This window comes from Silene latifolia, chromosome 6 (assembly GCF_048544455.1).
Source record: "Silene latifolia isolate original U9 population chromosome 6, ASM4854445v1, whole genome shotgun sequence".
Lineage (NCBI taxonomy): Eukaryota > Viridiplantae > Streptophyta > Magnoliopsida > Caryophyllales > Caryophyllaceae > Silene > Silene latifolia.
Window position 1 is genome coordinate 90,448,122 of NC_133531.1, and position 72,089 is coordinate 90,520,210.

At 36.6% G+C, this 72,089-nt stretch overlaps 2 protein-coding genes and 1 long non-coding RNA gene across 3 annotated transcripts; all 3 read left to right on the top strand.

The window, feature by feature from the left end:
- Positions 1-23,523: 23,523 nt before the first annotated feature.
- LOC141658841 (uncharacterized) lies at positions 23,524-24,498 on the top strand. The gene is made up of 2 exons (XR_012549469.1): positions 23,524-23,795; positions 23,991-24,498. It is a non-coding gene; the product is annotated as an uncharacterized LOC141658841 (long non-coding RNA).
- Positions 24,499-45,422: 20,924 nt separating this feature from the next.
- On the top strand, positions 45,423-45,875 carry LOC141588338 (secreted RxLR effector protein 161-like). The gene has a single exon (XM_074409785.1). The coding sequence runs from the start codon at positions 45,423-45,425 to the stop codon at positions 45,873-45,875; it is 453 nt and encodes a 150-aa protein (XP_074265886.1).
- Positions 45,876-58,666: 12,791 nt separating this feature from the next.
- Positions 58,667-63,644, top strand: LOC141586980 (chalcone synthase-like). Its single transcript, XM_074408387.1, has 3 exons — positions 58,667-58,924; positions 61,581-62,006; positions 62,913-63,644. Exons 1-3 carry the CDS (start codon positions 58,744-58,746, stop codon positions 63,485-63,487), a joined length of 1,182 nt encoding a protein of 393 aa, XP_074264488.1. The 5' UTR covers positions 58,667-58,743; the 3' UTR covers positions 63,488-63,644.
- Positions 63,645-72,089: the final 8,445 nt, after the last annotated feature.

A 72,089-nucleotide genomic window follows, 5' to 3' on the forward strand; every position in this document is an offset into this window, starting at 1 on the left:
AAAGCAATCTGAACTCCTCTCTGGACAGCTGTACCTCCTCTATTAGTCCACCACATTAGATCAACTGCCAGAGGAAAGCTACACCCAGTAACCTGCTGCATAGCCAACATCACTCGTCTGCTGTACTTGCAAGCAAAGAAAAGGTGAGCCAAGGACTCATTAGCCTGACCACATAGCAGACAGCAGGCATCAACATCCATCCCATAAGTTAACAGCTTATCCACAGTATTTATAGCTTCATGTGCCACTAACCATCCCATGAACTGATGCTTAGGTAGAGCCCAACTATTCCAGACAACTTTACTCCAGTAAGCAGGAGGACTAGCATTCCTGAGCCACTCATAACAACCACTAGGAGTGTACCCCGTGGGTTGAACCACCCAGACCCCATCCACAAAGCCATGAACTAAATCCTGCTTAACCTTACAGATCCTTCTCCAAACCCAGCTTGAGTTAGTTGAAGGACTGTACTCAAACCAGTCTCTACCTCTGATATAGTTACACTGTACCCACTGTACCCAGATGGAATCTCTCTTCTCTGCAATCCAGTTCACCAGACGACCCACCATTGCTTTGTTCCATACCTCCTGATCCTTCAGACCCAATCCTCCTTCTTCCTTAGGCTTACAATTTTTTTCCCATGCCACTAAAGAAACCCTCCTATATTCTGTACCATTTTCCCAGAGAAAATTTCTACAGATAGCTTCTATATTCTTAATGATGCCCTTGGGGAGGACAAACATCGAGGCCCAATATGAATTCAGGGTGTTTAGGACAGATTTGATCAACACAAGCCTGCCAGCATAAGAGAACTTTCTTGCTCCATAGTTATGAATCCTTCCACAGATTTTCTCAATGAGACAAGCACAATCAGATATCTTTAGTCTTGTAGTTTGGATAGGCATACCCAAGTATTTAAATGGGAGAGCACCTTCAGTAAAGCCTGATATCTTTAAGATATCAGTCTTGATGTGATCAGGCACCCCTCTAAAGTAAGCATTGGATTTAGCAGGACTGATTTTAAGGCCAGATGCTTTTGAGAAGGTGGAGAAGGACTGTAATAACAGCATCATAGAGGTAGTGTCACCTTTACTGAACAGCAGCACATCATCAGCAAACATCAGGCAAGCCAATCTTTGATTTTTGCACATTGGATGGAAGTGAAAGTCATACTTAGAAGCTGCATATCTCAAGGTTCTGGTTAGATACTCCATACACAGGGTAAAGAGGAGGGGGAGAGGGGATCCCCTTGTCTAAGCCCTCTCTTGCCCTGAAAGAAGCCAAACATATCCCCATTGAGAGATAATGAGAAAGAGGTTGTGGTCACACACTGCATAATCATGCTATGGAAACCATCTGGAAATTTCAGCATCCTCAATAACTGTTCCACAAACTGCCATTCCACTGTATCATATGCCTTCTGCAGGTCAATTTTAAATAAGCATCTGGGTGAGGCATTTGGTCTCTCATACAACCTTATTAGATCTTGGCATATCAGGATATTCTCCTGGATACTCCTGTTTTGAATGAATGCACCCTGATTCTGGTCTACAATATTTGGTAACACTCCTGCAAGCCTGTTACATAACAATTTGGATATGATCTTGTACACAACTTTGCAACATGCTATGGGCCTGAACTGAGTAACATTCTGAGGTCTCTCACACTTTGATATCAAGGTAAGAGTGGTGGCATTGATTTGTGTCAGTAATCTCTTCTGATTGAAGAAATCCTGAACTGCTCCAATCACTTCTCCCCCTACCTCTCCCCATGCATCCTTAAAGAATTTGCTCGTGTACCCATCTGGTCCAGGTGATTTAATATCTGGTATACTGAACAATGCATCTCTAATCTCCTTCCCACTGACAGGTCTCATCAAGGATGCACAATCATCTAAACTGCACACATGTCCCTGCTCAATTATTCTTTTATGGATCTTGCTAATAGTGTGACTGGTGCCAAGCAGTCCTCCATAATAGTCCAGGAATGCAGTATGAATTTGGTCAGGGATATCACAAATTCTCCCAGCAGTATCCTCAATTCTAAATACCTTGTTCCTATGGTTTCTCTGCTTGAGCAATCCATGAAAGAAGGCACTATTTGAGTCCCCATCTTGTACCCATTTATGCTTTGCCTTTTGAGCTAGATAGCTATCTCTAGCTGCAGATAGATAGCTCTTCAGATCGGCGTAGCTTCTGATTCAAGAGCTTTCTTCTGCATATCTGATGGATCTTTACCTAGCTGCTCTTGTAAATCCTCTATCTGCTTCTGTTTGATATCAGCTGCTTGTTGAATATCACTAAATTTCTCCCTGTTCAGTTGCTTTAAAGCAGGCTTCAGCAGCTTCAGTTTCTTAACAAGCTTAAACATTGGAGTCCCATCTACTCTAGACTGCCAGGTATTTCTCACAATAGGAATGAACTCCTTGGATCCACCCCACATATTGAAATACTTGAAGCATTTCTTGCCCTGCACTTGCTTGTTGCTACTCACAATACAGGGTGTATGATCATACAAACCCTCTGGAAGAAAATGAGCATACAAGTCTTTCAGATGATCACACCAGTCCTTATTGATCAAAACCCTGTCCAATCTGCTATATATCCTCTCCTCAGGCTGTTGTTTGTTGTTCCAAGTATATAGAACACAGCCTTATCAGTGGGTAAAAACGATGATTAAGAAATCCCGCTTAATGATAAATTTGTGTAAAACCGCCTTAAACAAATATTTGAGATCAATCTAAATAAAGGGGCTAAACTCCAAATAAAGCCCTTCAATTAAGTCTTATTTTTCAATCTCATTTTGTTTTCTGTCTTGTGTTCACTAATCACTACAATACCTTTTTATTGGTCACACAAACTATTTATCATTATAAAAGGGCAAATCTCAAAAGATGTATTTGTGTCCAAAAAAAAGTATGCGATATTAGATATGACAAAAAAATAGGATAGAAAATCCGCTTTTGAGGAGCACGTGCTAAAGTAACTTAGATTTTCTTTTTTTCTAAAATGTCAAACTTTCACTTTTCAGTTACATTAAAAAATAGGACATATAATTTGGATAGTTTTTAATATCACCAAAAGTAGGAGGCATTAAGGGGGAGGGGAAACGATTGATTTTTATCAATGGATTAGCTAGACCCAAACTATAGAGTACACTAATAACGAAAGACATAATTCTTAAACCTTACATTTGTGTATGGCTTTTACATTTCCAATTTGTATATAAGTCTTTTTTTTTTTTTTTTTTTTTTGGCAGCTGTAAAAACAAGATTCATACAGATGGCATTTGACTCATTTGGTCAAATGTACTTATTTTACTAAAACTATAAACAGGAACAAGAAGGAAGCTACATCGGGTAACATAAATGTGTTGATAACGAACGGATGGCTGAATTCGGGAAGCAACTTCAACATCCTGTGCAATCTTGGAGCGACGAACATAGGTGGCCAAACGATCGAACCAAACCTTACTCATCTTAACCAACCAACGAGACCCTTGACCCATCGAGAATGAACAAAGTGTACTTACACCACAAGGATGTAGATAGAAAAGGCGGAATGTAGACCATAAAAGCCTACCTCCAGAGGAGATAAATCTCCTACACTTTGAATAACATCACTCACTACAGATAAGAAACTCGTATCCAAGAAAAGAGAGAAAAAAGATAGGGAGCAAAAGAAAGGGCCACATAATCAGCCCCCAAACCAAAACCAACATAGCAACAGGACAGAGGAAGATGGACACAACACACACCGGATGTAAAACAACGAACTTCCTTATTGACCCAAGTAAACTTATTGACACCATTAAAACTAGGAAAATAAAAGGGAAAACTTTTATTTGTGAAAACGGTAAACACGATAAAAGAAGAGAAAACATCGACAAGAAGCGGAAACCACCGCATCCGACCCAACCAACAACACTACCAGTAACCCGATTCCTCCCCTACCAGGGACATCTCAAACAGGAAGATCCATCCACCATGACCTCACACCATCCGAAGTGAACGACGACGCAACAAACACAAACAAAGTATTTGTATTTGTATATAAGTCATGCTCACAATATAGCATAAAATATTACTTCCTCATATTTAATATGAACTTCCCTTTTCATTTGGGGTCTTGCATTAAGGGAGTAGACTATTTCACATGAATTTAATTCGTACCACAGAAATCTACTAATTAAGGAAGAAGAAAATCCGAATAACACAAATTCTTAAGAAAGACAATCTCTCATTAATATTAGTGAGAGATCTCTCCCATAAAATATAATTTTTTTTCTTTTTATTTTTTCTTTTTTTAGTTACTTTTGTAGACACCTCACTTCTACACCTCCCGCCAAACACTCAGTGATGATTGAGCCGCATGTTTAGCATATGTTGCGATTTTATGACGTTTTGTAAATCGCATTACGCCAAATCAGACCATAAATAAGGAGCGTATCACAACGGTTTAATGCATTTAATAACGACACTTAGATTACCGTTTTCAAAATATTGGCGAAAACCTAGACCGCGCTAATAAGAATAACGGTTTCCGTCGAAAACCGTTCTTATTATAATGTGACAACGGTTGTTTAACAAACCGTTATCAAAAACGTTTAACGGTTTCCATAAACTCGTTATATAATCGCCCTTATCAACGGTTGTTGGACAACCGTTACCAGTTTAAGAAAAAGGCGTTTCGAAAACCGTTACTAAATTAACACTAGCAACGGTTTTTGATACCCGTTGTTATGTTATAGCTACGGGTCGTTTCTTGTAACCGTTATCATTTGCTATTATGATATAACGGTTCCTCTGTGCCCGTTGGTATTTATCATTTACGGGTGAAAAATAACCGTTATATACTTTTTTCAATGTAAAATATTCAACCGATGCATGTATGATAAATAATGAACTGTTGCATGCATTGTTTTGTTTGACCATTATTTACTATCCGTCCATTATTATATCCACACATGCATACATATTTTCCTATAAATATATCACTTATAATGTGATCAATTAACCATATTCACCAATTCAACGTTCAATTAATCATAGCCTATAATTTAATTAAAAATATTACACTTCGATCACCATGTCGTCGTCTTTTACACCCGCCGAATCACAATCAAATACGCGCTATGTCGATCCTATTACGTGTATTATACACAACCTTCCAATCAAATATGATAACAATGGTAAGGCTTTTTCGAGAAGTTTTACTTGGATGAGAGATATGCTTCGTCAAGGTGGTTATACGAACGTTAAAAAGGTCCACTTGACTTGGACTAAAGTTCATGGTTTTCTTGGTTACGCAATGATCGAGTTTGAAGGTTTTGGGAAGAAGCTGGAATCTTTTCGTCAAGCGAGAAAACTCCAGGCAAGATACGAGGATCATGATGCTGGGAAGAAAAATTATTATACGGATGATGTGTTACAAGCGCAATATTTATGGATTGCAACCGATTGTGACATTAATCTATTAAGAACATATCGGCACTATATTGACACTGTGCCTCGTTCATGGGAGGTAGAACAAGTGCCTCTTAATAATCCATATATTGAATTCCCAATATTTATCGCAATCGCAGGGGAATTACAAGATGATTATGTTAATTAATTATTATTATTATTATTCTAATTAATGGTTTTAAAACCGCGCGTCTTCTAATTTCTTGTTATGTATGTGTTTTTCTTGAATAATATATGCGTGGTAGTGTATTTTATTGTCTAATTATTTATTGCAAGTTATGTAGGTTTAAAATATTTGTTAATAAGTCAACTTTTACATTAAATTAATTACCAACGGTTTTGAAAAAACTTATATATGTGACTATAAATGTTAAAGCATCATTTACTAACATTCATTAATCAAATCACAATATTTCATCCCCATTACACAAATTTGAAACAACATGGCAATGAACCCTAATTTTATCAACAACGAAGAATGACTTACACAAACGATTGAAGATGATGGGAAGGTTCTCGCCGGGCTTCCCGCCGATCAACACCCATTAATCAAAGCATCCCTTGAACATCAACGGAATTATTGGATTAAGAGGTGTGAAGCAGTCCAGCTTGTCAACAAAGCCTCATCATCATCATCATCTTCATACCCTCGCTTTCGACTGTTACTCGCAATTTGGTGCGATGGAGATATGTTGAGTTGTACTCTTCCAACCTTATCTCTACATGCAAGTCGTGTCCTTGCATATATTCAATCTGTTATTGCAAAATATGAAACCAATGACCCGGAAGTTAGCGGTATACCAGAGTGGCGTGATTGGTGGTAGATTGAGAAGCACTTTTTACGCTTAACCGGGGTTGTTCCGACTTATTATGCATCTTTTGATTTCTGATAAATGTTGTAATGTATTTGGTTTAAAATTAAATGAAATGATCATTTTGAGAGTGTTGAGTTATGCTTGTTTGATTTGCTTCCATTTTTTGAACTCCATAGATCAGTCAGTAATCAAGATCCAGATTGCTGCTACGTAATACTCATCAACAACGGTTCACCTACAACCGTTGTCAATTGGTTCATCAACAACGGTTCAGCAACAACCGTTGTAAATTGGTTCATTAACAACGGTTAGCCTACAACTACAACCGTTGTAAATTTGTTCATTAACAACGGTTCACCTACAACCGTTGTCAATCGTGACGTTCTAACTTCAACGTGCATCGTTTATTAATTATTTGACCATACGACTCAATATATTAAAAAAATAAATAAATAAATGTAAGATATGACGATACGACTCATGGTTCAGTTATTTTTTATTGAACCAATATTGTGAGTTCATGGGTGCAGAGGGATTGTAAGTTGTCAAAAGAAGCAGAATATAAAAGATTAAGGGAATTGCGGCGTCAACCGAGCTATATTGAAAGCGAGAAGAAAATGGATGTGTTACGAGAAAGGTTAAAGGAACAATGTATGTTTATTAATTGCTCATTGGGTTGTATTTAGGAAACCAATTGAGGAAAGAAGTTACATTGGGTTGTGTATAATTTAGTCTTAAGTTTCCATTTTCCCCCACTTGCTATCCCAGTTGCCTAATTGAGGAAAGAAATTTGTACTAACTTAATACGGATTACCAAATATGGAAGATGCTTTTTTTTTTTGCGGGAAAAACTTGACACAATGAAAGATAAATGACAACGGTTAGGCACCAACCGATGTAATATAATAAAAACAATTACGGGTTTATAGTCAGCCGTGGTCATATTGCAAAATACAGAATACGGTTTCGCTTAACCCATGTTTACTAGTTTCAATAAAATATTCAAACAACACACATGCAAACCTTCTCCTCGCCCACTTAAAACCCTCGAACACTGAGTTTCCCTAGAACCACTACTATTCTCCGTCGTCGTCGCTATAGGAAATATCGGTATACTTCATCAAGAAATTCGGATTATAACGAAATTATAATTATGAAATTACGAGTCATAAACGAAATTGCATAAACAAAAAGAATAGAGATTATAATCAACCTTTGGTCCTAGCAATATGGCCTAAGAACAAATATCGAAATCGATATTCTCCTAATTGTTGCACCCAAAATGCTTCAAGAAATGCCCCTCTTTTGCTAGAATAAGAACCCTAATTTCTAAATGATATTTAGGGTTTTTGTGATGAGAGTTGTTAGGAAAAATCAAGTTAGAAAAATTATGTTCCCTCCCTCCTCATATAACTGAAATAAGGAGGAATAATAGGAAGATATTTTTCTCCTCCTTTTTTTCTAAACCGTGTGACACTAAAATAAGGAGAGAAATCTCCTTATTTTTGGTAGTTATCTTATTGTATAAAAATGTGTATATCTTATCAATTGTCATTTATTTCGTCACGTATTTAATAAGTCCACACACAACAGCTGTAGTCGATTTATTAATACCGGTCTGTAATAATTTATTATGACAATTTCGTATAATATATACATTAACTATAAATATCGCATATTTATAATTTGCTAATTAAATATAACCGTTTACGTTTAATTATGAATTAACATCTTAATTCGTTTAAGCTAACATTATATACATTAATTAAATATAACAGTTTATATTCAATTTACAAATTAACAGTTAATTCGTCTCATCTAATATTATTGAATTGTATTAAATAATCGTCTCATCATCACATTGACTAACTGTTTAGTCAAATACATGGACTAACCGTTTAGTCATATAAGGCATCAATGTGATTATATTTTCATATAATCACATCTCTCAAACACATCCTTTAGGTGTGACTTTTAGGGACCAGTTGATCACCGCCATCAGTATGATAATAACGTCAAACTTCTAGCAAGCCAACCGTTATTAAGTAAACGTTAATCAACTGATAAAATACTAAGTATACCCTTGTGAACCTATAAGAGATTTATATACGTTATCACACTAACTGTGGAGGACACTAGCTCCAACAATCTCTCACTTGTCCTCACAAGTGTATGTGTGATAACCGATTCTCATATCCTTAATTTCTCCCACTCAATGTAAAACAATTTGCAAAATCCGTATTCACAAAGGTCCTATTTTACAAGTGATCAATATCAAGAGTGGTTTTCCCGACTAGAGAGTAACTTAACTGATAAACGAATCATCATTCGAGCATGGCCATGCATTTCAGTTATAACTCCTCGAGTGGCCCTAAGAAATGTCTAAACCTGATAAAGGTTGGATATTTTCTTCAACTCAAAACCGGCAGATATAAGCACAGTATGAAATGACCCAGTAAAAATCTGCTTAGCCTCCTGTTACGGTCGACTATGAGAAAGAAACCAAAGTCACCCAAAAACTGCCTTAATCTCAAGAGACAGTCGATAGTCAAAAGAATCGACTCTAGGAACACAATGGACGTCCAATCCACGACCTGGCACCGAATGTTTTTAAACATTTAGGACTCCATTACGTTGTGGTCGGACTCACTTGGAGGTTTAGTTTTCGGTACTTGTAGTTAGGAGCACCTAGACCAAAACACAATTTATAACTCTAGCAACAACTCTACAATTAGCAAAGAGGCAGGTAAATGTCGGATCCCAAGGGACGGGAATTGAGATGAGATTTTCTATTGCAACTAGTGGTGTCTAAGGGTGTCACAATTTGGGGTTTGAAGTAGAAGATCACTAAACTAAATAGCAATGAAAGTAAACAAGCAAGATGATTAAAAAGGGATGTAAACAATTGATAAAAGGCACTAGGGTGTCATGGGGTCATAGGGGATTCATGGGAATTGATCATACAAACATATTCTCAAATTATAAGCAAGCAATTATTGTTGTGATGGATCGAGTTGGTTTATATCTTACAATCCTAGGAAAGTTTGGGTCCCGGAGCCGAATCGATTAGATTGTACAACACCTACAAGTCGACTTAATGTTTCCTACTCAACTATATGCATGGTCTAATGAGTCTCGAGTTGGTTTATATCTTACTAGTCTAATTGAATAGATAGGTGATGGGTAAAAAATGCAAGGATTCATAGGCTCGCATTTCATCAAACATAACATGTGCATAAGTTGAGATCACAACAAGCAAGCAAATAAACTATGAAAACATATTAATTTAAGCATGAATCATCCCCCATGTTGGTTTCCCCTAATTAGCCATTAACCCTAGCTAAGGAAACTACTCACTCATTATCATGTTGAACATGCTAGCAAGGTTGTCAATCATACCAACAAAATGAAACATGATGAATAAATGAAGATAATTAACAATAATTAAAAAGGGATTAAGAGAATTATACCTACTAATGATTCCAATAATAAAGCAAAGAATAATAGAAGTACTTGATGATAGATTGGAAGGTTGTCAATCTCCCAATAATAACCCAAATAATCTTCAATTACCCAAAATAAAGGATGAACAAAAGAGAGATTAAGGAAATGAAACTTGTATTAAAACTTGATTAAATGTTGATTACAAGATTAAAGAGAGATTTGATTGATATTAACTACACTAAAGATTGCTAAGAAGAACATGCTCTTCTAATTAGACTAATGGGATATTTATAGTGGGGATTAGGTACATAAATTAGGGTTAACTAAGGGCTTAAATGACGATTAAGTCCTTGAGGAATCGCCGGTCTCCAGGGAGACTCCGGTCTCTTTTTCGCCGGTCTTAGAAAAATATGCGCATCCTTCCTTGAAGCTTGTAGAAGACGAAATGGCTGTTAGAGAATCCGGGCGTCCAGGGCACGGGACGGGCGGATTCTAGTGATTCTGGACGGGCGTCCAGATGGGGAAGACGGGCGGATTGTGGTGGATTTGGCCGAGCGTCCACTGGGGGAAGACGCTCGGATTGTGGTTGCTGGACGGGCGTCTTGTGGACAATCCGCTCGGATTGTCTTACAGCTTCTTTCCTTCTTCTTTTCTTCATTTTTTTTCATAAAATCCTTGAGGATTTCCTCGGGGATGCAAGGATCTTTTCTCATCATTTCCCATCTACTATAGTATGTACAAAGGCCTTCTAGTCTTGTCTCTTCTTGATGCTTGGTCATTGAATTCAATCATTTTAGCTCTATTTTGCCATGAAAATGCAAGGTTTGCACTCCTTTCCTACCAAGGACACAAAACCTCAAAGAATATGCAAAACAAAGGGCTAAAGACAATAAATGACCCAATTATGCACTAAAAAGCATGGGAACAAGGCTAATTTGGGGACTAAATACGCTCTAATTATGGTCACATCACGTTGTCACAATGTCATACGAGGTATCGTTATAACTCGCATTGGTGATCGATCAGCCAACCGTTTGACTTATGGCTCGTTGAACCCACCATCAATCAACTTCACAATATAATAGCCAGAGTTATCAGCTCATGTAGGCGATTACGGACCAAAACAAATATAATGTAATTCAGTTCACTTTGTGGCGTTCAATGTTGTCGTACAATCCACATGAAAAACAAAATATGAAATAATACGATGAAGTTATAAATAGCATATGAAAAGAAAATGTATCGAATTCATAAGCAACTAGTACAACTCAGGAACACGTTTAATTCCCATGGAAATAACGTGCCCTTCATGCTTATCATATTTCAATGGTTTAGTGAGAGGATCTGCGATGTTGTCATCCGAAGCAATCTTGTCAATCACTATCTCCTCTTGCTCCACGTAATCACGGATCAGGTGAGACTTCCGATGTACATGTCTAGACTTGTTGCTAGACTTAGGCTCCTTGGCCTGGAAGATGCCACCTCTATTGTCACAATAGATGGTGATTGGGTCATTCGAACTAGGAACTATGGTTAGTCCTTGTAAGAATTGACGTATCCATATAGCTTCCTTTGCTGCTTCTGAAGCGGCATAGTACTCGGATTCAGTAGTAGAATCTGCTACAACTTCCTGTTTTGAACTTTTCCAGCTAACCGCCGCACCATTAAGAGTAAAAACGAATCCAGACTGAGATTTCGAATCATCTCGATCCGTTTGGAAGCTAGCATCTGCGTAACCGATTGCACATAGCTTAGTATCACCTCGATAAGTCAATACCCAATCCTTAGTTCTCCGTAGATACTTAAGGATGTTTTTAATAGCTATCCAGTGTATTTCACCTGGATTCTTTTGGTACCGACTCGTCATACTCAATGCATATGCCACGTCTGGACGTGTGCATATCATGGCATACATGATTGATCCTATGGCTGATGCATAAGGAACACGACTCATGCGTTCAACCCCTTCCGGTGTCGTGGGTGACTGAGACTTGCGCAAATGCATCCCAGAAGTCATTGGAAGGTTCCCCTTCTTGGAGTTGGTCATGCTGAACCTTTCAAGAATCTTATCTAAATAAGACTCCTGACTCAGTGATAACATCCGTCGTGATCTATCTCGATAGATACGGATTCCCAATATGCGTTGTGCCTCACCCAGATCTTTCATCTGGAAATGGTTCTTCAACCATCCTTTTACCGAAGATAAGAGAGAAATGTCATTCCCAATCAAGAGTATGTCATCGACATACAATATCAAGAAAACAATCTTGCTCCCACTCGACTTGATATATAAGCATGGTTCCTCGACCGATCGAGTGAAACCATACTCTTTTATCACCTGGTCGAAACGATGATTCCAACTCCGAGAAGCTTGCTTAAGTCCATAAATGGATCGTTTAAGCTTGCAGACTTTCTTAGGATTTTCAGGATCTATGAAACCTTCGGGTTGTACCATGTACAATTCCTCCTCCAAATAACCGTTTAAAAAGGCGGTTTTCATATCCATCTGCCAAATTTCATAGTCATGAAAAGCGGCAATCGCTAAGATTATCCGAATGGAACGCAGCATAACTACGGGTGCAAAAATTTCATCATAATGCAATCCGTGCACTTGAGTGAAGCCTTTTGCCACTAGTCGTGCCTTATAGGTATCGGTTGCCGTCTACGAGAATGCTTTATTTTGTAAAGCCATTTGCACTGCAGAGGTCGTACCTTGTTAGGTAAATCAACAAGATCCCATACGTCATTCTCATACATGGAGTCCATCTCGGATTGCATGGCTTCAAGCCATAGCTTAGAGTCGGAACAGGTCATGGCACCTTTATAGGTAGCGGGTTCATTACTCTCTAGGAGCAAAACGTCATTCTCCTCGACCATACCAATGTATCTGTCTGGAGGATTAGAGACTCTACCCGACCTCCTAGGTTCCTGAGGAATATTAACCATATCATCAGTTGAAGGAACATCTTCCTCCATCTGTTCCTCGGTTGTTAGTTCTTAAATCTCCGACAGATCGAAGGTTCTATTACTTGACTTGTTCTCGAGAAATTCTTTCTCTAAGAACTTTGCACTAGCCGCAACAAAAACTCGATGTTCGGTAGGCGAATAGAACACTACAACAAAAACGCGGGAAACTGACGGAAAAATTAAGCCCATACTGACGGGATTTCCGTCGGTATTTCAATTTCCTGACGGAAATTCCGTCGAGAATCGAAGTCGAGTTATTTCGTCAAGTAAAATATACATCTTGTGGAATTTCGTCGATTTTCAAAAATCGACGGAATTTCCGTCGATTTTCAAAATCGACGGATGTTTGACGGAAAATCCGTCTTTATTTCTAGGTCAAAAGTGACGGAATTTCCGTCAGTTTTCTGCCTTACTGACGGAATTTCCGTCAGTGTTATCTGACACGTGGCATTCCACGTAATTTAGTGAATTCACAATAAAAAGAGGCGTGACGGAATTTTCGGTAGTGGTGCCTCTTCTTGTGAAATTCCGTCAGTTATCAAGACACGTGGCAGGTCAGTGTTAATTTCTGGGGAAAATGATGAAGAAAACAGTGACGGAAATTCCGTCAGTTTTCCTAAATTAATGACGGAATTTCCGTCAGATCTATTAAAAAACTGGAATGGAAACAGCAGCCTGCTGCCCAGCCACGATGCGTTTTTTGCATCGTTTCAAATACAGCCTGCTGCCCAGCCGCGATGCCTATTTGCATCGTTTTTAATATAAACAAAACCTGCAAAACACATCCAATCGTCGACCGTCAAGCGGGAATCCATTTTCACGTCGACCGCTAATGCGGGAATCAATAGACAACAAAAGAGAAGGGGACGCAAATTGTTTTACATAAAAACATAGTCAAATTTGTACATTGTCTTACAAATTAAACACGAAAGAGAATTGTCTTATCATGTCTTTCATACTCCCTACTAGACGACAATACTAACTAAACTAAAGTTCTAACCTAAAGGCTCTAACCTAAAGGCTCTAAGTGTTTATAGGCTCAATAAAACTACCACCAGTACCTCCAAACCCGTCATCACCACCCCCAAAGTCATCCCGTCTATGTGGAGTAAATTGTGAACACGTGTTTGGGGGTTGAGATGCTTGCATATCAGCCCAAGCCTTTCTCATTGCCGCCATTTCTTGACTGTTCAAGAACTGTCTTTCAAGAGCAACTCGAGCGGCTCGCTCATCATTCATTTGGGTGGAAAGCTGTGAAATCATGCTAGGAGCATAAGATAAAGACCGTCGGCCAGCTTTGTTAGGAGGAAGATCATACCATATTTGGGCCCCTGTATCTCCTGTCCCAAACATCCGGTTCTTCTCGTCAAAGCCTCCTCTGACCTTGTAGTAGGCCCGAATCTCGTCGGGAGAGCGTCATCCTGGTGGCAATGGTGGCTCATCTCCTCTTGGAAATCACTTATTTGAAAAAAAAATAGAAAATCGTCAGAAATGATATATATATACCTATCTTTATAAGAAAGAGATTATCGTTCTTTGTAATAAAAATAAATATTAAATTAAATTCAAGAATTTACCTCAATATCAGCCGCTCGAGGGTTAACCCACTCGTCCTTCTTATTTTTCTTCGTCTTCATGAACATCTTGTGGGGGGTGGCCTCTTGACCCTGAAATTATTATGGAAACAAGTAAAATCAAGTATATATTTTTCAATTTACATATCTAGTCTAATTATCATTTTAAAAACATTAACATTTAACAAAATTTAACAATAATCTAATTAACAAAAAAATTAGATGCATACAATAAAACCGTCACAACATACATTTAAACAAAAACCGTCACAACATACATTTAAACAAAATTGGCTTCTATCCTAAGTCAACATGCATCAACATCAACAATAATTCAACAGTAATTAAAACAATAACTAATATTCTAATTCAATTAAGATAATTAAACAAAAAAAAATTAAAAGAGAAAATACCTAATTAGTTCAACAAAGAAAAAAATGAAAAAGAAGGATGAGAAAGAGGGAAGTGGCGGCAGGGGGCGGCGGCTGCTGGCGGCGGAGGCGGCGGCCTACTATTAACAAAAAAAAAGATAAATAAGAAAAGGAGAAGGAAAAGGATGAAGGATGAAGGAGAAGGAAAAAGATAAAGGAAATAGAAAAAAAAGATAAAGTTAATTACGTTATAGTGATGGCGACGGCGTGGTGGTGGTGGTGGTGGTGGTGGCGCCGGAAGTGGAGGAGGGTGGTGGTGGTGTCGGGTTTTAAGGAGGTTAGGAGGGTTGACGATTTTTAATTGATTTGGGGGAAATTTGGTAAAGTGAGGGGAAAGTGTTCCCGTGTTTGAGTTTATAAGGGCATCTGACGGATTTTCCGTCAGTAACATAGTAATACTGACGGAAATTCCGTCAGTATAACCATTTTACTTACGGAAAATCGGTCAGATGCCTACTTTATACACCAATAATTCAAGTGACAGTACACGTCACAACTATTGGATCACTGACGGAATATCCGTCATTTTTGTCAAAATACTGACGGATATTCCGTCAGTGGGCCAATTATTGTGACAGCCTGTCATCAACACAGCATTCAAATATCTTGGCCTAGTGACGGAATTTCCGTCAGTATTTTGATAAAACTGACGGATATTCCGTCAGTGGTCCAATAGTTGTTTCCAGCTGTACACCAATTTAACGTGTGAAGCTCACTGACGGATATTCCGTCAGTATTAATAGATTACTGACGGAATTTCCGTCACATCTTTTTTGGCGCCTTTGACTTGGTCAACGCGCCAATAGATACTGACGGGATATCCGTCAGGAAACGTTACTGACGGAATTTCCGTCACAAATCCGTCAGTAACCCGTGTTTTCTGACGGCCTCTTTTTTCCGTCGGTAGGGGCCGTCACTAACCCGCGTTTTTCTTGTAGTGGAAGTAATGACCAAACATTCCTTTTGGATAACCAATAAAGTACGTCTTGACCGATCGCGGGCCTAGATTATCCTAGTGTCTCCACTTGACATAAGCCTCGCAACCCCAAACCCGAATAAAGGACAAGTTAGGGACCGTTCCCTTCCACATTTCATATGGAGTCTTGTCGCTTGACTTTAGACGGACTTGGTTAAGTATAAGAGTGAAAAAGAGCAAAACCCCATAATGAATCAGGTACTACCGTGTGACTCATCATGGATCGAACCATATCAAGTAGTGTTCGATTTCTCCGTTCGGACACACCATTTAATTGAGGTGTTCCAGGTGGAGTTAACTGTAAAACTATTCCACAGTCTTTAAGGTGTTGATCAAACTCATTTGAAAGATATTCGCCACCACGATCTGAACGCAGTGCTTTAACCTTTATTCCCAGTTGGTTCTCAACCTTATTCTGGTATTCCTTGAATTTATCAAAAGACTCACTTTTATGCTTCATTAAGTAGACATATCCGTATCTACTCACCTTATTTTGTTTTGTTTTGGCCGATTAATTATTATACATTGATGGCGGTGATTGACATAGGTCCACATACATCAGTATGTATGAGTCCTAATAGGTCATTAGCGCGCATTCCAACACCTTTGAAGGAAATTCGAGTCATTTTGCCGATAAGACATGATTCACACGTGCCAAACTATGAGAAATCAAATTTGGAGATAGTCCCATTCTCAATGAGTTTCTTTACACGTTTTTCATTTATGTGTCCCATTCGACAATGTCATAGATAAGTTTGATCTTTGTCACCAACCTTTAATTTCTTATTATTCACATGTAATATTTCTGTGGTTTGATCTAAGATATAAATTCCATTCATGGAAACTGCTTTGCCATAAACCATTTCATTAAAAGAGAAAATACGGCTATTGTCCTTTATTGAAAATGAAAAACCGTCTTTATCAAGTACGGAAACAGAAATAATTTTCTTAGATAAACTGGGTACATAGTAACAGTTATATAAATATAACTCAAAACCACTCGGGAGTTGGATTACGTATGTTCCCTTTGAGACTGCAGCAACTCGTGCTCCATTCCCGACTCGTAGGTCCACATCACCCTTTGCGAGGGGTATGATGTTTTTTAGGCCCTGCAAATGATTACAGAGATGAGAACCACAACCAGTATCAAGTACCCAAGTTCCGAAACTTGCATGGTTAATCTCAATCATATGAATATAAGATGACATACCAACAGGAGTGACGCGGCCTGCTTTTATGTCCTCACGGTACACGGGACAGTTCCTCCTCCAATGCTTAGTCTTGTGGCAATGGTGGCACTAAACGTTACCGCCCTTGCTCTTTTCTTTGCCTTGTGAGCCACTAGTCTCACCAGGCCCACTCTTACCGTTTCCTGACTTCTTAAACTTTGGCTTTCCTACAGTTAGGTCGCCGTGAGCTTTGCCCTTACCCTTATTCTTGTTGAAAATCATGAGAACATCTTGCTTCATGCTCCCACTCAATTTCATATCCTTCTCGGTCTGTACGAGAAGTGAGTGTAGCTCATGAGGACTTTTCTTCATGTCATTCATGTAGTAATTTGCCCTGAAAAGGGCAAAACCATCATGAAGTGAATGACGCATACGGTCAATGACTATGCTCTCACTGATTTTGCAATCAAGTGCCTCTTGTTTCTCGACATTCTCAATCATGTTAAGGATGTGTGGGCTAACCGGTTGGCCCTTCTGGAGTTTCGCATCAAAGAAGCGACATGTATGCTCATAAGTAACGATTCTCGGTGCTTTTGAGAACTCATTAGTGAGCGTGGTGAAAATCTTGTTTGCACCTTGGGCAATGAAGCGTCTTTGCAAATTGGTTTCCATTGCAAAAATGAGTACGTTCTTTATCGCACCCGCTTCCATAACTAAGTCACTATAAGCAAGTGACTCGTTAGCTCTAGCATTGGGGCCTGGGTTTGGCGGTATTGGCTCAGTTAAGTACTTGAGCTTACCGTCAGCAATGGCAGCATTCCGTAGTGATGTCTCCCAGTCCGCAAAGTTGGACCCGTCATTCTTTAGTCGTGTGGACTGATTCATGTGGTCCATGAAAGCTTTGAGCCAGGACTCGCGTCCAAGTGTGGCACTTGGCATAGGGATATCATAATTTCCAGCCATTTGTTGTAAGCAGTATTATCAATATAAAACGAATTATACAATGCGAAAAGAAGAAGAAAACCTAATAAGCATACTCATCGTTATGATTTAAGTGTAATGCAATACTGTTATAACGCGAGAATTATATAAATGATCCCAAGACTCAATTATCTGTAAATTGATAAGCCAACCTCTTGGCTAATTCTACTTTTAGAATTCTTGGTTGATAAATTTCTGTAAATTCTATCTATAGTCCATCATAATCTCGAGAAACTCTTCGGATTATAATGTTGAAGTAAACTAAGTCAACACAAACTACTTACCCAACGTAGAAGGGGTCATATGGAGAGTAAGGTCCTATATGCATACCGACGAAGAAGGGATTCATAGTTGTTTGCCCTTATAAAGAGTAGTCTCAATTTCAATTTTAGAGGAAGATCCCATCAACTTTATTTTAATTCATTTTAAGTGAACTAATATCTAGCATGCGAGAATGAATAAATTAAGATGATGGCTTAAAATAGTGTGACATCTGTATGTCTATGAAAACTAACATCCAAACTATATGAGTCAATTTTCATGCATATTAGTAGGTGGTTTGGTTTAGGCGGAATATGATGCACTAACTATCAAGCGAAGAAAAGCAATAAGAATGGAAAAACGTAAAACAAATAAAGACTAAGTCCTAGTGTGGCCTATCTACCAAAATGAACATAAATACAACTTTGGAATCCTTCCTAGGACCCGAGAAGCTTGTCTTGATGTTCCATCTTGGTCCATGTAGCGGGAGTGAGCAATCCAATCTCCATCTTTAGTCTTCTCAAAATTACAATAAATAAATTACAAAATAAACCTATTTACATTCTAATTTCAAAAACATAATACTAAAGAAAAAATAAAGGAGATTCGAGATCTCAAAATTACATCAAGATTATGTTTCCATCATTACGAAAACATAATTAACTAAGGCCACACTAGGTAATACAAATTACAACCGATTGCAAAAATACGTAAATTAAACCATTCAACAATTCATACAACTAAATAAAAATGCATCAACTATAAATTAATCATTCAAGACATAATTCCTTAATTATGTAGAGTAATTTATCCAAACCACCTATTTTATAATTATCAAAATTATGTGACAATTCCTCTATTACTCACAATAATTCCAATCTTAATTCACATTAGCTAGTGATATGAATTAATCCAACATTATCTTAAAACTCTTTAAAATAATTGGGTATCTTTAATTTGTGAACTTTTTCACAACAAACAATCATACATTATAATTTAATGTATAAAGATTATTGGCCAAAACAGAATTTTTTTTTTTAAAAAAAAATGCTCTCGGCATTTCCAAAAACAAACAAAAGTTTTTTTTTTTTTTTAAATGCCCTCGGCATTTTGACCTAAAAACAAAAAAAAAACAGTTTTTTTTTTTTTTTTTTTTTTTTTTAAAAAAAAAAAAAACACACGACATTCAGCCGCTTTTTCTTACTTTTCTCGAAAAAAAAACTTTTTATGTGGACAAAAAGTTTAATGTTGCTAATATAACAAGATCGGCATAAACATCATCTTTTAATTTAAAAATAGATTCAAACTAGATGATTCAATTTAACCTCTTAAAATGAATATCCAAATTATGATTAAATCGATTATCCGTATATTTGATTCATCACAATTGATTTGAACATGATTAAATTAACTTGTATGCCAAAACTATATAGCAAAAACAAATCATCAACAATAAAAAACAATTTCCATTTACATTTTAATTTAATTCTTATTAAATCAAAACATCTACAAATTTATCACATTATCATCTTAACTTATTAAAACAACAATATCAATAAATCAAATGGAAACAAAACATCAAAAAACAAAAAAAATCATCTCGGCAAAAAAATTTTTATTCGGCCGAAATAATTTTTTTCAATTTTTTTTTTGTTTAAATTCATTTATGAAAATCATATAAAATAATTTAGTGCCCTAAGCTCTGATACCACTTATAGGAAATATCGGTATACTTCATCAAGAAATTCGGATTATAACGAAATTATAATTATGAAATTACGAGTCATAAACGAAACTGCATAAACAAAAAGAATAGAGATTATAATCAACCTTTGGTCCTAGCAATATGGCCTAAGAATAAATATCGAAATCGATATTCTCCTAATTGTTGCACCCAAAATGCTTCAAGAAATGCCTCTGTTTTGCTAGAATAAGAACCCTAATTTCTAAATGATATTTAGGGTTTTTGTGATGAGAGTTGTTAGGAAAAATCAAGTTAGAAAAACTATGTTCCCTCCCTTCTCATATAACCGAAATAAGGAGGAATAATAGGAAGATATTTTTCTCCTTTTTTTCTAAACCGTGTGACACTAAAATAAGGAGAGAAATCTCCTTATTTTTGGTAGTTATCTTATTGTATAAAAATGTGTATATCTTATCAATTGTCATTTATTTCGTCACGTAATTAATAAGTCCACACACAACAGCTTGTATTCGATTTATTAATACCGGTCTGTAATAATTTATTATGACAATTTCGTATAATATATACATTAACTATAAATATCGCATATTTATAATTTGCTAATTAAATATAACCGTTTACGTTTAATTACGAATTAACATCTTAATTCATTTAAGCTAACATTATATACATTAATTAAATATAACAGTTTATATTCAATTTACGAATTAACAGTTAATTCGTCTCATCTAATATTATTTAATTGTATTAAATAATCGTCTCATCATCACATTGACTAACTGTTTAGTCAAATACATGGACTAACCTTTTAGTCATATAAGGCATCAATGTGATTATATTTTCATATAATCACATCTCTCAAACACATCCTTTAGGTGTGACTTTTAGGGACTAGCTGATCACCGCCATCAGTATGATAATAACGCCAAACTTCTAGCAAGCCAACCGTTATTAAGTAAACGTTAATCAACTGATAAAATACTAAGTATACCCTTGTGAACCTATAAGATATTTATATACGTTATCACACTAACTGTGTAGGACACTAGCTCCAACAGTTGCCTCTGTCGTTGCCATCCCCATTGCCTCTGTCGTCCCCTCCATCATCGCCATACCGGGACCGGCTTCTTCTCTTTGAAGAAGTAATAATAAACCCTACTCCTTCGTCTCATTAACTTAATGTCTTTATTTTCTTAGTTATGATATTATCCCCTAATTATCTTAGGTTTATTGTGTGTTAAACAACACCTATTATTTGAAGTATATTGTTTGTTAAACAAATCTATATTTTTAGGTATACTGTGTGATCATTTTTTTGAGACGGTGCTCCTGCTATGTCGACTTAATGATTAAAGTTAGTAGCTTGTTAATTTCTGGTTTAGATATGGGTGGAAAGCGGAAAACAAATGATGAGAAAAGGTCAAACGAAGAAGATTCAGGTGATGAGAATAATTTGGAATCGGATACTGGGCGAAGGACCCATAGGGTTTCCCTAGAAGCAATAGAAAGAGGGATACCTAATAAACTTGAATGGGATCCATTAACGGGGCTGCCAGATGGTGATTTTGCTGCAAATTTCGCGACTTAGATTGGTTATTGTGTAACAGAGTATGTGCCTCTCGGTTTGCCGCGTATCAATCAGTTGAGTCAAGACCTGGAGGAAAAGCTATGGGGGAGAATAAAGGTATGTATATACAATAATAAATGCAGTGAGATGAAATTATCTTAGTATTCGATATGTGCTATTAGCCGAAACTAAACAAATATGCTAACCATATATGCAGGCAGCTTACACTGTCCCCCAAGAACATGATGGTTACCTAAAAAAAGATAGGGGATTCTTTCAGAGCATGGAAATTAAAGGTTGCTCATAACCACTTGTTCGACAAGAAGACCGGGCAGATAAACAAGAAACCACCAAAGAAGAAGTATCAGTTTGTCAGCCAGCAAGATTGGATTAACTTTATTGCTTATAGGCAGTCTGACAAGTTTAAGGTAATTTATCTGCGACTCATTGGGATCACTTTATTAGTAATCACTTAATAAGTAATGAAATATGCTTACGTTACTCGATACAATTTATTTTATGAAGACTATGAGTAGGCAGAACCAAGAGAACATTTCAAAGAAAGAGAGTGTCTTTCATGGCTCCAGAGGTGATTATAGATTGATTAAGAAGAAGCTTGGAACTGTCAATCGTCACGACGCTTGGGTGGCCGGTCACACTCCTAAGAATGGAAAGTTAGAAACTCCATATGATAAGGCCGTCAAAGAGAAAATTGTAAGTTTGAATAAATATGTCACTCCTACCACTGGTGGTCGATTATATAATTGTGAGTTTAAATAAAACTTAGTTGCATAATGGTTTTATGTGTATGTAGAGGATCTGTGAGAAGGAGGTACAGAAAGGAAAATGGAAGCCTGAAGGACGCGATGACATTCTTGCTAGGGCAATTGGCAAAGCAGAGCATCCAGGTCGTGTGAGAGGGGTATCGACGCATGTTGGTATCACTAAGTATTTTGGGAAAAATACTAGAAGGACAATGAGTGGTGATGATAAGGCATATAAATACTGTATTTTATTCAACATAATATATATATATATAGAGAGGCAAGATTCGGTGAGTCCACCTATCTTTTTGAGTATCGTGAGTCCAAAAAAGTATCACACGCTATACAAAACAATATCAGTCACACAAGATTTGAATAAACAAATCTTCAAAAAAAAATCACCTGAGATTAATTAGATTGTCTATTACGTATCCTTTTTGTATAGCGTGTGAGAAAACGAACAAGCATATCACATAGACATTGACTGTGACTAAAAAAAAGGTCAATGTCACATACACATTAATCACGCTTACGTATCTTTTTTCGTTTGCCTATGTTCTTGACATTGAGATTAAGCGTGATTAAGATTTGTACACAAGATTTAGATCCTCCCATCTTTTTTTACGTTAATCCAGCAAGTTGCAAAAAGCATTTAATAATGCCTAGGTCACTGGGTGGTTTGGACCCAAAATAATAAGCGTTTAATAATGCCTAAAGTGATTAATTTGATTGTCTATTTTGTATAAAGGTACGATCTGAGTAATATAGATAGAGGCAGGTATTTATACATATTCATATGTAAGATTATTTCGTACAGTCGTACTACTTACCTCGTTATGATGAGTGAAGTAATTGTTAGATATAGTGAACGAGCATATGATAGTCGTCCCTACTTCAATTTGGTTTTAATGATGTACTCGTAAGAAGCCAGAATTGTGATATTGTATAAGTATAACTCGCGTGATATTGTTTAGTACAACCAGTGATATTGTTTATTGTAAGGTGTGATATTGTTTTGTATAACTTGTGATACTCTTTTACTGGACTCGTGGACTAGATACAATATCACAGCTTATACTAAACAATATCACAGCTTAGACTTAAAAAAAAAAAAAAAAAAAATCGTGATATTTTAGTGTACAGCATGTGATACATAAGTGGACTCACGAGACTCAAAAAGATAGGGTGGACTCATGTGATCCTAATCCTATATATATATATATATAGGCGGGATCTCATGAGTTTGGTTCTTACGGTAAGTTGTGAGTTTGGAAAATCTCAGCCATTGGATAAGAGGAAATAGATGGCTGAGATAGAATGAACAAACAAGCGTGCCTTTTATGGTAAAGATAAAAAAGATCTTATGGCTGAGATTGCACCAAGCAACCAACGATAAATAATTCGCGCGACTTTTTACTCATCAGTCATCCTGGATCTCCCTGTTTACTTTTTCTCTCTCTCTCTTCTATTAATTCTCTGGTATAATGTCCCAAATCTCCATCCTAAAAACACATTCCAATGACACTTATCAATAAATGTTCAAGGAAATTGGAGATGAAGATGATGCACATGAACATAATTTATCAAGAAAGCTTCTTCATACAAACTCTCCTGATTTTATTAGCAATTCGAAATCAAAAATCAATTCCTCGAATTATCATCAAAATTATTAATTAGGTATGCAGCCTCTAATGATTCTCATCGTCCCTTCGATTTCGCTCCTATCATTGCTTCATTATGTGCCTTTTAATTTACTCAGTTAAGCCTCACTTTGGGCCATGGTTTGGCTCGATAGTCGGTATTGAGGTTGTGCTCGACATTGTCAAACAAGGATGAGCAGAGTTGCGTAAGTGGTTGTCGAATTGGTGACAGCTGCTGGTGGAATTGAGTCGGATTCATAATTGATAATTGGTGCGTGAAGGGGCAATTATGGGCTGCTGGAAATGAGCTTGATGATGACGGGTTTCGCTTGAGTTTAACGGGATGTTGATGGCGATTGGCGCAGGCGCAGGTGGTGGTGGGTGTCTGAGATGAAATTGGTGTGTTTGACTCGGAGTTGCGGTTGCAGGTTTGTGTCTGATTGGTGAGCTTATCAAAACGAGAGCTGCTGCTGTGCGACGATGACGAGATATGAAGTTTATATATCAGTACACTTGTCTTTTTTGGTTCTCTTGTGTTGAGTTCTTAAAATGTAATGCGAAATTTGTGTTGCATTTTCCCTCGAGATTTTGTTCTATGTATTACAACTCCTAATTTCTAGGCTTGTTAAGTAAGAGAAGAGGACAATGGGTCGAGTAAATTAGAATTGGCAAGACCAAAACTAGCTGCACTAGTTTCTGCAGTGTGCAGTTTAGATCAACTTCTGAGTGATAATATTGTCTACTACCGTTGGTGAAGTTATCCTTCTGCTTCTCACCTAACATATGCAGTGGTTAATAGTTTCTGTGAGACACGTCTTGCCTAAAAATCATCATTACAAAAGCTGAAATTGTCATGAAAATAGCAGGATTGAAAAAGGCAATCCTTGAAGCAATAAAGTTTTTAGCACCAATCTTTACGATGAGATCGTATACAAATGGAATTATCAGCTGAAATACTACCAAAACAAATAGTGATGGAGTGGTAGATGGTAGAGTTGTAGATTACAGACGGATAACACTACAATAACACCACAATAACACTACAATAACAGCGCAATAACACGGGAAAAAAAAGAAGGGTAAAAAAATCAAAGTAGTAAAAAAATCAAAGTGACACCGGAATAACATCACAATAACACCAGAATAACAATACCATCATAATAACAACATAATAACACGGGAAAAAAAAGAGTAAAAAAAATCAAAGTAGTAAAAAAAATAAAGTGACACCAGAATAATATCACAATAACACCAGAATAACAATACCACCAGAATAACAGCACAATAACACGTGGTAAAAAATCAAAGTATTAAAAAAATCAAAGTGACACCGAAATAACATCACAATAACACCAGAATAACAATAATACCAGTATAACAGCACAATAACATGTGGTAAAAAAAGGGTAAAAAAATCAAAGTAGTAAAAAAAATCTAAATGACACCGGAATAACATCACAATAACACCAGAATAACAGCACAATAACATGTAGTAGAAAAAAGTAAAAAAATCAAAAGTAGTAAAAAAAATCAAAGTGATACCGGAATAACATCACAATAACAGCAGAATAACACGTGGTAAAAAAAAAAAAAGAGAAAAAATCAAAGTCGTAAAAATAATCAAAATAACAGCAGAATAACATCACAATAACAGCGGAATAACAATAATAACACAATAACATGTGGTAAAAAAAAGAGAAAAAAAATCAAAGTCGTAAAAAAAATCAAAGTAAAAAAAAGCACAATAACAGCATAATAACACGAGGTAAAAAAAATAAGAGTAAAAAAAATCTGGTACAAAAAGAAAAAGAAAAAAAGGTAACATAATGAGAAAATTAGAGAAAAACATAAGAGAAAAAAAATCAAAGATGTAAAAAAAAAGCATAATAACACGAGGTAAAAAAAATTAAAGTACAAAAAAAAAAGAGTAGCACTAGAAAAAAGAGAAAATAAGTAAATGACAATGATTTTATATGACATGTAAAATTAGATCTTGGCCATTCATCTCTAATATAATCTAGTGGCTGAGATTTCCAAGCACAAACTCACGACTCACCATAAGAAACAAAACTCACAAGAACCTAACTCTCTCTCACTCTCTCTCTCTCTCTCTCTCTATATATATATATATATATATATATATATATATAGAATTAGGATCACATGAGTCCACCCTATCTTTTTGAGTCTGTGAGTCCATGATATAATATTACACGTTATATTAAATAATATCACAACTTACAGTATCACACGTTATACTAAACAATATCACAGCTGGAAACAAAAATTTTGAAAAAAAAAATTGAAAAAAAAAATTCGTGATATTGTTTTGTAATACAATATCACACGTTATACTAAACAATATCACAGCTTTTACGAAAAAAAAATTGTTAAAAAAAATTTTCGAAAAAAAAAATTTCGTGATATTGTTTTGTAATACAATATCACAAGTTATGCTAAACAATATCACACGTTATACTAAACAATATCACAGCTTACACGAAAAAAAATTGTTAAAAAAAAATTTCGAAAAAAAAAATTTTCAAAAAAAAAAATTCGAAAAAAAAAATTGAAAAAAAAAAAATTTCGAACAAATTTTTTTATTTTGAAAAAAAAAAATTCGTGATATTGTTTTTATGGACTCATGAACTCAAATATTTAGGTGGACTCACCGGATCCCACCTCTCTCTCTCTCTCTCTCTATATATATATATATATATATATATATATATATATAATCATATGAGTTGGGTCATTCTTGGTGAGTTATCCCTCTAAATTTGGACCATTGATCTAACATAAGATGGATGGCTGAGATTTAATGTAAAAGCCACCTTATAAACCAAAACTCATAACTTTTTCATTCATTTCTCCTATAACATTTTCTCTCTATCTCTCTCATCTCTCCATAAAACCTAGAAAACTCTACAGCGATTTTATACATTTCTACTTCTACTTCATCGATTACTACTTCTACTTCATCAATTTCTTTCAACTACTCATCATAGTCACCTGCAATTCCATCTTTTTTGCGATTTAATCTTCTGTTTTGCGGTATGTTAATCTACATCGATTTTATTTTTTTCGATTTATGACCTAATTTTTGTTTTTCGGTTGTTTATTCTTTTATGCTTATGTCATCATCGTCAAATTTCTTGTTCCATCAGTTTTTCAATAATTTCTAGGTTTTGTGTTTGATAGTCTATTTCTACATGATTTTATGAATTTTCATGTTGTTTATAAGGTGTTTTGTCTACTTGTGTTGTTTCAATTGTGTATTTTTGTACGGATTAAACAATCTTCAACATTTATTGTTGAAGCAATGAATATATATGTGTGAAATTACCTGAGTTATTGTATTATTCAAACTCAGTTATTGTATTTTGTAGTTAGTTTTTGTTTGTTATGTTAATCTGCTAATAACAGTTATTGTATTACTTTGACCGAGTTATTGTATTATTCAAACTCAGTTATTGTATTTTGTAGTTATTTCTTGTTTGCAGTATTAATCTGTTAATAACGGTTATTGTATTACTTTAACCGAGTTATTGTATTATTCAAATTCAGTTATTGTATTTTGTAGTTACTTCTTGTTTGCTATGTTAGAATATATTTTGTTAATAATAGTTATTGTATTGCTTTAACCGAATTATTGTATTAATCTAACCTAGTTATTGTATTGTTTTAACTTAGTTATTTTAAATTAGAGTTGTTGTAAGATGATGTCTTCTTATATAATCTGTTTAAGTTGGTTATAGTAATAATACATCTCAATTAATGTATTGTTTTAACTTAGTTATTTCAATATGGAGTTATTATTGTGGTCTCATATAATATGCTTATAGTCAGTTATAATAACATGCTTTATTTCTCTAAAATATGCAGTTATTTTATAGTAGTTTTACGATTATTTCAATACTTATAGGTGGTTATTGTATTCCAGTTGCATAGTTATTTATAACTTACTCCCTTTTTATTTTTATTTCTTTCAGTCAACTTTTGTTGTCCGCTGGTCAGCCCTCATCAATAAGCAAGACATGGTTCTCGTTGGGAAGAAATATGGTGGAAGAAACGTGAAAACAATGACAAGACACGGTTCTCGTTGGAAAAAATACTTTTAGGCGTTGTATTGGAGATAAATATATGTAATATTTAAGATGTTACTATTGTTACATGTATTATTTGAAATGCTTTGATGTAATTATGATGATGCTTAGATATAATTTTTTGGAGATGTTAAAGTGTAATGTGTGATAAACAAAATAGTTATATAATGAAAGTAAGTGGGTTTTTTTTAACCTTGTTATATATTATTATTTCGTTTTTTAGATTTTGCTATTGCATTAACCAATCTCAATTATTGATTGAATGAAAATGACTAGTTATTCAATTAAACAAGATGAAAACAAACACAAGATAGAAACTTGAATATATTTAAGTTTCACTTCAATACAATAACACGATTTACTCATTACAATAACTGAGTTTCTACATTACAATAACCACAAATACCGGAGTTTTACATTACAATAACTGAGTTTCTACATTACAATAACTGAGTTTCTACATTGAAATAACTGTAAATATCAGAGAACATTGTTCTCAGTAAGCAACTGAGTTAACTATTAAATAACTGTGTTTCTTCATTAAAATAACCAATTATATACATCAATTATTCCAGTGAACAACAATTGTCCGCGTTCATCGTGATTCAACCTGTAAATCACCAAAATATAATGAATTATTTCATTGAATATAGTATATACATCCAAGAAGTAACTGTAAGATGTTGTTTCTTTTGTTTACAATTGGCTTGTTCTTGTTGGATATCAGTCTCTTCCCACTGCCTTTGTTGTTCGAAATCTTTGTTGGAAGAATAGTAACGTTTGATGATGTCGAACAACCTAACATCATTTCCAATTCTTGTTCCTTTGACAAATATCGATCCTTCGGTTGGACTTAGCTTTTCTCAGAATTATGCCAGCATGACACTTAGTTCCTTCATATGATTTTCAGGCATCAAGTCACTTATTGTTGTATAAAATTCGGATCATATTGTTGACATTTCCATCTTTCTTAAATCAGTAGTATCATAGTCTTGCAATAGCTTTCCATCCAAACCATACAAGGGCTTTTTGTACGATCTCTTTGTCCATCTACTTAGGATGTACTGCTCCGGTATGCTATGTAGCCACTTTTATAACATAATCCATATAATGTTTACAAAGGATTCCTTTCCTCTCAAACATCTTCCATGCACATGTTGTTTCTTTTGTTTCAACATTGTGAACAACCTGTATTGTAACAACAATTATTTCAATATGAAAACAGAGTTATTATATAGTTCAAAACGGGTTATTGTATTCAGAAAACAAATGAACGACTAAGTAGCCGCATTTAAAATGGGATTTGTTATTTCTATGTAAACATGGTTATTGTATAGAATTAACCCAGTTATTTCAATCCATAAAAACAGTTATTGTATATTGTTTAACTCAAAATGAATTTCAATTATATTAAAAAAAATGGAATAACATGGAATAGTCTAAACTGCCTGAAGGCAACTGAAACATCTATTATGTGAATGACACCGTTTTTTGCAAATCCTCCAACACTACAAAAACAGGCAGCCGCTTGCACCTCCTTTTGGAAGTCGTCGAAAATAGCGTGTAAATTTTAGAGGCATGTTTTATAATAATACTCCAGTTATTCCATTATTATCTATTAATTATTAGAATTAATTAAGTATACTAGTTCCTTATAACACTAGCTAGTGGATGATATTATTAATAGAATGCGCAGGCAGTTATTGTAATATAATAACGTAGTTATTCCATTATTAACTAGCAGTTATTACAATGAATTAAGTGAACTAGTTCAGTATAACAGTAACTATTGAATGATATTATAAACAGAATGTAGAGGCAGTTATTGTAATATAATAATGTAGTTATTCCATTATTAACTAGCAGTTATTATAACGACCTTGTTCATCTATTGAATAACATAACGACGAATAACATAACTGATGTAATCAACATAATGAAAAACAAGATTGGTCATCTGAATTACACATATTTTTACTTGAATTCATCTTCGTTTGATGAGAAAGAAATCAATCATCAAAATTCATTATTCGATAATCATAATTCATCATTCTCTAGAAAATCAGATAAATCTGACTAGAATTGTTATTTGTTTTCAATAGCTACGAGAAAATCACTAAAGTAATTCGATTAATAGCTAAGAAATCGTAAATAATATTCATACCTTCGTTTTGATTTGATGCGTTAGGGTTTTCCGAAATTTGACTACTAATTGAAGAAAAAACTGATCGTTTCTATTAAAATAATCAAAACCGTGAATGAATTTGTTGTAATCGTATGGAATTACAAAAAAAAATTGGGAAGAATTTGATGAAATTGTTCGTGAATTTGGATCATTTTGATTGATTTTTCACGTTTTTTGTTTGTTGCGAAAACTGAGAAACAGAAATAGATAGATTTAGAGAGAAGCAGTTGTTTGTTTTTTGTAACGTCTGATTGTGACGAATTTTGTTTTGTTAGATCAATTATATATATGCGGGGGTAACTCACGAAAAGTGGCAAACTCACCGGATCCTTAAGAAACAAAACTCACAAGCCGTAAATGACAATGATTTTATATGACGGGTAAGATTAGATAACTCTATATATATATTATACTCTCACGATATTTATCGGATATTGCTCTTTCATGCATGCGCGGACTTGAGCTGATTTGAAGTTAAAGAACTCGATCGAGCAGTTTTACCACTCGATCGAGTGGTTTTTACGTCCCAAGAAGGTCGATCGAGTAGTTTCTTACTCGATCCTTAAGCTGCAGAAAGACGGGTTGCTCGATCGAGTAACTTTCTACTCGATCGAGTAGATATTGCTGAGGTTTTGTTCGATCGAGTGGTTTTAATCCACTCGATCGAGTGGTTTCGCTATTATGGGCTTCTAAACAGCCCGTGTGTTGTTTATTTTCGCAAAACTTATTACTTTTCCTATTTAAACTTATGTTAACTAGGTTATTAGGGATCTTTTTTACCTATCTTTCATTTTTATCTAAGCTTCCTACTGTTAAAACTTTGTTACGTTGACTTCATCATTCACTGTAACCTTACTTTGGGATTATTATTGCTCGGATTTTGTGTTCTTTACGCCGGATTCGCTTGGATTGTAATTCCTTTCTCTTTCCTTATTAATAATTAATCTCTTGGTTGCTTTAATTTCTTGTCTACTCTATTTAATTCCTTTGCCCTAATTCCTCTTTATGCTTTTCACTTGTTATTTCATAATGTTTACTGCTGGAATTTTATCTGCTGTTAGTTTTAATAGTTTAATTAGCGATATGAGTAGCTAAACCCCTTTCATTTTGGCATTAGGGGATCTGCGGTAGGAATGTGACGATGTAGTGAATGAAACAGATGAATTAATCATAAGATTCTGTCACCATAGCAATTTAATTGTATTTATCGACTTAGTTGAGTGCACGCTTCTGAGTTATTTCTTTAATCTGGCTAAAATTAATCCTAGATCGAAAGATTGGACTAAATAGGCCTGCTATGAACAGTAGACTACCCTGATGAGAATGAAAGTTAAGTTAGTGGTATTTTAGGATAGAAAGTGGACCGAGAGGACCTTTCAACATCTGTCTTACATTAATTCGTCTGTGTCATTTACAGCTGAGTCACTGGACTACCGTAGTGAACCGAATTCCCGACATGTCCCTTCTCTCTTGATAGTTTAAACCTTTTTCTTGTCTTTACTGCTCTTATCTTTATTTCTCTTTCCTTTAAATCTCGTAGTTTAGAAACCAATTCAAACAAACCCCTCAATTGTTACTTTAGGATTAGAATTAGGCAACTGATAATTACATTACGTCCCTGTGGATTCGATACTCGACTGCCTCTACTACATTTTAGTTGAGACCGTTTGGTTTTATCTTTGATAGGGTTGCGATAGCCGTGTCAACGGTGGTGGCCATAGGTGGTATGGTTGGTTGTGGTTGCCGTGGTTACTGGTTTAATACTGGGTTTGGGGTAGTTGTTGTCGTTTGTCAGGTCGTGTGTAATTTTATTTGTTGTTGTCGTTGGTGGTAGTGGTAGAGTACAAGGTTGTTGTTGCTGGTGGTGATGGGTATGTTGGAGGACGGTGACGGCTGGTAAGGTGGTGTGGGGCTTCGTGGTTGTCGTAAGTAATGTCGGGTTTTCGGTATTGATGAGGTTGTGGTTGGGTTGCTAGGGCGTGAGTGTTCTGGTTGTAAGGGATGGCTAGGTTGGTGATTTGTGGTCATTGAGGTGTGCCGTGGTGCGGGTTAGGAGGCGGCAGGCTTGGGTGGTGTTGATGGTGGCTAGTGGGGTCGTGAAAGATGGGTTTAGGAGGGGGTGTTGGTGATGGCTGTTATACGGGTAATGGTGGGAAGGTGTCGTGGGTTTTGGGTATTTGTGCGTGGGTTGGTTATGGGTTTGGGTTTTATTCATTTGTGACGGGTTTTAATGGTTAAGTTGGGTGGCTCGGGTTATGAGTAAATCAGGTTTTATGATTGAAGCAGGATTTTAATATCGTAGTGAATTAATAATGAATTAGTAATTAAGTTAAGTAATAAATAATAAATAAAAGTTTAATTATAAAGGATGAGAATAAATGAACAATGAATTGTTATTAATAATGGAATAATTATTTATGATTAGGTGACGGCATTGTTAAGAAGCTTAGTTGGAGTTCTACTAATTGGATTGCGTAAATTGGAGTGCTTGCTTTCGAGGTAGGGATAAATCCTACTCAACTTTTACTCGATAATGTTTGTTGGATGATTTACATTAAAGTGAATTGATCGTATGTGAATTGTGTTGGTTGATATAATCGTAATTGTTGGAAGGGAGATTTATATTGTATATGTTGGTTATATTGTGGTGGAGTATTGTTGTAGTATTAACAGATTTATTCTGACAGACATTACTTATAGTAATGTGGAGTGGTTGAACATATTTATTCTGGCAGACGATATTTATCGTATTTACTCGAGCGAGCCCCCATTGGTGCAGGCCATCCAGTGGATATTACTCAACTATATGTTGAGGCAGACATTACCTTATGGTAATGTAGTGTGTGTTTACTCACCTTCGGGTTGAGGCTGCCCCGGCCAGGGATTGGCGGGGTGATTAGTGTAACGAGTAGAACTTGGCTTAAGTGCGCTAAGCAAAAGGGAGGAGCACGTTGTCAAGGGGTTGTGCAATATAAAAAGGAAATTGGATTGTTATCGTATGTTTTTGTTGTTAGTATTTATTCCTACTCAACCTCGCGGTTGACTGTGTATTCGTGAACACCTGCGGTGAACCGTTTTATGGGGAGCAGATTTGACAGGTACCAAAAATTAGCTGACTTGGGAGCATTGGCATGAGAGCTTGACTTGGACAAAAGTTGAAGTCTAGATCACATAGAATAATTATATCACTTTATTTATTTCCGCTGCGATTTGTAATTATTTTATATTAAGTTTTAATTAGTTAAGTTGTAATAAACTTGTAATTGTTAAGTTTTAATTTAAAGTACTTTGGTTTGTTGTACTTTGTTAATCACTACCTCGGGAAACCGAGATGGTAACGCTCTCATTTACTTGGGATGTCTAGCTAAAGACTCCTGAATAAATGGGAGTGTTACAAAGTGGTATCAGAGCAAAACGATCCTCAGGCCTAACCAATGAATAATAATGAACTTAGGTTGTGTCTAAATAAAATGAACCCCGGGTAGAAACTGTTAGGAGCCCCTTTTAGTGCGGTTAAGGAGACGTCCTTAATTCGTACCATGGCCCTTTCAGTTTTGAACCGGGAACCCTGAGAGAATACTTGAGAGTGTGGGGTTTATTTAAAATGAATATTGTTTGTTTTGTCTTGAAAGTTCTTGTTGCCTTGTTTACATGTTTTTTTCATTGATGATTGCGGTTACGGGGGCGTAACCTTGTTTTACGGAGGAGGGATGTGATATGATTTCTTTTAAGCATTATTATAAGCATGTTGATATGAGGAAGTATGTTGGCATGTATGTGGAAGGTGTGAATATGATTAAACATGTAAAGTATTAGTTATTGTGTGGAATTGTGAAGAATGTGATTTTGCTTGAGTTCACAAGATTTTTACCCTTGATTGTTTTGGATGCCGTTTACTGTCTGTTTAAAATTCTTATACGAGCTTTTTATGCGTGATACCCTTGTGAGTTAGCTTTCATATGCCACTGGTCTCATGTTCAAATAATATACGGTTTAGGAGTAATAAATATTTTAGTGGACAGTGGTCGAAATATTCTTGTACAATTATGTTTTCGCGCCATGTTTTTGCAAAATTTGCCATTTAAAAACTACTTATTGATTAGGTATGATTCAAACTCCACTGTTTAAAAGGTTCGTATATGTTTCTAAATTTATAAGACACGTTTCAAGGAAATATTTTGACAATTTATAGTGATTTTTACAAAATGACCTAAGTTTATGACAAGTTGCTGTAAAATTTCTGTTTCGACCAAGTAGTTCGTAAAATACATTATAAATTGATCTTATGAGCTTTGGCCTTCATTCTTTTTCTCATGGTTTACTAACTCTCTCTATTTTCTAAAAAGTATAAGTTTTGTCTCTTATCACTTGCACATTAATATTTTGATGTTGTCAATTATGTGAAGTAGAATGACATGTCTAGTGATATGCGGAACGTGTTTCCCTAAGCCATATATATGTTCACATTAATTGCATCCATGTTTAAGTTTGATATCATTATTAAGAAAAGATTAATTAAACAGTTATGCGTATCTTTTGTTCTAAGTTATTATTTATTTTGGCAATGTATTCGCCAATATCTAAAGTAGGAAGTTTAAGTTTAAATAAAGATTAGTTCGAATATCTTATGTGGTGTGATTTTGCTATTTGAAAGTAAATCAAGGATTTTGTTATTCATTTAGCCAGTAATTGGTGTTGTGTCGGAAATAATAGTTGTCTTATGTACAATGTGTGTGTTCTTTATTTTGTGGCATTACAACAATGTTTTGATTGTTCCTATTGTTTGATATTCCGAACTTCGAGGACAAAGTTTATTTTTAGGAGGAAGGAATGTGATACTACGAATGTTTTGAGTTATTGTTGTGATACTTTGTGATAAGATTAGTGTGGTTGATAATCGTAAATGGATGATTGTGTTGGATGGTGCTTACTTGTGTGGATGTTTATAAGTGTTGTGGTAGAAGTTGTGGGCGAACTTCGGGACGAAGTTCATTTTAAGGGGGGAAGACTATAATACCCCGTAATTTAGCGAAGTTTATATAACTAATTTACGTAATTCGAATATTTAATTAAAGGTATTTATATTTTATAATTGAAAATAAGATGGGATAAATATAATAATAAAATAAAGAAAGACAAAATTGGAGGTGGGCCGTGTGCAATAGAGCTTGGGCCGGCCATGTATGTTGCGTAAATTAATAGAGTAATTATCGGGATTAATTGATGGGTCGTGTGCATTGGGCCGCGTGCCGAGTGTAGCTCGAGTAATATAGTAGTAATGATAATAATAGTATTATTTGTATAATAAATAATAATAATAGTTACAATATACTAATAGTAATGGTATTTGTATAATAGTAATAATATGATTATTACATAGTTTCCTAATTGCTTCCTTATACCCTATGACCTACCTATATAAATAGACTCATTCATGAATAACACAAATAATTCACATAAGACAAGAGGAAGAACTAGCTAGGAGATCGTCACAAGGTAATTTTCTAATCGTCTCATAACATACTCGTCTTAAGACTAATATAACTCGTTAAATAGACAACCGTTGGCCGACCCGAGACCATCACCTTGCCCGTGGGACACCATGGATTTACCGGACCCACTGTTGACCACCTTTGACCGACGGTAAGGGGTTGTTTTCTGGGTGTTTTGGTTGGTGGTTTGAAGAGGTTGTAATATGGTTTTACTCGGGTTTTGAACCCTTAATTGGACTCGACTTGACCTGGGTACGGTGGGGTTGCGACCTGAGTGGTTAGTCGACCAAGGTAGGTGGTAGAGGGAGGTCGTAGGTGGTGTTTCGTGTGGTTGTTGAAGCAAAAGGAGCCACACCTAAACCATGCTTCCACCCGATTTTGATCCTTCACGCAAAACGAGGTCCAAACTCCAAAATCCGTCTAAGAAGGCACGATAATTTTTGTCATGTCTCAATTCTTTAATGAATTTGGAGACTTTTTGGCTAGGGACTTTTATTTAAATAAGGATCCGAACTAAGATAAAGTCACGAGACAAAACCGGGTAACGGGTTTATCGGTTTTCAACAATCGACCTTAGTTCGGTTCCAAATGGTCCTATTCTTTCTAGTTAAATAAATCAAGACAATCCTAGGCTAAATAAGAGTTGGTTGGTCGTCCAAGAGAGTCCAAGAGGGCTGTTTTATCATTTTTCAAATGAAGATCAAATGTCGCTTTCGAGGAAGGTCCACATGTCGCTTTCACTCTTACATGTGTGTAAGGCTTGTGTAAGGGCTTTTGTTTGACTCTATGATGGCTTCCCCAAGGCTCTTTTTTGGCTGGTATGAGGACCAATTGAAGCTTCCAAGGAGTCCAAATAATCATAAAGGAAGGCAAGGAACAAAACCGGTGGCCCCTTTTGCACGGTTTGCAACATCAAGGACAAATGTCGCTTTCAAGCTTCCCAATTTGTCCAAGACAATCACTTGAGTTTTTCTTGCATGCTCTAGCCCTTATACACCTTGGTGGCCGGACCCTTGAAGCTTCCAAAAGGGTTTTCCTCTATGTTTTCATCATCCTTGTCTTACTAGTTTATTTTCCTTGTTTTTATGCATTTGTTTTTCAATTTGTGTAAGAACTTTATGTAAGGCCTTGGGCCACTTTTGTACCGGTTTTCCTAGGTGCTTTATAGCCGTTAGATGTTAGGATTAGATAGATGGTTAGGATTGCTTAGCTTGGCCTATAAAAGCAAGGCATTCCTTAGTGTAAAAACGAGAATTGAATGAATTAAAGAATGATTAAGAAACCGAGTGTTTTCTTCAAAACCTATTCTTTGCTGAGTGCTTGAATAGTCCTCTTTGCTTAGTGCTTGAGGTTTGGGTAATTTCTTTGCTTAGTGCTTGAAATTTCCCTTAGGCTTAATCTAGTGGCTTAGTGCTTGGATTAAGTCATATCCCAATCACGCTTGTTACTCTATTCGATCGTAGAGTTCAGGATTTCCGTGGCGCCAGACAGTTCCAGACAGTTCTGTCGACTGTTCGATTGCAGTCCTCAGAGTTTCTGTTCTGTTTTTAGTCCTTTTTATCACGATTAAACAGTTTAAAACACTGTCCAAATCGAGTCAGTTTCGGTCAAATTCCGAGTCTTGAAGGTTTCACTTCAGTTGTTGGCCGGAATTCGCGAAAAAACAGGGGAGAAGCAAGGGACAGGTTCGTGCGTGCGTGACCATCTTAAGATAATTATTGTGACCATGTATGTTAACCCAACGGGATTAGGGGACCACCCCTGGAATCATAGTGGGACAGTGGTGTCAACGGTGGTGGCCATAGGTGGTATGGTTGGTTGTGGTTGTTGTGGTTACTAGTTTAATACTGGGTTTGTGGTAGTTGTTGTCGTTTGTCAGGTCGTGTGTAATTATATTTGTTGTTGTCGTTGGTGGTGGTGGTAGAGTACAAGGTTGTTGTTGCTGGTGGTGATGGGTATGTTGGAGGACGGTGACAGCTGGTAAGGTGGTGTGGGGCTTCGTGGTTGTCGTAAGTAATGTCGGGTTTTCGGTATTGATGAGGTTGTGGTTGGGTTGCTAGGGGGTGAGTGTTCTGGTTGTAGGGGATGGCTAGGTTGGTGATTTGTGGTCATTGAGGTGTGCCGTGGTGCGGGTTAGGAGGCGGCAGGCTTGGGTGGTGTTGATGGTGGCTAGTGGGGTCGTGAAAGATTGGTTTAGGAGGGGGTGTTGGTGATGGCTCTTATATGGGTAATGGTGGGAAGGTGTCGTGGGTTTTGGGTATTTGTGCGTGGGTTGGTTATGGGTTTGGGTTTTATTCATTTGTGACGGGTTTTAATGGTTAAGTTGGGTGGCTCGGGTTATGAGTAAATTGGGTTTTATGATTGAAGCGGGATTTTAATATCGTAGTGAATTAATAATGAATTAGTAATTAAGTTAAGTAATAAATAATAAATAAAAGTTTAATTATAAAGGATGAGAATAAATGAACAATGAATTGTTATTAATAATGGAATAATTATTTATGATTAGGTGACGGTATTGTTAAGAAGCTTAGTTGGAGTTCTACTAATTGGATTGCGTAAATTGGAATGCTTGCTTTCGAGGTAGGGATAAATCCTACTCAACTTTTACTCGATAATGTTTGTTGGATGATTTACATTAAAGTGAATTGATCGTATGTGAATTGTGTTGGTTGATATAATCGTAATTGTTGGAAGGGAGATTTATATTGTATATGTTGGTTATATTGTGGTGGAGTATTGTTGTAGTATTAATGATTTATTTCGGACGGACATTACTTATAGTAATGTGGAGTGGTTGAACAGATTTATTCTGGCGGACGATATTTATCGTATTTACTCGAGGCGGGCCCAGTTGGTGCGGGCCATCCGAGTGGATATTACTCAACTATATATTGAGGCAGACATTACCTTATGGTAATGTAGTGTGTGTTTACTCACCTTCGGGTTGAGGCTACCCCGGCCAGGGATTGGCGGGATGATTAGTGTAACGAGTAGAACTTGGCTTAAGTGTGCTAAGCAAAAGGGAGGAGCACGTTGTCAAGGGGTTGTGCAATGTAAAAAGGAAATTGGATTGTTATCGTATGTTTTTGTTGTTAGTATTTATTCCTACTCAACCTCGCGGTTGACTGTGTATTCGTGAACACCTGCGGTGAACCGTTTTATGGGGAGCAGATTTGACAGGTACCAAAAATTAGCTGACTTGGGAGCATTGGGATGAGAGCTTGACTTGGACCAAAGTTGAAGTCTAGATCACATAGAATAATTATATCACTTTATTTATTTCCGCTGCGAGTTGTAATTATTTTATATTAAGTTTTAATTAGTTAAGTTGTAATAAACATGTAATTGTTAAGTTTTAATTTAAAGTACTTTGGTTTGTTGTACTTTGTTAATCACTACCACGGGAAACCGAGATGGTAACGCTCTCATTTACTTGGGATGTCTAGCTAAAGAATACTGAATAAATGGGGGTGTTACAGTCGTTCGCCGTGATCCCCCCCCCCCCCTACCAGACCCACGTTTGATCTTCGAACAAGTTCGGGAAATTTACCCCTTGCTGAAATAATTAAGAATAAAACAAGGTAATTGTTCATCCAAATTTTATCACTGCACCAAATTAGTATGGTCATTGTACCAATTATATCAAAACTGTATCACCAATTAACATAACGAACATGTTACATTTAGGGTGTGTTTGGATAGCAAAAGTGGAGGGAAATGAAGGGGGGGGGGGGGAGGAGGGAAGAGAAAGGGAAGGCAAGGAAGGGGAGGGTAAATGGGGTATGGGTGTTTGGATACAATTTCCCTCCAAATCTTGCTTATTGTGGAGAGATTTTGATTTGCCTTGGAGGAGAGAAAATGGATCCCTCCAAATCATTCCCCTTCATTTCCTTCCACCCTTATTTGCTATCCAAACAAGGGATTTTAAATCCCTTACTCTCCCTCCCTTTCTTTTCCCTCCAATTCCCTCAATCCAAATACACCCTTAATGTTACGCAGTGGCAGGGGCATTAGGATGGTGTCGGTTGTTGAAATTTGAAAATCTAATCAGACAACTTAACCTAATTAAACTTGTATGTAACTAGGTTTGATAAAAAAGGATGAATAGTTGATAAATGAGAATCATTATTTGTATCACAAAATCTCATTGAATACGGGCGATATTCGTCACAAGCTTGTGACAGGTACCGTTTCCTCTCATAAAATGCCCATTAAGAGGTGAGTGGGAAGCACATGGTGGTGCCCACCTTGTCCCCTCTCCCTTTTTGTGAGAGGTCACAAGCTTGTGACGGGATTAGCCCGTCACAAGCAAGACTATAGCTGTATTTGTATAAGGGTTTTTTTTGGATAAAAATTATCTTATATTTAGGGGTATTTATAGAAGACTACCTTATACTCCCTTTTATTCACAATAAACTTCTCATTTTATTTTGACACAAAAATTAAGGAAACACACCACCCCACCATATAATTAAATTTGGATCACACAAATACACTACCCCACCATACAATTAAATTTGGACCGCACAAATATTTACCAAAAAAAGGCAAAGTGAAGTTATTGTGATCGAATAGACGGAAAAAGAGATAGGGAAGTTTATTGTGAATAGGAGGGAGTAGGGAGTATTATTTTTCTTGTTTTTTTAGACTACCTTTGTTTTCTCTTTTTTTGGTCAAAAAATATCTATGCCGAAAATATGGCGAAATTTGGTTGATTTAACGACGTTAACCTATCTCACATTACTCTCTTACCACCAAACAACAATGATCAAGTACGTTCAAACCACAATTTAACTTCAAATAAGCATAATTTATGTTTTCACATTTCAATAATAACTATAAACATATCTTAAAGTTAAACGTAAGTACATCATGACTTGTCAAAATAGGGTCTAAGCAAGTTTAAAACATAAAGGAATCATGCCAGATAGCTTAAAGCCAGAAATCTGACCAATTTGTAAGAATTATCATATTAATTCTCTATTATGTGGACCTAATTACTGACGTCAGTCACTCTAATAGATAATAGCTAAATATGATGTTTCGGGTTTTTAGTCGGAGTAATCGACTAAGTGGATTACGGTAGAATGAGGCCATTAACATATTAGGCCCACTTATCTAATTATGCCCCTCCTGCCACCTATATAATAAAGGCTACACCTGTTTGTGGTTTCAACCTAATTCATTAAGAGAAACACACAAGAAGAGAATTAGAGAATAAGGGAGGCAGGAGAAGGCAAAAGATTGGTGTTTATCTTCTTGTTGATTTCAAGGAATCTCCTTATCAGATCTAATGACTACTCCACGTAAGTACTCATCTGTAATTATCACTGCAATCAAGATCCTCTAAATTTATGTTTACATGTGGTATCAGAGCAGGATTGTGATTGCAGTTATAGTTCTGATTAATGTTTCAATTATGTCTTTTGAATGAAATTAATGTTTAATTATGATGTTATTATTTTCATTCATGGTTGATTGTTTACTCGTTTGATTATGATTGTTTCCGCTGCCCTAATTGAATTATTTCAATTCTCATGATGCCCTAATTGAATTATTTCAATTCTTATGATGCCTTAATTGAATTATTTCAAATCTTATGATGTCCTAATCGAATTATTTCAATTCGTATGATGTTTGTATTTTATTGTTTATGGTTCTTAATCGCACATCTACACTGTTCACCGACAGCACTATTCACGAGCATTGTTCACGCAGAAAGTTACTGTTCATCAGTTTTAAGTGTCGGATTTTGATGTTATAATGATGTTTTTCGAGTGTAAACGGCGTTCTAAACCAGACTGCATAGCAGGGTTAGCGTTTTTAAGCCTAACTCTAACGTCTTCATTGAGTTTCAGGACGTCTTTGGTTAAAAATTATGATTTCTTGTTTTATTCATAATAGTTCTCGATCGAGCTAATGTTTCACTCGATCGAAGCTCTTAAGCATGAATAAGTACCTTCTCGCATTATAGTTTACGATACCTTATGTTTGATTATGTATGCTCGTGTGATATTTATATTATTAAGTACATAAGTTAATATAATTATCATATTGTTGTTGTAAACCTACATATTATTTGTGTAAATATATCATTTGATATCGAATGTAAGAGACTTTCGCATTATGACAAGTTGAAATTCACCACAGTGATTTCATCTCGTACGCGATCAAATCTCATAATGGAATCATATTGAACATTCACATTAGGTTGAGGTTCGCCACAGTGGACTCAAATTATGTAGTGAATTTCTGACTAAGCATCTAATGGGGTAAAGTAACTTGTATTAAGGTTTTACCCACAGGTAACCTGACATTAAAGTAAAACACCCATTAAGGAGAGTAAAGTAACTTGTATTAAGGTTTTACCCACAGGTAACCTGACATTAAAGTGAAACACTCATTAATGAGGGTATACTCTATTATGTAATTAAGCATGTGTAGGTTGTCCACAGATACTATACTTGCCTGATAAATGTTTATGAGTTACTCATTTAAGTTTCAAGTCTTAGTCATAATTGCTATTGTGTGTTAAACTCAAAGCCTAATGTTTTGAGCATTGTTCATAATGCAATACCGTTGCAAAGCTCTCTCAATAATTGTGTCCAAGCTGTTCCACAACTTGATCGTACTAATTACTCAGAATGGAAAGAGCATCTCGAGTTCTATTTAGGGATCCTTGAACTCGATCAAGTGCTTATCGGGTCGACTCGGTGAACCGACACGATGCGAGTAAAGAAGTACTTGAAGAGTATAACTGGTGGAAGAAATCTGATAGTCTTTGCCTAAATTTTTTGCGTCTTACCACTGCACCAAACATTAAGTCCTCCATTTCGGAGACAGGTTGTAACACAGCCAGCAAGTACATGGAAATCATTAAGGAACGCTTTCAGACTACCGATAAAGCGGTAGCTGAAAGGCTTATGTCCGAACTTACCCGCTAAGTATAATGAGAGTGTAACCACCATGCGGCGGCATGTGTTACACATGACGAATCTAGTAGCTAAGTTGGGAAAACGGGCATGAAAGTTGAGGATCCGTTCCTCGATTTATCATCAACTCTTTGCTCGATAAGTTTGATGCTTTCCATCTTCATTACAACACTGTTAAGGAAATTTGGAGTGTTAATGAATTGACCAATAACTGGTTGAAGCAAGCAAGAATCAACGGAAAGATGAGGTGATGCCTCAAGTAAAATCTTGGCTTATCCAGGCACATCATGTGCATCATGTAAGCGGGAAATCTAAGGGTAAGTTTGGAAACAGAAAGGGCATGAAGTCCGGCCCTTCGATAAGTCTGTCTGGATCTCGGCATAAAGAAGGATATTAAGAACCAGGAAGTTGTTTTTCCGTAAGAAACCGGGCACTTTCGAATGATTGCATAAAGCGTAAGAATTGGTTGAAAAGAAGGGTAAGCCTTTGGCTTTAGTATGTTTCGAATCAAATTATGTTGAAGTTCCTTCTAATACATGGTGGCTAGATTCAGGCTCTAATGTACATGTTTCGAATTCCTTGCAGGGATTCCTTACGACAAGAACCATAAATCCAAATGAGGCCTCCTTATACAAGAGGAATAAAGATAAAGCCTCCGTAGAAGCCATTGGAAGGTTTAGCTTGGAATTAAGCACTGGATTTGAGTTGAAGTTGGAGGATACCCTTTATGTTCCCTCCTTCGGACACAATTTAATTTCAGTTTCTAAGTTAGATAATGATGGTTTTAAATTAAGTTTTGGACAAGGTTGTTTCAGTATGTTTCGAGACAATATTTTTGTTGGTTCTGGAATTTTGGAAAACGGATTGTATCGATTTTATTTAGATAAATTGTTTTCAGAATCTCTTGTGTTTCTCATAATGTTTCCCTGCATAATAATGTTAGTTCGAAACGTGGAAGGTCTAATGAAAGTTCCTCCTTCTTGTGGCATAAACGTTTGGCCCATATTTCAAGAGAAAGAATGAGCATATTGGTTAAAGACAATATACTACCTTCTCTTGATTTTACGGATTTTGGGACATGTGTGGAATGCATTAAGGGTAAGCAAACCAAACACACCAAGAAAGGGTCCACAAGAAGCACTGCTCTTTTAGAAATTATACATACAGACATATGTGGTCCATTTGATGTTCCCTCCATGGGCGGAGAGAAATATTTCATCACCTTTATTGATGATTATTCACGTTATTGTTATCTTTACGTTTTGCATGAAAAATCTCAATCAGTAAACGCTTTAGAGGTTTACATTAAGGAGGTGGAAAGGCAATTGGGAAATAAAGTGAAAACCGTAAGGTCAAATAGGGGTGGTGAATATTATGGCAAATATGATGAATCAGGACAACATCCTGGTCCTTTTGCAAAACTCCTTGAAAGTTTGGGTATTGTCCTCGACACAACTCCCGGTTCTCCATGGATGAATGGTGTTCTTTGCCGAGAGGCGTAATCGAACCCTATTAGAGGCTGTGAGGACAATGATGAGTAATACCAATTTACCCATGAAGTTGTGGATGCATGCCCTTATGATTGCTGTGTATGTTGGAAATCGGGTTCCCAGTAAAGCAGTTTTAAAGACACCATTTGAATTGTGGAAAGGATGGAAACCGAGTCTTCAACACTTACATGTATGGGGATGCCCAGCAGAGGCACGCATTTATAATCCACTTGAAAGGAAGCTTGATCCTAGAACCATTAGTGGTTTCTTTATCGGCTATCCAGAAAAGTCCAAAGGGTATAGGTTTTACTGTCCTACACACAAGACAAGAATTGTTGAAACCGGAAATGCCAAATTCCTTGAGAATTGCGAAGTTAGTGGGAATGATCAGGTAAGGGATGTCGTCGTCAATGAGGTTAGGGTGGCAATTCCAGTTCCTTTGCCCCCAATTTCTATTGATGAAGTTCCACATAATGATAATGTTGACTCAGTCAATATTGTGGAACCTAATGTTGATGATCCTCCACTCCCGAATGATAACATCGCCCCTGAGGTTGTTGATACAGCACCTGAAATAACATTAAGAAGGTCCACAAGACCTAGAAGGCCAGCTATTTCAGATGACTATGAATTATATCAATGTGAATTTGACATTAGTGTGGATAATGATCCGGCTACGTTTTCCCAAGCTATGAATAGTGATGATTCCGATAAATGGATTAATGCCATGAAAGAAGAGATGAAGTCTATGGCTAAGAATGAGGTCTGGGAGTTGGTCAATTTACCAGTAGGTCATAAGGGTTTTTGCAAGTGGGTCTTTAAGACCAAGCGCGACTCCTTAGGTAATATTGAACGACATAAAGCCAGACTGGTAGCTAAAGGCTTTAATCAGAAAGAAGGCATTGATTATAATGAAACCTTCTCTCCAGTTTCTAAGGAGGATTCTTTACAGATCATTTTAGCTTTAGTAGCTCATTTTGACTTAGAGCTACATCAAATGGATGTGAAAACGGCATTCTTGAATGGGAGTTTGGAAGAAGAAGTCTATATGGCTCAGCCTGAAGGCTTCATTATTGATGACAAAGAGGACAACGTCTGTATATTAAAGAAGTCCATTTATGGGCTTAAGCAAGCTTCTCGGCAATGGTATATTAAGTTCCATAATACCATCAGCTCCTTTGGGTTTTAAGAAAACACTGTTGATCAGTGTATATACCTGAAGATCAGTGGGAGTAAGTTTGCATTTTTGGTCTTATATGTCGATGATATACTCATCGCAAGCAGTGATTTGGGACTATTACATCAAACTAAAGATTTCTTATCAAGCAACTTTGAGATGAAAGATATGGGAGAGGCGTCCTATGTGATCGGGGTGGAAATATCTCGAGACAGATCACAAAGGACATGAGGGTTGTCTCAGAAAGCCTATATCATGAAGGTCTTAGAAAGATTTAACATGGTAAAATGTAATCCCAATGATGTTCCTATTCAGAAAGAGGATAAGTTCAGCTTAAGTATGTGTCCTAAGACTGAACTAGAACGAAATGCCATGAAAAACTTTCCTTATGCATCTCTAGTTGGAAGCTTAATGTACGCGCAGGTCTGTACAAGACCTGGCATAAGTTTTGCAGTGGTTATGTTGGGTCGATATCAGTCCAATCCTGGAATGGGTCATTATAGTGCGGCTAAGAAAGTTTTAAGGTACTTAAAGGGAACAAGGGACAAAATGCTCACTTATAGACATACTGATCAGCTTGAGGTTATTGGATATGCTGACTCAGATTTTGGAGGATGTGTGGACTCAAGGAAAAGCACCTTTGGTTATGTGTTTGCTTTAGTGGGGGCAATCTCTGGAAGAGTGCTAAACAGACAATTATTGCCTCATCCACTATGGAAGCTGAATTTGTAGCGTGCTTTGAGGCTACTATTCAAGCTTTATGGTTGCGGAACTTTCTTTCAAGGATTAGCATTATGGATTACGTTGCAAGGCCGCTGAAAATTTATCGTGATAATGCGCATTTGTCTTCTTTTCGAAGAATGATAGGTATTCTAAAGGTATAAAACACATGGAAATGAAATACCTATCAGTTAAGGAGGAAGTTCGGAAAAACACTGTGTCAATTGAGCACATCACGACTAGTGCCAATATAGCAGATCCTTTAACTAAGGGGTTACCTCCAAAGACATTTTTAAAGCATGCTACTGATATGGGTCTGGAGGATAATCATTATGGCTTTTCGTTTGTGTTTGGATCATGCTAGTGTTTTGTAATGATGACACTTATGTTTTGATTAATCAACTTATGTTTTCTTATGATGATGGTTTCCGAACGATTTTCTGTATCGTATTATTGTTATTGTATACATTATTATTGCACGATTAACAGAATCAGTCTTTTTCCTCAAGGACATTATCGAGGATTATGTTTGCTCCTTGCTGCATCGATTATTCTAAATGATTGGTCCGTAGTACATGGAAGGACCACTTCTCTTGTATAGTAGTGTTTCCGCCATGACTCAACCAGTTGTTCGGAATGATCAGGGTAATTAAGATAAACCCATTATGTATTCATTTAGTTTTCTGCGCGACTTATGACTCTGTTTGCACGTGACATTATGTTTAGGTCAGTAATATGGTCCAAGTGGGAGAATGTAAGAATTATCATATTAATTCTCTATTATGTGGACCTAATTACTGACGTCAGTCACTCTAATAGATAATAGCTAAATATGATGTTTCGGGTTTTTAGTCGGAGTAATAGACTAAGTGGATTACGGTAGAATGAGGCCATTAACATATTAGGCCCACTTATCTAATTATGCCCCTCCTGCCAGCTATATAATAAAAGCTACACATGTTTGTGGTTTCAACCTAATTCATTAAGAGAAACACACAAGAAGAGAATTAGAGAGTAAGGGAGGCAGAAGAAGGCAAAAGATTGGAGTTTATCTTCTTGTTGATTTCAAGGAATCTCCTTATCAGATCTAATGACTACTCCACGTAAGTACTCATCTGTAATTATCACTGCAATCAAGATCCTCTAAATTTATGTTTACACAATTCTGTCTAGACTCTTAGTATAGGTAGTTATTGACCAAAACTAAAGAAACCAAAGGTAGTCGGAAACAAAAAAAATAATATAAAGTAGTATTTTTTTACAAATACTTCTAAATATAAGGTAGTTTTTGACAAAAAAATCCTTCGTATAATATGAAATTAAGTGTATAATCAATGAATTAAGATTTTGATTACAATTTTTGTAGGAAGATAAAAGAAGTGAAAAGGAGAGAATTTCTTTTCTTGTTTTCTAGAAAAGGTATTGTATGAATAAAAGTTTATGAAAGAGTACAATAAACTTGTCCATTAGCAAGGTTGACCAGAACAAAAAAATGATTGGAATTTGAGTGAAATAGTTTGTCATTGCTCTTTGCTCAATACGACAGTAGCAAACATTGACTTTAGAGTGAGAAAGTTCTCTCTGAGAAACACAAACCCAGAAAAATATGGGTTTTGAATGCCTTTGAATCTATTTCTTGGCTTTCTTCCCTAATTAGCTCTTCTTCTCTTTAGAAATTTCTTCATTTATTGTTCTTGATTTTTACCTTCCCTAAGATTTGACTCTTCTTGCTCTCCATTTTAGACTAGGAGAGTTCTTTTGAGTCATGTATCTTGAGAATAAAGGTGAAATCAAGAATGTAAATTGAATTTCTTTTGAGTCTTTTTTTAGCTAAACACTAGTATTATTGAAAGATTGGGAAGATATACAATCATATATCTTCTTTTCTTAAGATTTGTACAAGGATCCGAAATTTATTTCCGTTCTTTGAACTTTTGCATTTTCTTGTATTCCCTTTTCTTTGAAGCTTTATGTCTTACCGTTTTTGTAGGATTGGAAATTTCAAATCTTGTTTATTCTTTATGTCTACTAATTATACTTGGTATAAGCAATTTATGGTATCAAGATCTAGCTCTAAGTGTATGTTTGATTTGTTCTTCCCTTGCAAATTGATGAGGCAGCACGCATGCAGCATACATTAGCAAGTAGGAGTAATAATTTGGGATCCGGTTTCGGTTTCGTCGTTTTGGTTTTTCCGGCGATTAGTTAACGAACCTTTTGAACCGGTTTGGTTAACCGAATCGATTTTGAACTTCCTTACCCTAGATCTCTTTATCTCCGGTTAGTCTGATTTTTTTTTAAGACGAAGTTATTTATGTTATTTTTTTTCTTTTTTGGGCTTTTGTGTGACATTCTTGTTTAACGAGAGTTCTTTTCAGTGCCCTTTCTTTTATGCTTGCTACCTGGTAGTTGGAAAATCTTTGATTTTGTTTTACCGTTCTCATCCGAAAGGATGGTATAGGTTGATTTTCAATCAACCTAGTTTCTTTACCTTATCAAAAAAAAAAAAAAAAAAAAAAATTAGCAAGGTTGACCACCTCTCTTATTTTGAGTAACCCGCCTAATGTTATGCATTGTAGGGCACTCTTAAATAGAGGTGGTAAACGGGTCAATCAGATCAGTTTTGGTTCGGGTTCTTTCGGATCGGGTTATTTTGGTTTATCTTTTTTTTTTTGATTTCAGTTCGGTTCAACTCAGGTTGGATTCAGTTTTCACTTTTAATCGGTTGTAGATTGATACCCGTCAATGTGAGTATCAAAAATAATATTTATAACTTCCGAACTACTACTATAGCTAGTGATAGAACGGGTCGATCCGCAGGAAGGTAGGGAGATAATAGTTGCTTTCAATTTTAGTCTAACGGTAACAGTGAGGGGGGTTTTGATATGAATTAAATCTAAATACAATAACATAAACTAAATAAGCAAATAAAAGTAATAAAGGATGTAAACAGTGATAAAAGAAATGCTAAGACGATCGGTTAACTATAGCTGCGATGGCACATAATCCTAGGTAAGTCCGAAATACAGTCGTGTAGGATGGGTAAAACAAGTCCTTCTGGTCCAAGTTAACTAGTAGCTCCTTTCGGCCTATGCTTCTAGTCCCTAAGTCTCACTAATACTAGCTCTCGCCCCGATTTGTGATTCCTAAAGCCTAAATTACATTATCTCTCGATCTCAGCAATTTAGTCGTCTTAATTCATTAACTAATGCCCTTCCCTATCTCTCGATCTATGGGATTGGTCAAAACTAAGCATCTAACAAGTCTCCTCTCGGCCTCATTGTTAGATATTGCACTTAACGAATACAAACGGCGCTAATCAGTCACGAAGTCGGTCGATCGACCAGCTACCCCAGTCGACCGACAAACCGGCTCAGTCGATCGACTAGTTAAGCCAGTCGATCGACCAAGCCCTAATTCGGGGTCACCTATTCTAATTCCATCTACGCTATAGATCCCCTACATCTTAGCACATGGTATTTAGCTACTCATAATAGTGATAACAATAACAGTAAAATTAACAAATAAAGCAATTGATTTCATAATTGGATTAACTAAATAAATAACTAACATGAAACGAGAATGGCTTTGGGAAATCTAAACTAGCAATTCTAAACTATAAAGAAAGTACAAAATCAGTAACAAGAAATACCAGAAATAAGGGAAGCAGGACGAATCAATCCGGATGCAAAGAAGAACTTTAAAAATACTTAAGAAAATTGTCAAACTAGGTAATGATAAATCCGAACCCTAATATGAATGAATGAATCTAAGCTCATGAATCCTTGAAAGGTAGGAAGGGGTTACGTTAAATAAGAATGTCACGTTACTCTTATTCTTAAAACCTAATTACAATGGGCTTTCTAATTCTCGTCCTTTTAATTTCCGCGTCAGGTCGTAGGTTGGTCGATCGACCCGGGACGATCGATCGACCAAGACTCATTTGAACAAGAGCTTCGATCTTATTTAGGAATCGCTGCGCTGGTCGATCGACCATGTAGGTCGATCGATCGATCGCTTCTCTTTCTGCTGAGACTTTGTTCAAACATCTCCGAAAGTCTATAGACCACGTAGGTCAGTCTATAGACCACTGTAGCTGGTAATCCGCTCCTGAAACTCTCGCAAATATATCTTCTAGGCCTTGCAACGCGCACCAAGTTTGTTTCTCGAGTCACTACTCCTTGTCAAATGAAATGCTAAGTACTTAGGGACGGATTCGGCTCGATTTCCGCTGGATTCTTCACATTTCAGCAATATTACACAAAAACACGAAAGTAGACGAAAATAGGGAAAATAGTAGCATAAACTACATAATTGAGCTCTGAAATGCGTGTAAAATATGGTGTAAAACATCATATTTAGGACACGCATCAAACTTCCCCAAACCAAACCCTTGCTTGTCCCCAAGCAAGAACTAGACTCGATCGTAAAACCTAATTGAACGAGTTCAATCTCAGAGCGAAATGCAACTATAAAGCCTAAACCAGTTTAATGCTAAAAACCAACAATCAATTAGCAATAAGAATTCATGCAAACGAGTTATGTAGTCGTTAAAAAACTGTTGAACCGTCAACTATAGAGACTTATCATTATGGACTCTCACGGGTCGCTCAAATTATGTGCAAGATAAGAAAACAGAAATGAAACGGAGAATAAAGTGGAGAAAAGACTCCCTCAACTCCGCAAATCGACCAAACACAGCCGGGGAATGGTCGTGAACAGGTACAGCAGCGAATGCGGTCGATCGACCATATCAGCCATTCGATCGACCAGGGTGACAGGAACAGAAGCCCCTGGAGTCGCGGCACAGTCGATCGACCATGTAGGTCAGTCGATCGACTGAGATACCTGCTGTAGGGTTCTGATTTCTTCGAATTAGCTCAATAAATTGAGCTGATATGGTCTATGAACCTGCAAATGCACATAATAACGCGCCCAAAATTGCGCAAAACCCAAAGTAACAGTCTAAAGCCTAAACAAATCCTAAGCAAACTAAATTAAAGCGAAGTCTCGCGCACACCAAAACAATAAATAGTCTAAAACGGAATAAATAGTCTTAAAGCTTATGAAATAAAAAGTTTTCATCCGTGAAAAATGCGGAAAATCTCCGACCATGGTTTCTGGCTATATGAGGTACCCTCCGCGGTGCTCAACCTCTTAGCACTCCAATTCACCACATCGTCCGACGGGTCAACATCAGAAGCATCTTCCCACAGTTGGACATCCTCTTTAGTTTCAAGCTCCAAGTCTGCAACTGTAAGTCGAACTGGCGCCTTCTTGGGCTCCTCATCTGGCTCATCATCTGTGCCATAGCTAAGACATCCTAGACCGCCTCTTTGAACGATTGGCTGCTTCACAGCTGGAGCAATGAACGGCTCTTTCTTCCCCAAACCATTCCCTGCAATATCCAAAACAGAAGAATTGTCCTCCACGGTGCTCCCAATCTGGGGCGGAGGTATCACAACAGGGATAGGTACAGGTACTAAAGTAGGCATGTCAGAAAGCACAAAATAAGATTTCTTTTCAGAAATCACATTACAAGTAACGGGCCACATATGGTCTTTCTTCCTAGGGGACTGGGCAAAAACAATGGACTGTTTGCCCACCTTAAAGGTCAAAGTTCTTTCCCCCACATCAATTACTTCACCAGCAGTGTGCAGAAACGGTCTACCCAAAATAATAGGAATGTGAGCATCCTCGGGTATATCTAGGACAATAAAGTCAACGGGGAAAAAGAACTTCCCTATTTGCACAGGAATATCCTCTAAGACCCCTACTGGCTGAACTGCAGAACGATCAGCCATCTGTACAGTCATATTAGTAACTGCGAACTTGGTAAGACCCAACTTCCTAGCTAGACTCAATGGCATGACAATAATGCTAGCTCCTAGATCACATAATGCCTTCTCAATTGAGAAGGTACCAATGTTACATGGGACAGAGAAACTACCTGGATCAGCTAGTTTACGAGCAGCAGTGTGAGATAAGTATGAACTAGACTCCTCAGTTAAATGCACATACTCGACAGCATTCAAAGACCTTTTCTTAGCTAGCAACTGTCTCATAAACTTCATATATGCAGGTACTTGATTAACTATCTCTAAGAAAGGTATTTGCACATTAAGACTACACACTAAATCTTTGAATTTACCGAATGTTACCTCATCTTTGGTTGGCACTAGTCTTTCTGGATAAGGGGCTGTAAGAAGCAACTTAGCCCTCTCTTCTAGGTCTCTCATACCGGCATCAGTGGACTTAGGCTGAAAATCCACTACTTTGTCCTTGTTGTAGCTCGAACCTTCTTCAGACCGTTTCAAGAATGAACCATTGACTGACGTAGGGTCATACTTTGGAACCGGAATTGACCCATCAGCATTTGGATCTTGCCTCAGTAATTTCGGAGCCGTAGCACCCCGAAACAAGAAATCCCTCAAGTTATCTGGCATTGGAGGACGAAACGGTTCGACATCAGCAGTATCATCAGTCGATCGACTGATCTTTTTTTTTTTCAGAATGATCAGAAAGATCAGAAGGTGACGCTGAGGAATTAGGGGTGGTCGATCGAATGGGTAGGGCGGTCGATCGACCGTGATCGCTGCTGTTCGTCTTTTTCTCGCTCTTTTTCTTCTTTCCTTTTCCAGCAGCTTTTCCACCTTTTTCAACCATAACTTCCTCGGGTTCATCCCCTACAGTAACGGGTCCAGCAAGGGTAGACCCGCTCCTTAATATGATTGCATTCAGGGTCTCTTTCTGATCCGGCTGCGACGATAAATGCCCCGGAGCTCTAGTTGCACTTTTGCTAGCCAATTGAGCGATCTGAGACTCTAACATTTTCATCCCAGCCTCTCTAGCTTGAGACTCCTTTAGCAACATATTTTTCAACTCAGTAAGATCGGAACCTTGGAACTGCTGCTGCTGCTGCTGGACATACAGAGGCTTTTGGTATGGCGGATGCTGCTTATGAGGGAGCACATAGTTCTGTTGCTGCGGAGGTGGAGTCGGATTTTGTACATTCTGGCTAATCCACCTCAAATTTGGATGGACATTCGGCTCAAAATAAGTGTTGGTCTGCCTATAATGTTGAAAAGCAGCACAAACCTCATTGGGACTGATACAGAAATCTGCAACGTGTCCTTCTCCTCCACACCTCTTGCATGAAAAAGGACCGTTTGAGACAGCGTTCACTTGGTAAATACCTCCCTTTTTAGATCCTCCTCCTAGCTCATACTTATCAAAGCGCGCAGTAAGAGCTTCTAACGCAACTACAGAAGGAGATTCACGGATCTCCTTTGATTTCCCCTGGAATTTCCATGCTCAACTTTATGGGTGGCCATATCATCAATAATTTTCCACCCCTTAGTTTCTCCAACATTCTCCTGGAATCTGCCATTAGCTGCAGCATCCAAGATAGCCCTCTGATCATCATAAAGCCCATTATAGAATTGATTGCACATGCTCCATTGCTCGAGGCCATGGTGCGGAATAGATCGCACCAGCCTCTTGAAACGGACCCATGCCTCATGAAAATCCTCATTAGGTCCTTGCTTAAAACTCGTGATCTGAGCTCTAATCGCATTAGTCTTCGATGCAGAGAAATATCTTTTATAAAATGCTAGGGCCAGCGAATTCCAATCAGTAATCCCATGAGCAGCTCGATCCAGATCTCGGTACCACTCCCTAGCAGCATCACGGAGTGAGAAGATGAACATCGTCTCTTTTATCTGGTCTTGGGTCACACTCTTTGGTGGGGTATGGAACAACGATGAGTCGGTGAATATCTCCATATGTTTAGCTGCATCTTCATTTGCAGCTCCCCCAAATTGGTTTCTCTCAACCAAGTTAATATAGGACGGTTTCGCTTCGAATTTCCTATCCGTCCCAGCTGGCAACGCGAATCCCTTATAGAGATTCTCAGCTGTTGGCTCGAAGTGACTGGCTATACTTGCTTCCTGGGCCATCTCTAGAAAATCTGGAGATGTGACGGTCTCAGTTGATGAAGCAGAAATAGGAGATGAAGGTGGATCTTCCTCAAATAACGCGTTCTCGTAGTAACTGGACAGAGTACTCAGCTCTTCCTCTGTCGGCAATACTCTAGATGATCGTCTCAACTCACGCAAAGTCTTCTCGATCTCAGGATTTAACGGTAGTAATTCACCACCCTGTGACCTGCGCATAAGAAGAAACTACAAGTAGAATATAAGAAAAGTTTAAGGAACAGATGTCCCTTAAACTTAGAGAATAGACTAAGATAAATAAACAACTAAAACTAGCGCTTCCTCCCCGGCAACAGCGCCAAAATTTGATACCTGTCGATGTGAGTATCAAAAATAATATTTATAACTTCCGAACTACTACTATAGCTAGTGATAGTACAGGTCGATCCGCAAGAAGGTAGGGAGATAATAGTTGCTTTCAATTTTAGTCTAACGGTAACAGTGAGGGGGGTTTTGATATGAATTAAATCTAAATACAATAACATAAACTAAATAAGCAAATAAAAGTAATAAAGGATGTAAACAATGATAAAAGAAATTCTAAGACGGTCGGTTCACTATAGCTGCGATGGCACATAATCTTAGGTAAGTCCGAAATACAGTCGTATAGGATGGGTAAAACAAGTCCTTCCGGTCCAAGTTAACTAGTAGCTCCTTTCGGCCTATGCTTCTAGTCCCTAAGTCTCACTAATACTAGCTCTCGCCCCGATTTGTGATTCCTAAAGCCTAAATTACATTATCTCTCGATCTCAGCAATTTAGTCGTCTTAATTCATTAATTAATGCCCTTCCCTATCTCTCGATCTATGAGATTGGTCAAAACTAAGCATCTAACAAGTCTCCTCTCGGTCTCATTGTTAGGTATTGCACTTAACGAATACAAACGGTGCTAATCAGTCACGAAGTCGGTCGATCGACCAGCTACCCCAGTCGACCGACAAACCGGCTCAGTCGATCGACTAGTTAAGCCAGTCGATCGACCAAGCCCTAATTCGGGGTCACCTATTCTAATGCCATCTACGCTATAGATCCCCTACATCTTAGCACAGGGTATTTAGCTACTCATAATAGTGATAACAATAACAGTAAAATTAACAAATAAAGCAATTGATTTCATAATTGGATTAACTAAATAAATAACTAACATGAAACGAGAATGGCTTTGGGAAATCTAAACTAGCAATTCTAAACTATAAAGAAAGAACAAAATCAGTAATAAGAAATACCAGAAATAAGGGAAGCAGGACGAATCAATCCGGATGCAAAGAAGAACTTTAAAAATACTTAAGAAAATTGCCAAACTAGGTAATGATAAATCCGAACCCTAATATGAATGAATGAATCTAAGGTCATGAATCCTTGAAAGGTAGGAAGGGGTTACGTTAAATAAGAATGTCACGTAACTCTTATTCTTAAAACCTAATTACAATGGGCTTTCTAATTCTCGTCCTTTTAATTTCCGCGTCAGGTCGTAGGTTGGTCGATCGACCATCGGGACGATCGATCGACCAAGACTCATTAACAAAGAGTAGCTCGATCTTATTTAGGAATCGCGTACCTGGTCGATCGACCATGTAGGTCGATCGATCGATCGCTTCTCTTTCTGAGACTTACATTCAAGATTCGACATGTCTATAGACCACGAGGTCGGTCCATAGACCATCAGAAAGTAGTAATCCGCTCCTGAAACTCTCGCAAATATATCTTCCAGGCCTTGCAACGCGCACCAAGTTTGTTTCTCGAGTCACTACTCCATGTCAAATGAAATGCTAAGTACTTAGGGACGGATTCGGCTCGATTTCCGCTGGATTCTTCACATTTCTGCAATATTACACAAAAACACGAAAGTAGACGGAAATAGGGAAAATAGTAGCATAAACTACATAATTGAGCTCTGAAATGCGTGTAAAATATGGTGTAAAACATCATATTTAGGACACGCATCATAAATATTTCGGATCGGTTCAGGTTCGAGTTTGGTCAATATCGGTGCACATAAAGTTCGATTCGGGTTAATATCAGAGCAGATGATATTCGAGTCAGGTCATAATCGGATCGGATGTCAAGGGATTAGGTTTTTATTCAAAACATTGGATATAATACGAATAATTTTTTTAAAAAAAAGTAATAAATAATGTTTTTTTGTATAACTACGATATAATATTAATTCATTGACGTCAAATGGGTGATACTCATGTACAAAAAGACACCCTAGATGTGACGCCTAGGTACATTCGGGTCATTTCGGGTTTCAATGTTGGGTTTCTGTCATCTATGTACACGTTGAAATCGGTTCCGGTATATATCGGTTCGGATTAAAACAATTCAGGTTGAAACAGTTTAGGTTCATTCATTTTGGGTCTATTTCGGTTATTACAAATTCGGTTCGATTTCGAATCAATTCAGGTCAATTCAGGTTTTGGGGTGAAGTTCAGTTATACCTTTCGGGTGTACGATCAGGTGTCGATTCGGGTATTTTCGATCAGTTATTCGGGTTCAGTATTTTTTTGCCAGGTCTACTCTTAAAAGCCTTACCGTATGTGAAGCTTGTCTTCGAGACTAGAAAAGCCAATACCATCGCATATGCTCTTGCTAAATTATTAAGGAAGGATTCCTCTGATTCAAATGGGGTCTTCATCACATGGGATTCCCCACCACCTTACCCTTTGTTACTTACTTTTGTATTCATTACTTGGCGGCTTGTGCCGAGCTTTCACCGTCCCCACCACCTGAACTTATATATGACTCGGTCCCATTAATTTGTTAATCGCTCCTTTTAACCAAAAATAAAATAAAAGAGCAATTACATATTTATTCGCAAATTCTTATTTCAAACGGGCAGTTTTCCCGTCTGAAATAAGACCGATAAAATATTGCCATTTTTTAAGAGAATGTAAGCAGTGAATCTACAAAATGTTATCACTAAAGGTGTCACTTTTTACCCTGAAAATAGTGGGAAAAATAATGGTAACATGTTATCAGAAAAATACAAACATTTTACTGTTAAATGATAACATGTTGTCCGTCTTATTTCAGACCAAAAACAACGGTCTTAAGAAAAACGGACTGATATTTATTATATTGTGTTTCCTAATTTTACTCTAATACTTGTTTTACGCCCGTGCAGAAATTGCACGGTCTGCATTGATAAAATTTGTTAAACATATATTTTATTGTTCGAAAACCCACGATTAGTTAATATATTATGATATATTTGAAAATGTTGACTCTGAGTCATATTTTTCATTTAAGAGAATGTAAACAATTGGCCAAATTTTTCGTTTGTTTTCACGTTTACAATTATTTTTTAACATATGCTTTGTATATTGTAATGTATGTATATTTATGTGTTAGATAATGGTTGTATGTTTGTATTGAGGGAGAAAAGAAATTAAATCACTTTAACACCCACTACTTACAATAGGGACCACTTTTTAAAAATTCTTTTTTTCCCCTAAATTTAAGGGGTCAATAAGAGAGCTCTAAAGAACTCAACTTTTATACTATTTAGATACCTTAATACCCCCTTAACTTATGGTAATTTGCAAAAATTCTCATGAGTTTGAAAATGCAATAGTAATTAAAATATCAGTAGGTCTCCCTTGCGACGGGTCGGATATTGCGACGGGTAATATGTGAGTGGAAATGGGTAGAGGGGACAAGGTGGGTACCCACCCCATGTGCTTTGTCTCTCACCCTTATGGGTTTTTTGTGAGACGATATGGTATCCGTCGCAAGTTTGCGACGGATACCCTCCGTCATAAGGGAGATTTTGTGTTAAAATATAAGAAAAAAACATGCCAACTCTTCATCCTCTTAATAATCTTCTTCTTCTTTATCGGTGCATCTATGACCCCCCGATCAAGATAGATGCGTAACTATTCAGTACAACAATGCGTAACTGACTCGCCGGTCAAGATAAGTGCGTAACTCACCAGTATAATAATGCGTAACTAGCAAGTACAATATTGCGTAATTGACTCGCCAGTCAATACTCAATACGTGCGTAACTAGCCAGTATATTACGAGGGCTAACCTACCGTCTCATATAATAAACTAAGAGTCAAGCTTAATCAATTTTCTCTCTCTCGATTATAAAATCTGTCATATAGGCAAAAAGTTAAACTTAATCAAATTTCTAAAAGTAAAAAAACTGAGCTAAATTGTTAAAATAATACTCCCTTCATCCTCCCGATAAATTGTTACTCCGTATTTATTTTCATTTAAGATGTAGTATTAATTTGTTATCCATTTTTATTTTGACAAATATTGATCAAATGGCTAGTTTGTGTAAGTTCCATCTATTTCACATACTGACATACAATAGTTGTTGTGTAAAGTGTAAACGGAATAAATAATAATTTATTTGAAGAGAGGAAGTATAAGTACCAAGTATTTACTTACGAAACTTTTTTATTTGAGTGGGGTCTTCTGAGAGATGATCTCTCAATAAGTTTATTGAGAGATTATTTTACAATTTTGAGAAAAATGGTAGTAAAGGTAATAGAATAGGTACAAATCATCATTAAAGATAAAATATGTATATTTATTATGTAAATATGTACGAAATTACTATGTTACGATCAACAACAAAAGGATTACGAAATACAAATAAAAGGGTACGGAAGACTCGTATCTCAATAACTTATTAAAGTACCGTCTCTCCAAAGTTTTAGTGTTTCTATTTTAACGTCCATCTCATAATATGGTGGCATCTTTAAAATATGATGACCCGACATTGGTGGAAGTTAGAAAAAAATTAAATCATGAATACGTTATTTGAGGAGACAAAGTCGTGCGTAAGTCTGTTTGTCTATATAAACCGCCCGGCAACACAACATTTTTCCATAAAACCTCTTTTTTTCCTTAGATACTTCCCACAAAAAGATGGGTTCAGATGAGAAAATGAAGACAGTCCAAAAAGTGAATGGTAAAGCCACCATACTATCAATTGGTACTGCCAACCCAACCAACGAAATGACCCAAGAAGAATTTGTTAATTTCTATTTCCGGGTTACCAATTGGGGAGATGATATGACTGAAATTAAGGAAAAATTCAAGCTAATCTGTATGTATTCTTATCCTCTTCTTATGATTATGTCTATACTAGCTGCAGTTCAATACTGCAGTCCATATAAACCTCCAGCCAAATTCACTTCCCCATAATATTTTATGTACATCTTACACTACAGTTTTTGTAATGTGGGTCTTAGCCTAGGTAGCATGGACACTTCCACTAATTAGCCGTCCCGTGTCCGACACCGACACTTCTCGGACACACGCCGAAACGTGTCAGACACCTATAAAGCCGTGTCTAACTTTCTACATTTATTCGGGCACGTGTCCTAAATTTTATCGGATGCCGTGTCACGTGTCCGTGTCGTGTCCGAGTCCGTCTCCATTTTGGTGCTACCTAAGTTTGGGACACACATTAATAACATAAATATGAAAAGCCTTCACACGATATATTATCATAAGATATTCAAGTAGAAACTCATTTTTACCATAATTAATGAAAACATCATGTGAATCTTTCACGTTATAAAAACCACTTACACTATTATACTAGCTATTTTCCTTGTCACTTTTTTCATCTTAATTGCTATATTCAACCGGTCATTTTACTCAATTCTTTTTCGCCACTACCCTTCAAACAAAAAAAAACCATAATTCCCAAACTCCACACCCCTTCCAACAACCCTAATCTCCCTTCCAACAGCCCTAATCACCCTCCACCAGCACCGACCTCCTGCCCTCGGCGCCGACCTCTTGCCCCTTCGCTGTCAACTCCCTCCTAACCCCGTCATCGATCAAACACCTTCGTCGCGGCTGAAGGTGGATCGAATGATGATGCGGTTTGAGTCGAGGCGATGAACATGGTCAGGAAAGGGTGGTCAGCGCAGGTATGGTGGCGGAGAGGGGTGATCGCCATGGTGATGGGGCGGCGAGGAGTGGTCAACAGTGGCGGGAGTGGGGAGGGATTGTTGGTTGTTGGGTGTTAGGGTTACATAAGTTTTTTTTGGGGGGTTTAATTCCCTCCCTTGTGAGAGTGAGATATTAGGGTGAGAAATTAGAGGGATAAACTTGAAATAAGACGAAAATTGTGGGGATTTAGTAAATTTGTGTGCGGGATTTAACATGTTCCTTTTTTATTTTTTATTTATTTATGCCATACATTGAACCCATACTTAAAATAAATGACTATCTAATCTAAGCTATCTAATACTCCTACTCCTACTAAATATATAAACTGGAAACCTGGGATTTTGAGTAATGATATAAATATAAACAAATTCACTATACTATATAAATATTAGATGTATAAAAAATCATTTTATACTATATAGTTTAAGGAAGGTAATTAATCTATGAAAAAAAAATTAAAATCTAATAGTGTAGTTATAATTTGGAAAGTTAGAATGATAAAAAGGAATTATATTAGTTTCCTTAACTAAAAATGATGATATTATTGTGAAGTCAATTTGATTTATTAATTTTTTTAACAAGGGTTTTTCTTTAACAATAGTAACTAGTTTTAAACCCGTGCAAAATTGCACGGGTATGTATTTGGACCAGTATTAATGTTTTTGGATATATATTTGTTTTTGCATTTCTATTGTACTTATCTAGTTGGTCTAAATTTACGATCTACATAATTTATGTTTAAATTTGTTACAAACACGTGTTCACATACACTAGTTTATAAGGAAATAACGTAATCTACTCTTGTAAATAAAAATTGCATACATAAAAAACTTTACATCCGGAAAAAAGAAATATAATCTAATAATCAACTTTAACATATGCAAGCTATTCTAAAAATTGAACATTTTTAGACTCCAAGTAAATACTCCGTCAAGATTTATTTTTTAAACAAAAAATATCGTACCATGTAGTTTTAAAAAATTATGTATGTAATTCATTTGCGTTTCATGTTCGATCCCGTATATAAATGTAATTCCTTCTTGAAATTATGTAATTTTATTATTATGTAATTTTGTTTTAAAAATTATGTAATTCAATTTCATTTACTCGCATTTGTAATTCATTCTGCGTATATGCTATTAATTTTATTTACACGGAATGTATAAAATTATTTCATAATATTAATTCATACAATTTTTTCATAATATTATTTCATAGAATTTGTTGTAAGACGGAACTTATCGCATGTTTGAAAAGACGGAAATCTGAATAAATAAATACATTGCACACTCACGGGTCCCACCATAACATGAATTTCCAAAAAAAAAGAAAAAAAAATCTGCATTAATGACATGGCGCGCTGAGGATTGAGTATTGTCTTTTGTATTAATATAGATAAGATTGCACGCAAGAGTCGTGAAAGTAATAATAGTAGCAGGGAGAGCAGTGAAAGAAACAATAGTAACAATCGGAGTAATGAAAGAAACAATAGTAGCAATGAGAATAGTGAAAATAACAATACTAATAACGGGAATATTAAAAGTATGATTAGTAATATTAAAAGTAGTGAACATATCTCATAAGTTGATTGATAATTTTTGTCCTAATGATACTTTTAAAAAATGTCACGATTATAGTAATATGAGTAATTAATATAATTGTATTAATAATATGAGTAGTAAAAGTAATAATAATAACAAGGAGAGTAGTGAAAATAACATTTACCTAATAAAGATAAAGATCTAACCTTTAGGAAGAAGTGAGATCAAATTGACGTTAAAACTTATCGTGAGTTGCAGGTAAAAAGACTGGAATTAAGAAGCGTTACATGCATTTAACCGAGAAATTCTTAAAGGAGAACCCACAAATATGTGATGAAAATGCTTCATCTTTCCATACTCGTGAAGACATACTCATAGACGAAGTTCCAAAACTTGGACATGAAGCATCCTTAAAGGCCATAAGTGAATGGGGACAACCCAAGTCTAAGATCACTCACATTATATTTTGCACTGTGTGTGGCATTGCCATGCCAGGGTGTGACTATGAGCTGCTTAAACTCCTTGATCTTGGCCCGAGTGTCCAACGATTTATGCTCTACCAACAAGGATGTTATGGAGGCGGTACAGTGTTGCGCTTGGCTAAGCTGATTGTCGAAACTACCCCTGGTGCTCGTGTCCTTGCAGTGTGCTCTGAGTTCAACACCATGTGCTTTCGAGGACCAGGTATAACTCTACTTTCCAAATGTATTATACATCATAATATGGTAGAAATATAGTACTTGTAGTAATTTGTGTATATAAACACAGTTTCCTATTATTCTATAATTTATTTTTTTTGCGAAATATTGCATCAATCTATATTTTAAAGATTTTAAAGAAGTTATAGATGTAAAAAATTTGGGTCTAATTAAACTACGCGGCCTTCCTCAGTTATGTATTTTAGATAGTCTAATTATTACTATTGTTTCTTTTTTAAATAAAGTATGAATCATTAAGTATCAACTTCAATAAAATCTATTAATTAAATTAGATAGTTATTCTCTCGCTTGTAGTACCAGTGGTGGACCTAGAAATTTAGTACTGGGGGACACCGAAACTTTTTATCACATTATCTTCCCCTTTGTGAAAGTATTTTCATATTTCGGAATTTCTTCCCAGCTACATTAGTTACTACTCCTATATAAGTAAGAGAATAGAAAAATAATTGGTCCAAACATATCTTGTTTTCAATAGATAATATTTTATTTTGAATTTTTCTCACCAGGAGTTGAACCTGGGACGCCATAGTCAATACTAATCCAATCAACCAACTAAGCCATAGTTACTTATTGTCTATTTATGATACTTCTAAAAATATATTTCTGAAAATTAACTACACAAATTTTCGATACATTTTTCTCGTCTACAATTGGCGAAAGTGATATCTAGTACGACTAAGTTAAATAGACTCCTTTCTCTACAACACTATAAATTTGTTAAGAAATTCACTTCCATAATTTTTATAATAGTTTAAAACTGATTCTTAAAATGGACTAGGCCAATGTATCAAAAATGAAAAGATACAAATAAGCATATACAATCATGAGGTTATAAAATGTTTTAACTATAAATTCGGGCCGTCTCTCATAGGTAAAGGCAATATAGGCCCCATGGTGGGACACGCCCTCTTCACCGACGGTGCGAGTGCAATGATAATCGGCGCAAATCCGGATGAATCTTTAGGGGAGAGACCAATATTTGAACTAGTATCGGCTTTCCAAAGTTTAATACCTGATACAAAATGGGGCGCTGGAGGTCAATTAAGAGATATGGGCTTAAACTTCTACTTGTCTAAGAAACTCTCTGAAGTGGTCGCAAATAACATTGAAAAGCCACTGCTTGAAGCCTTTGCTCCATTAAATATAAACGACTGGAACTCTATATTCTACGCGGTTCATCCAGGTGGACCGGCAATTTTAGACAAAGTCGAAGCTCAACTTGAGCTAAAGGAGAACAAACTTGAAGCAAGTCGGCATGTGTTGAGTGAGTTTGGGAACATGTGGAGTACAACAGTTATATTTGTATTGGATGAGATTCGGAAGAGGTCGTTCAAGGATGGTATGTCCACGACCGGCCAAGGGTTAAGTTATGGTGTTTTGATTGGTGTTGGTCCTGGAATTACTGTTGAGACGGTTGTGCTTCGTAGTTTTCCAATTAATAATTAACGGTTTGCAAGTTTTTGTTATGAAAGTTTATTTGATTAAATTTCTTACTTTTGTGTTAGTTGTAGTTTATTTGTTTACTATATGTGTTAAATGTCTACCAATGTGTACGAAATAATTTGATTTTATACTTTTATCTAAACTTAAGTGTATTATGATATGCAAGGATGTCACTATTGTATAACCGTATATTATAATTGTTAGCGCTCAATTTAGTTAGGTTACTATATTTTTTATTTTAAGGGTACTTGAGCCCACTATCTAAAGATAGATGTTGGCGCTCAAGTGCGGTTTCACGAGATATCAGCGGTTATTAAATCGCTCCCCACTAAGGAAATAGTTGCAACGAATCGGTGAAGAATGCCTATATAAGGAAGAATTTACCAAGACTAACAACACACACGCAACTCAAACAACTAAAACTTTGTCTATCCTTAAATCTTAGATTTTGGTCTATCTTAGATTACATTAGACTAGCACAGTGAAACCATCCATCTATCCATGAAGGTAATTAGTTATTTATCCCTTAGTTTGTAATTTAGCATTCACAAGTACTCTTGTGAAACTCTAGTGACGTTGTGTAACTGACATTTTCACATATGATATATAACTCTTTGAAAGTTCTTGTGTTTGAGCTATAAGAATCACATCATTCACAATTGAGTGCTAAATTATAAAAGTAATTTAGGACTGTTTTTTTGATTACGCATCTACAACCGTTACTTGAGCCCTTATAATTTAGGGTAGATCTGTAACACCCGCATACACCAATGTGCCTTACCAAGACCACCCTAGCACACAGAGATTCTAGCATTTCGGTTACCCGAGGTATAGTAATCAAAGGAGACCATAAAGAAATATTTTTTAAGTTTAAATATTTAAATACGTACAACTTATAAAACCAAACCGAGCGTATGAATACAACTGTCTCAAACGGAATCCAAAGCGAAATAAAACTATCATAAACTATCGCGGAAGACTAAAAGACTCATACTAGTGATGACTCCATCTCCAGCTAGATCCCACGCGTACTCCATAGAAATACCTGTTAACCAACTGCTCACCATCCCCCGAATGGATCACCACAGTTTTCAAAACATTTAAACGGGGTCAGTTACTGAATAATCAAACTAAGAAAAACAGCAACATCCAAATACATAAGCACATTCCTCCAACTCGGTTCATCACCAATCACTGTCTACACACTTTACACACTAAAGTGTGTAGACCTGCCAGAATACCCATCGCAACAGGTATTCCACTCCGTCAGTGGGGACCGCAGCCTTGCCACCTAAGCTCCGTTCAAAACCGTAGAGCAAATAACCCTTTTACCATTAATGTGCACAACCCCCTTGTGACGGGAACCACAAGGGGCGAATCTAGGATGTGAAGCCATTCTCGCAAATGACTCCACTCAGCTGAGGGCGCACCTCACGAACCACATACAATTACAAATAGAAACCACAATACAGATAATCATGCCAATACCAAGAAATACAATTAACCATAGTGTGGACATGGGCCACATCTCGGTCTGTGGATTTAGGCCGCCTACCGATCTGCGGTCACGGGCCACCTACACGCCAAGCCAAACTGTGGACATGCAGCGGTCCTTTGAAAGCCACGCTCGGCGGCGTTGAAATGCTTTCGTCCGGATCGCTTTAGATCGGTCGGTATCGTCTCGGCAAGGGCCGCGAAACGATTAGAGATGTTCGGAGTCGCCAGCAAGCATTTGTGGGATGCTTGGAACCCGTTCGAATCCACTTTATACCTAGGTCAACCAAGGCAAAAAGCGGTGTTTGACATAAGTACTAAAGATAAGGACTCGTCCCCCTTTTAGCATTCTATGCCTAAAATGACTCTCGTGACGCCCGGATAAGGCCATCCACTATCCAAAGGTTCGAGTAAGGGTGAGGGTACGTATTGGGAATCCCTTTAATCGGACACCCAATCCCGCCCGCGTTAGCGGCCTCTACTGATCGATCGTGGTTGTTTAAGTGCAAAAGTTGATAAAACGGTGTAAATGCATGAATGCACATCCAAAAGTTTTAACCTAACACGTGAGCTTTCTAAATCGGTTTGTTTATCCAAGTATCAAGTATAAGATGTCAAAGTTGGATTTAGATTGATTTGCATGTGAAAACGGAAATTAAACATCCATTTACCAAGTTCGGATTATGATGCTTAACACGATCCATTTATTTGAAAAAGGATGTTTCAAATGACAAAGTGTAAAAATGTAAGCTTGTCAACTGACCGTCATGTATTCGGATTAACCGTAATCGGGATCGTCCTAGACAAGTACCAAAAATGAGGCAGAACAGTGCCAGGCAGCCCCCTTGGGGCGCGAGCCTATTGGCGATGGAAGGGGCTCTGCCCTGGTTTTGAAATATGAAAGCAGAGGGCCTCTTGGGGCGCGAGCCATGAGGCGACCCAAGGGGGTGTCTCCTGGTTTTCGAAAAGGTTGTTTAAAATCGTATTTGTGATTAAATAATTTACAAGTATTGTTTGCATGACTCGGAATAATTACTGTTGTGTTAGTAACATTCGTTGTCGGATTTGCATATTTGAAAAGTATAGTTTACAAGTAAAAATGTAAGATATTTGATTTGAACTAATCATGTTAAGTTCATTTCTTTGTAATTAGTCAAGTTAATCATCGTACTCGGATTAAACCGACATGGTATAAAGAACCAAAGATGATTATGAATTATGACTAATATATTTACAAATGTAAACAAATGAGAAAAATGGTAAATAAAATAAAAGGGTGTTAAAATACCCATTAAAATGTAATTAACCAATAATATCATCGAGTCATGGAATAAACCGTCATGGTATAAAGAACCAAGGATGATTTTTGTAATGGTCAAAATATGTTTATCATAAAAATGAATTAAAACATTTGAAATGGTAAAAACCGTAAAAGGAAAGAAGTAAGAATAAAAGAAAGTGTTGAAGGAAAGACGAACTCAAACACGGATGAGTCTGACCCGAGACCCACAAGAGGCGCGAGCTCCCTTGCATAGCAAGGAGCTTCTGTCTCAGGCCAAAACTCGGTTTTTGGCTCGTCTAACCTATATTTGAATCGTGTTATGCATTGTTCATGCTTATAGACTCATAAAAACAGTAAATACATGAAATAAAGGAGTTGTTTACTGTGACACCCCGCGATAAAGCGGAAAATATAACTAATAATTTAAAGCGGAAATTTGTGATATTTTAAAAACTTTTTATTACTAGCTAAAGATTAACACGCGGGTGCCAAAAATGAAATGAAACAAAAACAATAATAGACAAATTTAGGTTATTACAACCCAAGTCTAGAAAGCGGGGAAAAGATATCCCACGAATAAACAGATAAGGGTTTTCTAAACTAGAAACTAAGGTCCAAGGGTTTAGTTCTCGCTAGCCCACACGTCTTCCCCACGTAAGCATCTTCACCACCTGTCATTCATGTAAACATGAACGCCACGGATCGGTGGGGAGTAACTCAAGGTTCTCCCGACCACAAAATGTCGAAACACAGATAAACAAGAACATATTAGAACATCATGAATATAACTATTTGATGCAAGCACTCAGACCTGAGACTAACATTCAAAACATGCGTAGTCAATCATAGATAAGGCATATGATATATCCAACTTTGGAAACAAAACAACATACAATACATAAAAAGGGACTACTAACATCACATAATAAGCAAAGCATCCGGCTCAGAGGATACCTTTAAAGCATGTCCGAGACACAAGTCCTTAAGTACCTTGGCTCAGCGGTTACCTTTAAAACATGTCCAAGGCACGACCTCTAAAGTATCTGGCTCAGCGGTTACCTTTAAAACATGTCCAAATACTACAAACAAGTGCCCGACTCAGAGGTTACCTTTAAAACATGTCCGAGGCACAACACATAATATATCCTGCTCATTGCGGTTACCTTTAAAACATGTCCAAATACTACAAACAAGTACCCGACTCAGAGGTTACCTTTAAAACATGTCCGAGGTACAACAAACAAGTATCTGGCTCAGCGGTTACCTTTAAAACATGGCCAAATACAGCAAACAAGTGTCCGACTCAGAGGTTACCTTTAAAACATGTCCGAGACACAACAAACAAGTATCTGGCTCAACGGTTACCTTTAAAACATGGCCAAATACAACAAACAAGTGCCCGACTCAGAGGTTACCTTTAAAACATGTCCGAGGCACAACAAACAAGTATCTGGCTCAGCGGTTACCTTTAAAACATGGCCAAATACAACAAACAAGTACAACAAACAAGCACAACAAACAAGCACATAGATCGAGATTATTAATGTCACATTCATACCTATGGCTTGCATCTCACCATAAGTACGGATGGGAACATCAATCCCAACGACCTTATCGCAACTAGAGGGCCTAAGGCTCACCCCTAGAATCCGATAGGACCGTGACTCAGGGACGGGATGATTACTGTCACATTCATACTTATGGTCTGCATCACCATGAGTACGGATGGGAACATCTCTCCCGACGAATCATATCGCAACTAGAGGGCCTCTGGCTCACCCCTAGTATCCGATAGGACCAAGACTCAGGGTCGAGATGATTAATGTCACATTCATACTTATGGTCTGCATCACCATGAGTACGGATGGGAACATCACTCCCGACGTTCATACCGCAACTAGAGGGCCTCTGGCTCACCCCTAGTATTCCGGTAGAACCAAGACTCTCACAACCGAATAATACTAGACATTATCTAGAATACGACTCACTACAAGTAACTACTTATAATAAATATCTCATACTTGTATTAGATTAATAAATATTCCATTTTATAATTTAACATGCCGGTTAAATAAAGTAAATAAAATATAACAAGTGGTAATGAATAATTTACGTCATGTGAGAATTTATAGAAAGCACACAAAACCAATACATGTGACAAGGTGAGCCCAAATAAACAAAAAAATTGAGCCCAAAACAAACAAGGATTTGAGTCCAACCTTTGCAAGGTTTTAAGTCCAAAATTATAAACATCTTGAGCCCAACATATAATTTATAGTGAGCCCAACAAACAATACTATAAGAGCCCAATACAAAAAGTCAAATGAGCCCAACAAACTAAATATGTGAAAGCACGATATTAACGAATTATCGTTATAAAATATGAGACGGATATTTAAAACTTGGTTCAAATCGACAAAAGGGAAATCAATTCAAAACAGCCCGTGAAAATTGGCCATGACACCTCCAATTTTCACGGTTTCCACGAGTTTGATGAGGCCGTCCTATGACACATTTTTATGCATGAACGAGATGTAAATGTTTACGTAAAAGGAACCTATTACACACATGTATCTACAAATGATACGGAAACAAAAGATGTGGTTCAAATCGTCATGAAAATAAACTCAAAATAGCAGCCATAAAACGACTACACAACCTTCTATATCACGGTTTTTGGGTAGTTTGCATACTGTCTTAAGACGAAATTTTAAGCATCCAAAAGACGATATTAACCCATGTAAATCACCACATTCATTCATGGATATACATACAAGGTAGCCGTTAACACATTGGTTCAAAACGACAATGAAAAGGCCACGAAATTCAAGCACAAAACCGGGTAGTCACATCCTTATATCACGGTTTTTGGGCAGAATGTTATGTCACTTTAAGTCGGATTTTTAAGCATACAAAAGATGGTATTCATCCAAACAAATTAGCCAACATGATTACCCACTTCACCAAGAGTACAAAGGTACCAACTTTTCTCAAAATGGATAAGTAAAACTCGAATGAAACCGTCTTAAAATTGCACCACGTTCACGACCCAAACAGAGAATGCGACTCCCATATTACTCCCCTTTAACGCATAAAAACAGCCATTTCCAACATCAATGCGAGACGGAAATTACCAAACAAAGAGAAAAGGATGCAAAGGACCAAGCTTTAACAGAAAAAGAACATATAAAACGATACAAGAGACGGAAAATTCGACATTTGTCGAGTAACCTATCACCGTTACCTCGCAATTTCTTCGAATAAATGGCCCCCAAAGCTTGAGTAATCCACCGGGTCTTCGAAACCTTCATCAATGAGCAAGAACACGAAAGGATTGAGGCAAAAATCGAAACTTTTATAAGACGGCGAGATTCGAAAACATCACAAAAACGAGTCTTTCTTACCTTGAAAGATGAAGGAGGAAATAAGGAGAAGAATGGTACAAAAATTAAGAGGAATGGTGAAGAAATGGGGTCGAAATCTGGGATTGAAGGTCTACAAAAAATGGCGTCTTTGGCTTTTGTTTCATCTGATGTTGGTGCTGGTTGTTTTGGCTGTTTTACAGGAATTTTCGAAAAGGAAGGGGGACCTAGAAAGGAAAGCTGGTTGGGATTGGTCCAAAAAAGGTGAGTGTGTGTGAAATAAATATTAATTTAGTGCGTGTTAATAAAGCTAGGTAGATATGTGTTGTTGATACGGGATTGGTTGAGAATAGATTCGGCTCACATGTGAAAAGGTGACGGTCTAAGTTAGACGGATTTTTAAGACATAAATTATTTTTATATTGCGGTCATTATTATTATCCGACCAAAAATGCGAATAAATATATTCTTATAAAAATCATGCCTCAAAATATAATTTAATAATACGTATTTTTTTATAAAAATGAGCTTTTATATAATACGTTTATAAAAATCGTGTTTGACATAAAATTGATTAAATTGAATAATTTCAAAAATATAAAATAAAATAATCAAACAGTTCAATAAATTTTAAATGTCAAAAGGGAAATTCGCGGGTGTTACAATCACCCCACCTTTTAAAAAGTTTCGTCCTCGAAACTTGAAAGTAGAAATGAAAGGTTATAAAAATAAACTGAACTTTTAAAATCGATATCCAAAACATTAGGAGGTTAATTACTTGTAAGAATTAAAATTCTTTCAAAAGTTTCAAATAAAATTTTTAAAATAACCCGATCGAAAATTAAATTATTTGCATAAATCAAAATCAAAATACTTTCAAAACACTAATGAAGAGTTTCCCAAGTATAAGTCTCATTCATGGAACGAAATTGCTCTTGTCGTGCACACAAGAACGCTAACTTTCCAAGTCAAGGACAAGTTTAAAAAAAAAATCATTCGCCGACAAGCGTGGAACAAGTTATTAAACGTCTCCAATAACGAGTTCTAACATCCGATCAACGCTAAAATCAGAAAAAAAAAAGTAATTCACTCAAATTTTCTCTTGCAAAAGCCAAAATAGAAATGAAGATTTCACTTTTAAACTCAAAAGGAACTCAAGTTTGTGAAAGGATATCATCAAACCTCGACAAAGAAAGCATAAATAGGTCAAAGTTAACAAAAATTGGATGAAATTTAAAGAAACATCGGGTTTAGCAATTAAAATCATGATGAATGAGTTTATACTAAAGGAATAAAAGGGGAATTAAATTAAATTTTCATTTTCAAATCCTTAAAATAGGTAAGGTTTTGCAAAAGTAACATCAACTTTTAACTACGAATCAAAACTGGTAGCTTGAAAGTTTAGAAGTTGTACAAAAAGGGAGGTGACTTAGTCATCAAAGATACAAGTATGCTAAAAGGATTCAACTTAACTAGTCAAAAGAGTTATGATGAATTTCATAGGTTATGAGTATCAAACTTAAAAGAGGAGCATGATGAAGCGAGAAAGAGAGGTATGAATGGTAACGCTCATGGTCAAAGAAGAAGAGAATTAGACAAGAAGGAAACGCCTAGTACTCGAATCCCAAATAACAACATCAGCCTAAACGGTTCCGAAAAGTTCCCAACAACAAAACTTATGATCAAAACACTCCCAAGGATTTCCTCAAAACACTCATGTTACTTCATCCTAAGCAATTCTGTGAAACAAGGTACTCCACTATAAGTGTGATCTCATCACTCCAAACCCTCAAACATCCACAAGCAACTTCCACAAGATCAAGTTCAAAACTTCCAACAAAGCTATACTCGTATCCAACTAGTGTCAACCATTCCATTATCCTTTCTAGCTACTGAAACAAACGCTAAGACTTTCCAGTAATGTAGCTTAGTCTCACTCTCATACCGTACCTCAAGTAGTAATCAAGATCGCTCACTTAGACTAACTAATAATCCCATAATTAGCATTTATCACATGGTAACAATTACATTATCAAACTCTCATGTCCAAAGTGATTACGAAAGCCATTCAAAAACTCGACTTACTTAGTCAATTCCATATCCTCAAATCCACCATTCAATTTCATCCACCTTAGGTCAAGTACTAAGCACTAGTATCCCAAACATAAACAACAAAGCCAGGTTTAAGGGTCAAACACAACAATCTCCTCAAAAGTCAAACTTTCCAACCAAGGTAAACATTCCTCAAAAGAAATAGTACTATCAAAAAGGCGTTAAGGAAGGATAAGCAAGGAACAAGGGACAAGTTAGGAGTACAAGAGTAGCTTTCAAAGTAAAATAGAAGAGAGTTTAGAAGAAGGATAAACACAAGATATAAGGAATAAGACAAGGTACACCAAGAATGAGGAACATCTTCAAGGAAGTAGAAGCATTCTTCAAAGTTGAGCAAATCCTCAATTTAGGCAAT

Excerpts from the sequence above, each read along its gene's own strand:
- LOC141586980 (XM_074408387.1), top strand. The coding sequence starts at position 58,744 with ATGGGTTCAGATGAGAAAATGAAGACAGTCCAAAAAGTGAATGGTAAA. Across the intron at positions 58,925-61,580 it reads GGAAAAATTCAAGCTAATCT|GTAAAAAGACTGGAATTAAG; the intron begins GTATGTATTCTT and ends CGTGAGTTGCAG. Across the intron at positions 62,007-62,912 it reads CATGTGCTTTCGAGGACCAG|GTAAAGGCAATATAGGCCCC; the intron begins GTATAACTCTAC and ends CGTCTCTCATAG.
- LOC141588338 (XM_074409785.1), top strand. The coding sequence starts at position 45,423 with ATGGTAAAATGTAATCCCAATGATGTTCCTATTCAGAAAGAGGATAAG.